Source organism: Diadema antillarum, unplaced genomic scaffold (assembly GCF_040938485.1).
Source record: "Diadema antillarum isolate AM-2024a unplaced genomic scaffold, OU_Dant_1.0 seq00000081_RagTag, whole genome shotgun sequence".
Taxonomy (NCBI): domain Eukaryota; kingdom Metazoa; phylum Echinodermata; class Echinoidea; order Diadematoida; family Diadematidae; genus Diadema; species Diadema antillarum.
In genome coordinates this window covers 2,294,586-2,358,602 of record NW_027271174.1, presented here as the reverse complement: position 1 = coordinate 2,358,602, position 64,017 = coordinate 2,294,586, and the positions used below count along the sequence as shown (strand labels likewise).

At 37.0% G+C, this 64,017-nt stretch overlaps 2 protein-coding genes and 2 long non-coding RNA genes across 4 annotated transcripts; 2 read left to right on the top strand and 2 right to left on the bottom strand.

The window, feature by feature from the left end:
* The first annotated feature begins 175 nt into the window (after nt 1-175).
* LOC139726193 (uncharacterized) lies at nt 176-2,810 on the top strand. The gene is made up of 3 exons (XR_011710593.1): nt 176-576; nt 1,564-1,680; nt 2,513-2,810. It is a non-coding gene; the product is annotated as an uncharacterized lncRNA (long non-coding RNA).
* Nucleotides 2,811-26,688: 23,878 nt separating this feature from the next.
* LOC139726191 (uncharacterized protein CXorf65 homolog) lies at nt 26,689-35,177 on the top strand. Its single transcript, XM_071637261.1, has 5 exons — nt 26,689-26,713; nt 31,169-31,255; nt 32,742-32,858; nt 33,706-33,780; nt 34,820-35,177. The coding sequence occupies exons 1-5, from the start codon at nt 26,689-26,691 to the stop codon at nt 34,975-34,977; spliced, it is 462 nt and encodes a 153-aa protein (XP_071493362.1). The 3' UTR covers nt 34,978-35,177.
* A 7,467-nt stretch (nt 35,178-42,644) lies between these two features.
* Nucleotides 42,645-43,458, bottom strand: LOC139726190 (uncharacterized). The gene has a single exon (XM_071637260.1). The coding sequence runs from the start codon at nt 43,386-43,388 to the stop codon at nt 42,645-42,647; it is 744 nt and encodes a 247-aa protein (XP_071493361.1). The 5' UTR covers nt 43,389-43,458.
* An 11,987-nt stretch (nt 43,459-55,445) lies between these two features.
* On the bottom strand, nt 55,446-56,793 carry LOC139726189 (uncharacterized). The gene is made up of 3 exons (XR_011710592.1): nt 56,656-56,793; nt 55,946-56,052; nt 55,446-55,528 (listed from the first exon to the last, which is right to left on the bottom strand). It is a non-coding gene; the product is annotated as an uncharacterized lncRNA (long non-coding RNA).
* Between the last annotated feature and the right edge of the window lie 7,224 nt (nt 56,794-64,017).

Sequence of the window (64,017 nt, the reverse complement as noted above, 5' to 3'; positions counted from 1 at the left end):
TTATTCTAATTCTTCAGAGACTGTACCACAACATATGATTATTTCTAATGTTTCTATGTTGTAATCAAAATCAAACAAAAACTTAAGTCAATGGAAATGAACTAATATTTCTAATATTGATTTCTTCTTGCGAACAAACTAATGCAGATAGCATAAGAACTAAACAAGAAATCTTCAACACTTCGTTCACATGTAAACGGAAATAGTGTCGGAATTGAAACCAGATATGTTTTGATGCATTGTGTGTGACTCGTACTAATTATAGATAATTAAAATTGCGTTTAGTTCTTTATGAGAATTAAATTTCTGTTTGATTCTGATATATATATATATTATATATATATAATTATATATATGTAGGATGTTACAGACTTCGAGCGAGAGCGAAGCGACCGTGAGCAGCAAGATCCAGAGGTCTCACTTAACCATGCAGACTTCGAGCGAGAGCGAAGAGACCGTGAGCAGCAAGATCCGGAGGTCTCACTTAACCATGCAGACTTCGAGCGAGAGCGAAGCGACCGTGAGCAGCCAGACCCGGAGGTCTCACTTAACCTTGATGATGCTGAACAGCAGAAGGTAATACGGATTTTTTTTCTTCTCTTTCAAATATAAATCAGTGTGACAACAAGCAATCACACAATTAAAGACATATCGTCCTTTTTGCAGATCAGCAGAAAACCATCCAAACATCTGTAAACCCTAGAGCATGGTGGGCAGGTTGTATATTCAAAATGTGAAATAGTTAAATCATGTAAAATTCAAATAATGCACGTAAACAGTGCATGAGAGATAGTCTTGCTCAGACACTTGGAAGTTTTGTTTCTTGAAATAATAGTTATCTGTGTGTAATTTAAATTACAAAACACATTATGAACATAATGTACATTATAGAAGACATTATTCAATATTTTGTAAAAAGTAATTAAAAAGGACTGTGTCAGAGACTAATATATTTTTTCGAGGTTCGAAAAAATAAATTCAAATTATAACGGTAGTTTGTACTTCACAAGTGAAGACCCTACAGGTCTAAAAACTACACAAAGGTTTTTGTAACAGTGTCTTCTTCATTATATACCTTATTGTTTTACACCAATTGTATACACAAATTCAATGCAAAAGGGACATAATGTCTTTAAGGCTCTCCTTATCAATAAGTCCTCTAAATCACAAACTTATTAAAACAATCATATCAATTGTGCTTGTACTAGCATTTTGCTTATTTCTCCTGATGGCATAACGGCAATTGACTAAGCTCCTTCAAATTTAGCCAGGCAGAACGATAGCAGCCTCTTCCCGTGTTTTGAATAAAAGCGATATTTTTTATTCTTAATTCATAGATTTGTGAATTTATAACATAGTTCCCTGAAGACAGCATGAGCTTTCAGTTAAAACTATTAACATGTCATCACAGGCACCTTCAAAGCTTTTGAAAGGCTAATGAAAACTTTGCTAAAAATTTAACCCCCTTTTTGTATTCTCTGTTTCTTTTTGTTTTACTGAGTCCAGTTAGATATTCAGATAATGCTCTTACGTTGGCTTCTTGTCTCCATATATCACTCGAAGGATGAAATAAATGAGACGGAGCAAGATCAAGGTGACCGTGACTCCCTCGAGCATCAAGAGGGTCAGCATACCCAACATGAAGATAACATGCACGAGGTTCAAGACAGTCAGTCTGAGGTGATTATATGATATAAAAGGTGTCATGAATTATGATAATATGAGCAGTATTTCAACAACAAAAATCTCTGTCAAATCATTATCTACACTTAGTAACTGCTTATTTCGGAAAGTGTGATTGGCTCTTCATACACGGGTTATGTACTGTAGTTCAATTACAGACTTGCAATAGCTTACAATCAAGTCCATTGCAAACGCGCCAGAAATTTAGTTTCTAAATTCTAAATTCCAAAATTCGCTACAACTTGGGGCACACAAGGATCAGACTGGTTCCACTGTATGGAATAATCTCCTTTTAGTTAGATAAACTTTGCTCTTCATCAGAGTCCTTTAAAAGTAGTTTAAAACTCACTTCTTTAATGCTACCTTTTGATTACCCATGCCTTGTATTAATAATTTACTTTCTATCTTACTCTTCTATTTTCGCGTGGAGCATTCTACAGAGTGGATTTGCCGCATTACAAATCTCATCAATCATTATTATCATTATTACTTACTGTTGCAGAATTTTAGGGAAACTAATATGAGAACTGCCTCGTGCCGTTTTTTCGACCTCTAATTTACGTCTGTAAACTCGCTGAAAAACGCATACGTTTTTAGACGCTAAACGGTTCAGTGTAGGACAGTACCTTTGTATTCACGAAACATGGCCCATATCTAATATTGACTTTTCACTTGCATATTGACATGTTTCTGTGGATTATTTTTGAACCTTCAGTATATTCCCACTTTTTTACAATAAACTTATGAAACAAATTTCCTTTTTACATTCTGTGTGCTACTTGTAGCAAGGAGAAAGAAAGAGTTAATCATGTGTTATTTTCTATTTCAGAAACGTGGGAGGAAGAGAAAACGGAATCCAGAAGAATGGAAGAAAAGACAGCAGTCAAGAAAACGTAATCGGGGAGAGGAATATGTTGTACGTAATAAAACAATCCCTGCCAGAAAGATAGGAAAGAAGTGTAACACAAAATGTCCCCATAAGTGCTTCTCTAAGTTCTCTGATGAAGACAGGAAAACATTGTTCGAGGATTACTGGAAAACGGGCTCCTACACCCGTCAGCGAGATTTTATTCATCACCATATTTCTCGGTCCAAAGCAATACCTAGAAAAAAGAGAAAAAGTCAGAAGCGAGTGCGTCAGAAGAAGATGTTAAGAAAGTATGTGAACACATTGATTCATTTCCTGTTGTTGAATCACATTACTGTCGTGCGTCTTCAAAAAGGAAATATCTGGACCCTTCTTTAAGCGTTTCCAAGATGTACGCAATGTACGAATCGTCTGTATCGAAACCAGTTTCCTTCGCAGTGTATAGAAACATTTTCAATTCCCAATATAATTTGGGATTTCATCATCCGAAGAAAGATGAATGTAACACATGTGCTTCATTCAATAATTCAACTCCGGAAGAAAGGGAAGTTAAAGAGCAGAACTACAAGAAACACATTGCTGAAAAGGAAAGTGCAAGAGAAGAGAAACAAAGAGACAAGGAACGAGCAAAGATCGATCCAATCTTTAGCTCCTTTACTTTTGATCTTCAACAGGTCTTGACTACACCCTATGGCCAGACATCTTCGTTCTATTACAAGCGGAAAATGTCTACGTATAATTTCACTGTATACAACCAGGCTACTGCATGTGGAAATTGCTTTGTCTGGCATGAGACTACAGCGAAGCGGGGAGCATGTGAGATTGGCTCATGCCTCTTAAAGTTCATGCAGTCACTTGATCCTGATACCACACACATAAGTTTCTTTTCTGACTGCTGTGGAGGCCAAAATCGGAACAGAATTATAGCTTGCACTTTGCTATATGCAGTTCTGCACACTAATGTTGCCATCATTGACCATAAATTCTTGATCAGCGGACATACTCAAATGGAATGTGACGCGATGCATTCCTGCATCGAAAGGAACAAAAGGGGAGTGACAATCCATCACCCCGACCAGTGGATACCAGTTATTCAAACAGCAAGGAACAGGAATCGGTATGAAGTTACCCACATGACGAAAGAGGACTTCCTTGATCTGCGTCAGTTGACAACACCCTGTGTGAAGTACATGAAGAAAGACAGGGCTGGCAATCCCGTCAACTGGTTGAAAATTCGTCAGATCCGCGTACAGAGGACAGACCCCTCTGTCATCAAAATAAAGTATGATTTCAACGAAGACTTCGTAGAAGTTCGCGTCTCGGGCTCAAGTCGAAGAAATGACATGCGTCTGCCTCTGTTGTACAAGCAACATCTCGCCCTCTCAAGGGAAAAGAAGCAAGATTTGCTTAGTTTGTGCAAGGACAACATTATCCCATCGATGTATCACAGCTACTATGAAAACCTCACGACAGAGGTACAACAGTCTCAGAGTGATGAATCCGAGGAGGAGGAAAATGATGGACACATGCATCAAACATCCGAACAGTGAATCATATTGTAGGCCTACTGTTGTGGCTTGAACACAGACGACAGTACAAATACATATACAGCTGTAGTACTCTTGTGCATCGTTTGAATTCTACACATCTTGCGACTTTGACATTTCACAGACATGATCCAAATACTAGTATCATTAGTTGTATACAGTGTTTGGTGTATTTAGGGAAGTCTGCAAAAGGACTTTCTAACTTTAAGGCGGAGATACACATACAGTATATAACATGAGCCAACCTGATGTCTGCATTAGAGCCTATTAGCATATGGAATGGAACTTTAGATTTCATACTGCCTTACTTTGGTAAAAGGAATCAAGAGACATACCATCCAAATTTGAGTAATTGACGTTTTTATATTACACCTAATGTGCTCTTCTTCCAAGTCAAATTTAATGCACAAACACTCACCTTGCTCAGAGATATAATAGGTTATACATTGTGATATTCCATTGATGCCCTTGCAAATTTGAGACACATTTTGGTCATTACAAGGAGTATCACTTTTGTCGCTTACTTCGTTTTGCCCAACTAGGGCACCACATTGAAGGGAGAATGCAATGACTTGGACTTGGACATTACTTAGATTGAACACGTAGGCCTGTACTTAGAAAATACAGTAAGTATGTACACATTTTTGGATGAATTAAAATGTATTCTAGGAATTCTGTTTTTCCATTGGTAATTCGAAATATTCAAAATTAAGTGCAAATAAGGACACTAACAATAATTACAGAAATACCTGGTATAATGTGTGCTTGTGTGACAATTGTATCATAATAAATTACAAAACGAATTGAATCGAATCTGCAAATCCTCAAACCTTGGGAAATTTGAATACATGTCTTCTTGTATTTCAAAATATTCCGATGAACTTGATGAGATTTGGGGTTTTTCGCCCAAAGTGAAGAAAATTTATGCTTAATTTACACCATTATCTTTATTTTTTGAAATGTAAGTATTGGAAGAATGTGACATGCCCTGCAAAATTACAAATGTGTTGTTTGAAAATTGATTTCTAAGTTGCAATTTGAAATGCCACGATTTCACTTTCTTAGACTACTTTCACAACATAACTAATAATTGTGATTAGCATTTGGATATTCTGCGATGCAATGACAGCAAGGAGAGCATGAATTCATATTAATGTAAATAAAGGCAAGAACAGTAAAAAAATGTCAACAAGTTTTGAAAAAGTATCATAGTTAGAGACGCGAGTATATACCTGGCAGAATGTCATCACAAGTCCTGCATAGATGCAACACTGTGTATTATTCGAAATGTATTAATCTAATTGTCGATTTCACTTTCGTAACTATATCTGCACAGCATGAACAAGAAAGTGAATAATATTTTGATATTTAGCATTGTTTCATATTTTATGCCTCCGCCAACGAAGTGGCCGCAGGCGTTATGTTTTCGGGTCGTCCATCCGTGCGTATGTCCGTCCCATTTTGTTTTTTTCAATATCTCAAGAACCGTGATGGTTTGACATCAAACTTAGTATGAGGGTATATGGGGGGGGGGGGGGGGGAATAATACTTTGGTTCGATTTTGGGGTCATTGGGTTAAAGGTCAAAGGTCACAGAGGTCATTTTGTGGAAAAATGAGGTAACTTTGAGAAAATAAATAAAATGAATTTGATTGTATTAACTGCCTTAAAGATGGTTCGTTCCTTGAATAGCTATGCAACATCGTAAGTTGATTAAAATGTAATTTTAGACAATCTGAAGCTTTCACGTTTGGAATCTTGATGTATACACGCAAAACATTATGCCGTTAAATTTCAAACGACCTTTTTTCATACCTCGAAACAAATATTAGTCTGTATTACAGTCCCTATTTGTAATTATGTAATGATGTGTGAAGTCCTTATTTTCACCATATTATTACAATATTTTCCAAAATATCTTCTACAATAATGAATAATATGTTCAACATTTGTTTTTTTTTTTCAAATTATACACAGAAACCTATTATTTCAACAAATAAACATGTCAATTGTCTGAGCAAGAACTATCAATCATGTATTGTTTATGTGTATTATTTGAATTTCGCGTGACTTATCGACTTCAAATTTTGAATATATAGCTTAAAAGTGTCATGTCAGGTAGACCGATGCCGCAATTTAAATGTTAATTGGCTGTATATATATATATATATATATATATATAATAAACTCATTTGAACATACATGGTGTTTGATTTGATTTCATTGTTGGTATTTCATTGGTCAGCTACATTAGACCATTAAAGCACAAAGATAGCTTTGATAAATCTGAAAACCTTTGAAAAATACTTCTCAAAAAAATTGTAGTATCAATTTTGATCATGATCGTTGTGCCAAGTCATTGAGCAGTAGTAATTGCTCTAAATTTCTTCATTAATTTCTAAATAATTTATGTGAGTTATTTAAGAATGGTCTCGAGGGCATTCGAATGAATACATGCACATTATCAGCTATAGTTTACAAGGTGTAACTATGAATAAATCGTTAGTCTAATATTTGTTCAAAGCGTGAAAATTATTTAGAAACACTTGCGAGAATGTCTTAAGATATAAAGAGCAAGTTCTATTTTATTTTCTGTTTTTCATTCCCAAAACTATCTCTGTGCTTAGTACCAGACCACATTTAAAATTTTCTCGTACAATATACATGTATTATCTATGCGTAACTCTTGATTATTTTTTTCTTTAAAAATTATGAATTATGTACCAAATGAAATAACCAATGCTGCAAAATATTATCCCCTTTTGTCACGGGCAAAATATGTTGAAATAGCTTGCAGGAATTATCTAAAGGCAAAATAAGCTGCAAATCCTTAAATTGGCAACATAATTCTATACACTGTTGTAGGTGCAAATTGGCAACTTTTTCGATTGGAAAGGATTGCCACATGTTTTTATGCCATATTGTATACACAAAGCATACATTTTCATAGAATTGACTTAGAAATGAAGAAATTTATGTTGCTAATTTTAATACTAAAAAGCGATTGATGTCCTCTTAGGAATGTGGTCTGGTATGCATGGGGTTAATGCATTTCTCACAAATACAATATATTGAATCCTATAATTTAGAATTTTCCAGTAATAAAATGGGGATAAGGCCCCACTACAGTATATAAAAGACACGACTGATAAAGCCTAGCAGTTACGTTAAAATCACTATTGGGTACAGACAAACTTAATGCACACATGTTATGGAGTGACAGTACCCTTTCAACACCGTCAGTTCGTGCGATGTTAAATGGCAAGAAGGGGTTATCGACGCGCGCTTTAGCGTTAACCCCTTTTTGCCATTCAAAAGCACGCGAAGATATGGCTGTATTAAGGTTACTAATGGAAAAATTGTAATTACTCAAAGATTTAATGAGGATTATCGCTGAAAGTACGCTTGTAAAGTAATTAATCGTTAATCTACACTATATATAAGAAATGAAGGAATCAACCTTGATTAAACCCAATTTTGAAGCCAAAAAACCTTTAAAGTCGATTATCTCGAAAACTTTTTTCGCGCAGCCCCGCGTAGCTCGGATGCGTTAACCCCTTTTTCCATTGAGGCGACGATACCTTAAAAATGCAATTATGTTGTTACTCATGACCACATGTATTTTGTTTATTTACTTTTTGAAATTATTACAAATATGTTCTGTTCATGCACTGTATATAATTCTCCCTGTTTAACGCCTAAAATGAAAATAAAGTTGAATTGAATTGAACTGAATTGACAAAATTAAACTTGACACAGAATATACAGCAATGCGTGTAGATCGAAATTGCATTTTACACATTCATTGCCATTAGGACCCATTGTTGCATGCAGCTGGTAATGTTCGTTATTTCGAAGGTTCATTATTCCAAAGGTTCGTTACACGCTGGCCATTAACGAAATTGAAAAAAGGGTTCGTCAATCCGAACATTCCGGACGGAGGTTCGTTAATCTGAAAATGAAAATCAGGTGCATACTACCGAATCTTCTGAATTACGAACCGTATTTCGCTTTCGGATTAACAAACCTTCGGAATAACAAATTCAAACCGTTGGAGCTACTCCAGTCGTTCATAAACGCGTCCATTCGAGCCTAGCCATCCATGTTGATTATACATCGTTGTCATCATAGGAGGGAAGAAAAGTCACGGGTTGTGATGTCATTTTCAATAGTATTAATGGAATTTCCATAAAACAACCACTGTACCATTCTGTAGGTTAAATGACACCAGAATAAAAAGTATTATAGTTAAGCTATTTTTTTTTTCTTGCTTGTCGGCCGATTAATCCCCGAAAGTATTGCTTGACAGCTGATGAAACCCGGAAGTGGCACCAGAAATAAAAACTGTCCTCCCCCTCCCCCCCCCCCCCCCCCCACACACACACACACACACTTTAAAAAACGCGGGGCCGGCCCTTTTACTTTTCAAACTCAACTTGCCCACTGAGATCGGAACAGTATATTATGTGATAACAAAATATCGCAAAATTCAACGCCGAGTTCCGACATCCACCCCCCCCATCTCTCCTTTTCCAATTTGAGACGAATGAGGGCGCACTCCTTCAAAAGAAACATTCGTGTACATTAGTAATATTGTTTGTTTGTTTGTTTGTTTGTTTTGTTTGTTTTATTTTGTCATAAACATACACGCAGATATAAGACATCATAAGTTACAAAGAAAATGACATATTATGCATAAAATGAAACATAACATACATAGCAAATGAAGAGTATAACACATCATCGATATACGAAAAAGAATGGAATGTAGGATTAGACAAAGATAATGGCTGGATAGTCCATAATCAGCTGTACTTTTCTGGTGCCGCTGGTCTTCCATGGGGACCAGTTATAAAGAGGTAAGAAAGAAAAAAGAGAAGACGGTTACACATGAAAATACGAAATTATAATACATGTAGTGTCATGAAATTGTTTCATATTACGATATACCAATACAAGATCTCAAGGCAATCTCAAGGCACACACTAAGAAAAAAAGGTTCAATAAGGGAGCTAGAAGGGTTCGAAGTCGCGAAAATGGGTGCAAACTACACGATTTGAGAAAATGGTGGAACTTTGCTTCTTATATGGTTCATTTTGGGTTCGATCTTGCCACGGTCATTGACGGTGCAATATTACGCCCCAAACTAGTCTCAAAACAAAGGCCATCCTATGGTGTTGCTCGGCACTAAAATGCAATATTACATATCCTTGTGCTGATATTATGAACATATATTTTTTGATATCAGGTAACTTAAATTTCTTTCATATTCTATAATCATTCATCGAGAGTATATTTTCAAATTAAGTTGAGTCCATGATGAAAGGGGTCTACTGAAAAAAACAAAAGTAGAATACCAGATTGCTTGTCTGGTATTGACCAATCACATTGTACACATAACCTAGGAGGTTTAACAGATGAAGTTCCAACTGGATGTAATTATTCAAATAGTCGTCAGATTTCTATTGCTGTACAAAACAATTCCACAGGTGCATTTGTGCCTTCGCTGATCGGGATTCGATGCCGCCGTCTCACTGAGCAATCTGAAGATTCATTGTGGACGTTTACGTAATTTTGGCTATATTTTGCTTCAAATGAAATCCTATACTTTAAGATAAAAACATATAAAACAAATGTCAATGCTGAACAGAAATATTATTGTGCAAAAGTGTTAATCAGAGCTGTTTCATGTGAAAGTGTTTAAACTGTACCCTGGATAGCCGGTTTATTTTATCACTTTTCCTCATGATTCTGACAAAGCAAACTGATATGAATCTTCAAATAGAATTCTCTATCAATAGAAACATCAGATTACTGCCCAGGCATGCCTATTAGAATAATGTTCGTTTTATTTCATTTTTTTTGGAGCAATTTCTATTCGTGTATCCCCGTGTCTTTAACATTCACCTAACCTATCTCTTAATGGTTGGGATGTCGAAACGTAATTACCATTACAAAGACATATCTTCCTGTTTGTGGTTCATTCTTGCTAAGGTGCAATATTGAGCCCATAACAAGTCTCAAAGAAAGACCCATATGGTGTTGATCGACACTTGAATACAATATTGCATACCGTCGTGGTGCTACTATGTACATGTTTTTTTTTTAAAGACATCATAAACCTTGATGGTCTCCCATAATTTCATAATCATTCATCGGAGCATTTTTAGATGAAGTTGAGTCTTTGATAAAAGGGTTTGCGAACAAGCTAACGAAGAATACTTGACTGCTCGTCTGGTATTGACCAATCGAAATGGAATATGTCACAGCATTCCCTGCATGCTTACTATGCGATGATGGAATCAAACCCTACTACACGCTAAAGATTTTCGTTGCGACTCGATCTCGGGACAGAAAAAAAAAGTCAATATTTTTTCAAGGCCCTCAAATCTGGAATTCCATCCACTCTGATGTGAAATGTAAGAAAACGGTACAAAGTTTTAAGGAAGCTTTAAAACGTATTTTACTTGAGGGTTTTCTGGAAGTTACCAATATCATTTTACGAATTTATAAGAGACTAGCAAGATAGGGTGTGTTTGTGAAAATAACATCTTGTGTATTGCTAATATGCGCTGGTCCATGTTTTTGTCTGTGTATGCATGTGTGTGTATGTGTGAGTGTGTGTGTGTTTGTGTGTGTGTGTTTGCCAATGTTTTTCTCTGTATATACAATGTATTTACTTTTTCCGGGATTAGTTTTAAATAAGGCCAATTGCCTTCTCACTCACCCCTTCACTTGATATCTTTTGCTGTTTGTTTGCTTTGTTTGTTTGTTTGTTTGTCACATTGTCATTTTATTCATACCATTGTCACATTTTATGTATGCATATTTTATTAAGTGAACGTAAAGGAAATGATAAACTAAAATTATTTAGAGAGCAAACTCGCGGATATATAAGGGTGCAAACTACACGATTTATTTGTAAGGGTTGATTTTTTCCCTCTTTTTTTCATGGATTCATGCACGGTAAAGCCTAAGGGTAAAATGCATGCACATGAAAAATGCAAGCACATGTTTCCGTGTGCTTGCAAACACTACATTTTAGAATGAATAAAGACTAGCTGTGATAGTGGAATTTCTCATTAATAAATAATAAAGCATTAAAACCCTGGCTATTGTTCAACACCATTGTCAGGGTGTTAACCACATACTCCCATACACACCCATTGACCCCTGTGCAAAGTGAAAATTTTGTAAAGAGGGTTGGAAATAGAGCAAAATCTGTAATCTAACTGTGAAATTGATCATGGATTTCGTGAAACTGATTTGTGTTTTAAACCACCTCCAACGAAATTGTACACTATACAACTATCTCCCATATCAATGATAGTGTTATCTGATATATAGTTACTGAATTATTAAGAATCAAAAGTGGATTTTTTTTTAACGCCTATTAATCCATAGAATACATTCGATGCAAAATAATGACATGGATGTTTCCTAGAGTGTCAATTCACGGACCCAGTAGTTTGGTCACCTGGTGTGGGCATGTTCATTCTTTTCTTGAACATGATTTATGAATTCAATGAATTGTTGAGTCGTGCAAACTTATGTGCACATAAGTTGACTCCCAGATGGCTCATTGCACAGCTCGTTCATGCGTGTTTGAGCTGAGCATCTAGCGCAAATTCCATTTCCATAGCAGATGAGCTCTTCTGAGGCTTTTCGTAGCGGCTTACTGCAACTCTGACTTCAAAATTATTTTGTCCACTTCATAATATCAAGACCCCGCAGATTCCTACCACGTGGAAAATGGTGAGTTAAAACATCATCGTAAAGCATGATTTGAAATATCCACAATGTTCTCGACCAAGGCCTTACTCTCGATATTACCCTTCATTAAATTTCTTGTATCTGTTATGTTTTTGGTTGTATAGCCATGTATTATAATGTAGGCTTGCAGGCAGTAATATTAAAATGTTCATTTTAGAGTTCTGTTAAAACTGGCTAGTTTTATGCGTGCTGTTTTCTGTTCTATTTTGTTTTGTTTCGTAACCATTCTGTGGAATTAGAGCAGCTTTAGCGATAAAATGTCTTGCTAAAGACGTCATGGCATTCCGATTTCAGATTTCAGATTCATTTATTGTTCATTTAGGAAATTCTTTTTGTTGGTACATGGGCGTGCACATAGGAATATCTACATACATGCATAAACTCACATATATTCATGTACATGTACACATTATAAATGATACAATTTTTACTACATACACAATTATACAAGCATAATTTATACTCACAATACGGTGAACACATACATAATTACAATTTTCAAGTAATTCTTTATATTTACCGATCAACAACAAAACAAAATAGTTAAGAAAACGTGGAATCGGATATTCCTATAGAAAGTGTATCCTTAATATAACCTTTACGCCACCTCCCCCCCCCCCCACACACACACAAACACACATCCCCAAGGATAATACATCGCGTCGTGCCATACCACATTTGATTGATAACGAATAAAAGGGACGGAACTGAAGTTGATGAAGAATTGTTGATAAACTTATGGATAAATAGACTAGTGTACTAACTAAACTTATAATGGCAAACATTGCACGCTTATCTTTATGCTGGGATAATTCTCTGTAGTCAGGTATAGTGTTAGTGGTAGACTTAAGTTCACCCTGTATGCAGCAAGGCAGTGCATAAAAATTGAACTATACATTAAGCTGCCATGGAGAGAGTTATGTAGTCACATTTACATAAGTTAGCTCTTCTGCAAAATTATTACACACGCATGAACAGTGGCCTTGAACTCATGACACTTGATTTTCCTTTTCAGGTATTCAAGCAAGATACAATAATTTGCGCGCATTCTCCTGATCACGTAAACTGATATGCAATTCTGAAGGACAGAGTGATTCCTCAACAGAATATGTAAGTTTCATTAATGGATTAATACGTAATACATGTACACTTGTATATGTATTTTCAGGTTATTGATTCATCTAGATTTTCAGCATGTGATATCCGTGAAGTATATTATATTAAAGCGTATTATTACACATGAACGCAGTTTTATCAGTTACTATAACGTAGCCACCGTTTAGTGGGTTGCGGAAAATTTGATACGACTACAGTGCAATTTTTGATACCATCTATAATCGAGAGATATGTTACTCAAGTGGACCATTGCGATCATTCATTCTTGCCTTTTCCGTTCTACGTCTTCTCAGTTTTTTTTGGACTTTTTCCTGAAAACTCCATGATGGATTGTAACTCATACAGGCAGCATCTCTACCCCGCAAGAATCTTCATTTGTTTTTTCATTTGTTTTTATTTATTTATTTATATATTATTTATTTTATTTTATTTTATTTTATTTATTATTATTATTATTTATTTATTTTTTATCTTATTTTTTTTTTTTTTTTTGGGGGGGGGGGTAATCTTCTTTTCTGTAACCAGTATTATCAAAGTAAATCAAATCAATGTTATGAATAAGTAGAGGGGGCTATATTTTCTCTTTTTTGTGTGTGTGGTAGCAGGATTAGAGGTGTCAACCATAATGGGCGTCATTACACCCATTGCCATGGCCAGCACCCGGACCATCATCTGTGGCAAGCTCAGCAACGGCTGAATGGCTGAGGTCTATAAGTCTTACTCCTTTCCTAACTGTGTAAAATATACAGCAAACTGATGTTAAATTGGCATGTAATTTGATGTTGTCTTACTTTGTTATTTTATGTTATGAAGACTTTGAGTTGGTCAGGAAAAATGTGGGAATATTTGAATATGCCCTATGTCATAAATGTATGCAGGCCTACATAAAAGGTGTGTATTTTCATCTCATTCCAAATTCGCCACATTTTTCTTTTCAACATGACTTTACTCAGCCTATTCCACATTTATTCTTTTTTTTTTCAGCTCTAACTTAGTGATGTCGGCATGCTGTCTCCTAATTCCCCGTCTGCCTGGAGAGGACATGCTGTATGTCTGTGACAAAGTAAGTGCTGCACTTTTATTTTTTATGGGAGATTCCATCTGCTTTGTGACTAGAAATATAAGAGGAATATTTCTTTGCAACATTATCATGTTTTACTTATATGACAAAGAGCTGAAATAAATCTATCCGACCGGATTTGTTTAGAAACCAATATCAAAGCTTAAAGGGATGGTATAGTATTGGTGGAGGTGAGGATTTGGGCTTTTAACTTTTTGTGATATACCAAGAACCTACTTATGAAATAATAGAGAGTATGCCATTCTAAGAGGAATTCTAAAGATTATTTGATGAAAATTGGTTTTGAAATGGATGAGCCATCCAAAAACAAAATAAAACGCAGCGATCGTGATAAAAAGTGAGTCCTATATTATATTATTATTGCTCTGTTTTGGATATCGCAGCTATTTCAAAACCATTTCTCATTATTTCAGCAAAAGACGTTAGAAACCTGAAGTAGATCTATGCAATCAATTTAATTTTCCATTTTCTGGTCAATGGTCATAGTTGCAACCTGTTAGTTTATGTAAGCAACAAAACCGCCTATAGTGTAAACGACCTATTTCCTTCGAAATTTTATTCAGTCATTTCATTTCATTTCATTTCATTTATTTCATTTCCAACAACATTTTCATACACAAAATAACACAACATCAATACAATGTCGTAACAAAGAAAAATACATGAAGTTAACAATAATACGCTTGAAAAAAAGCAAGAGAATATTGAATCAAAACTAAAGTTGCAGGAAATGGAGGAGACATGCTAAAAAGCTAAGCTTGTATTTTGCAGTCTCCTCGTGGACAAAAAGACTAAATAACATCGAAAGGCAATTAGCTGGACATAAACGGTGCGCAACACATACAGTCCTATACAAATAAACAAACAACAAACAAACAAACAAACAGACGGACAAACAAACACAAGCAACCTCTCTTGTAAAGAGAAAGATAGAGAGAGAAAAACAAAACACAGTGAAGGAAAAGGAGGAGAAGAGGAAATTATTTTGAAGGAAGAAACAGAAAGAGACAAGAGGACAGGAAAAGGCGAGAAAGGAGAAGAGATGAAGGGTCTATACCAGCACACGCGAGGTACATGGTGCGATGGATCACCGAGGTATATGTACATAATGTAGGAAGGAATAGATTAAAGAAAAGAATGAGTATAACGAATAAAAAAGGAAGCTCAAAATTAAGGGTAACTAAGATATAACTCATTCAACTATAGGAATTTATGAACAACTTCTTCAATTTGAATGTAAATGTATTTAAACTTAGAACTTGTTTCATACTATCATCGAGAGAGTTCCAGAATTTGGGGCCAGTAAAAGAAAATATAGATTTAGCAAACATAGTTCTAGTTAATGGCAAATGAAGTGAGTTGGATTGCCGGGTAGGATACAGATGAACAGTTCTATTTTTAGTGAACATGGACTCAAACACAAATGGGAGAGAATTATTGATAAATTTGTACATGAATTGTCCGAGGTGTAGAAAATACAAATCCTTTACCTTTAAGATTTTGTTTTCTTGAAATAACACATCAGTGTGACTTCTCCACGATTCATTGCAAATAATACGAAGAGCTTTCTTCTGTAACAAAAGTAGTCTTTCCAAATGAGAAGAATGTGTGTTTCCCCAGGCGAGTATACCATAATTCAAATAAGGTAAAATCAAAGATGAATATAACATTAAAAGAGCGTTTTTGGGTAAATAAAATCTAACTTTATTTATAACACCTATATTTCTTGAAATAATACGGCTTATGGAATCAATATGTAAATTCCAAGTGAGTTTACGGTCAATAGTCAAGCCTAAAAATTTATTTGAAAAAAACTTCTTCAATAACTGTGTCATTCAGATAAACATTCCTTGGCACATTTTCCAAAGAGTTACTAAAAATCATACATTTAGTTTTTTTGATATTTATTGACAATTTATTTGCTCTTATCCATTGAAGTAATTTATCCAATTCAACATTTAAAACATCAATTAACATATTAGGATCAGAATGTGATAAAAAAAACATTAGAATCATCAGCAAATAATAGAAAAGAAAGAATACTTGATGAATTCGGCATGTCGTTAATATAAAGGATAAATAAAAGAGGGCCAAGCAAACTTCCTTGAGGCACTCCACAATTGACATTTTGCATGACTGATGTATGTCCGTTAACATACACAAATTGCTTTCGGCTAGAAAGGTAACTCCTGAACCACTCCAAGAACTTTCCTCGGATACCATAATGTGATAACTTATAAAGGAGTATATTATGGTCAATGGTATCAAAGGCCTTGGAGTAGTCCAGGAAAACGCCGATTGTATGATGAAATTGATCAATAGCTTTTGAAACTTTATCTAGAAAGGTAAGTATTGCATGGGATGTATTGTGGTTTTGTCGAAAACCAAACTGATAATCAGAAATTATTTTATGAATATCCAAAAACTTTAATAATCTAGAATGAACAACTTTTTCAAGTAATTTCGATATAGAAGTCAACAAAGATATAGGTCGATAGTTACGAACATCTTCCCTATCCCCATTTTTATAAATGGGAATTACTTTAGAAATTTTCATATCCTCAGGGACAACTCCATTACACAAAGACAAATTAAAAACGTGTACCAATGGATCAACAATAAAATTGATAATATTTTTCAAAAGAACATTGTCAATACTGTCGTGCCCGGCACTTTTCTTGTTTTTCAAATTCTGAGCAATATCTAACAATTCATTTCTCTCTAAAGGAACAAAAAACAATGAGTTAGGATTTCGAGTTTGTAAAAAATCAGAAAAATTCTTTTGACTATCCGGAATATTGCGAGCAAGATTATTGCCAATTTGTGAGAAATACTGATTAAAAATGTTTGAAATGGATGTGGCATCATTAATAATCAAATTATTATGTTTGATTGTGGTAATACGTGGTTTCTCCGTATTTTTATTAATAGCTGTATTAATAGTTTTCCACGTATTTTGAATATCATGTTTAAACAAAGATAACTGATTAATAAAATATTTACGTTTCTCACACCGTATTACTTGCGTGAGAACATTCTTATATGAAGTATATTTATGATGAGATTGCTGGGTGCGTTTAATTTTATCAACATAACACAAGTTATTCTTACGGTTAATCGATCGCAACAAAGATTTAGATATCCAAGGCAACCTAGGATATCTTTTGTAATTGTTACATTTTTTTCTAATAATGGGAACATGCTTATCCAAAATAGAAATTAACGTTTGCATGAACAAATCATAAGCTACAGTGGGATCCTCATTATCATATACATCGGTCCAGTCCACTCTGTTTAACTCGTCTTGTAACCTAACTATATTGTCAGGTGTCATTTTCCGCAAACTTACCATAGGAGGCTTTAAAGAAATTCTACGGTTAATGGGAATACAAGAAAAGATGGGATAATGGTCAGATAAATCTGATAAAATAATTCCGGAGGCAGGTAAAGGGCTGATGTTACAGAATATATTGTCGATAAGTGTTGCAGAATGATTGGTAACACGAGTTGGTTTTGTTATAAGCGGTAAAAAAGACGAAGAAGTCATTATATCCAAAAAATTTTGGGCAGTGTTTAAAGTCTGAAACTTTAACAAATCAACATTAAAATCTCCCATAATAAAACAATCTTTATTATTAAAAGTTCGGTTTGATAATAAGGATTGTACATATTCAAAAAAATCATAAATATTAGAATTAGGAGGTCTATATAATACTGACACAATTATATTCTTTGAATAAGGGACCTTAATTTCAATAACAAGTGATTCAACAATTTCACACATACAATTCAATTCATCATGAATAACATAATCCAGATTTTGTTTTACATAAAAAGCAACGCCTCCGCCCATTCTCTGATTTCTGCTATTATGTATGAAATCATAACCTGGGAGTGAGAACATAGAAGTGGAACCCTGAGTGGTCCATGTTTCACTAAGACCTATTACATTGTAAAAGGATCCATGAGTGCCATCCATAAATAAGCGAAAATTATCAAAATTATGATTCAAACTCCTTATATTCAGATGCATTAAAGACAAATTATTGTCACAATCATTACCTTCAACGAAAGATTTGATATTGTTAATAGTGAAATATTCTGAACTTGGATATTGTTCATTGTTATTCTGACAAAAATTAACACTATCCTCATAAAAATTAAAAGGTAACTGATAATCTTTACTAGAGGGGTCATTATTTGCCTGTGTTTCCGTGTTATTACTGAACATTTCAAAGAACTCATCACTGTTTAATGAATGAAAGGCAAAGTCTTCGACTCGCATCATCTAGGAGTCAGAAAGAAATAGGACGTACTCGGTGCCATCGAGCGCCAATGTGCGTTCGAGCAATGCATGGCAGAGACCCCAGGAGGATGAGATAAGAGAGAGCATAAAAGAATGTAAGGGGACGAGAAGGAGGAGGAAGGAACAGAAAAAGTGGTAGAAGTAGAAATAAGAAAGAAAACGTAAATACCGGAGAATTACAAGAGAGCAAAGGACAAACAGTAGACAAAAACAAGACAAACACCACAAAAAACACATACCTATCGAATCATGACTAAGGTACATTTCCGAAAGGCTAAACCCAGACATTGCTCTCCCTGCCCCCCCCCCCCCCCCCCCCCCCCCCCCCCCTCCTCCCCGAGAAAAGTATGTCAAAACTGGTCAGGCAAGATAGACTCCGAATAATGCATTTACAATTCTTTTTGTGAGTACAGTAAGTAAGAGCACTGGATGAAAGTTGCCAGTGAACCCACACTTGTTCGTATGGGATAGGCTGAGAGCCTCGTCGCTCCTCCGTCACCCAACACACAAACTTGACGAGAATGCGTTCACTGGTGCATGTATTGTAAACCTTCGGTATGTGACAGTTATTGTTCCATCTCAAACTGAACGACATCAGAGCGATTGTTACCATATCGTTATATTACAGTGCATCTGTGCAGGGGTTTACCGAACCACGCCCCTCTGTCATTTAAATGTCAGTTCACACATCAAATTAACAAAGTCTCATTACGAACACACACTATACAGAGACCTGTCCACTTGTTAATTTCTGAGTTCAATGCCTGTACCAGAGTAACAATGATATACATTTGTATTTCAGGGGCGGATCCAGAAATTTGCAATATTCAAATGGGGCGCACGCGCCCCTCCCCAGTTTTCTTTTAATTACTTTTGTTTTAACAGAAATTATAAGGGGGGGGGAGGTGGGGTGGCGTGCGCCTGGTGCAGTCTTCTCTGGATCCGCCATTGTATCCGGAAGTCATCTTGCCCGTGACATGAGTTGCCCAGTGCTCCTATGGAGCATAGTCAAATAAGATTACATTGTTAAAGAAGACAAGAACAAAATTGACAAGCTATTCTCAAGGACCTCGTAATACTTTGGAAGACTATTTTCCACAAATGTACATAACATTTTGGTAAAGATGTACAACTCGAAGCACAACCATCCGACACAACCGATTGAAATCAAACATTAACGAGTATTTTAAATTCAAATCCGCAGTTGTTTTATAACGTAAAAAGTTACTGAATATAACTTATTTATGTTCAAACTACCGAACAGTGTGTGAAAAAACAGCTTTCTCAAAAATCCTTTCAAAGCCTTACTGTATGTCTAGCAATAACAATAATCAAAAAGAAAATCGAGTGCGCTGACATGTCAATCCTTACGTAATAATTCAGAATTAGATGTAGTATATATGCAATGAACGAGTAAAATGAACTGAACCAAGCCTGGAAGTCTCGAGCGCTTGGAGAAAGAATGCTCAGTCATTATTTATTCATGCCAAAATCTCTTTCAGAACCTGGCAGGACTAAATCCCACAATCTTCACTGTGAATGCTGCGCACTATTTGGCTGGATGGTTGTGAAATCTGCCCGAATTCCTGTATACAATCGTGTCTTCCTTCGCTACAATGTTTCCGGCCTTCTGTGCTCTGTGGCTTTCAGTATCCCAGACAAGGCAGAAACACCCGATGCATACTTCAGCAGTACATTGCAAGCCTTGATCTGAACAGGCAACTATCACGAAGAAAAACCTACGGCATTTCATTAACAATATTGTTCAATAATTGTCTTGATATAGTTTACCAGCCTAAAGTTTTCATGGTGTATACTTTTACAAGGAATTGTCACCAGAGAAATGATGTTGTTCAGCTTGTCCCTCCGTTCGTACATCAGTCTGTTATCGATTATGGCAACGTTGTATCACGAAGGGAAATGAAACGAAAAGTACAAGTGGACAAGTTAATGCAGGGAGATTACTTTAGCAGTTGAACACATCGTCACAAATTGAGGAATATCGGAAAATCCGTTGAAGAGCTATATATACACATATATTTAGAGTTTCAGTGCCGCCATTACGAGATGAGAAAGCTACATCTTTGACGTCAACCATGGAAAATTATATAAAGAAATGTAAAGAAAATAGGCATAGTTTCACGTTTCTAGCATTACAAAAGGAGCACTTGATTTACTTCTTCCAGAAGGGGGTGGGGGTAATATTACCCTTAACATTATGGCAACGACAAATAAGTTGAGGCAATTTGTACTTTTTATTTAGAATCAGATTTTATGGAATTCCCTTGATATTTTCTTCATATACGTTTCCATACATGGAAGTGACACTGAAACTTTAAAAAATGCATAACTTCCACTGGATCATACGATTTTCCATGTTCACTTATGTGTTCTTATGATATTGCTCCAATCCACGGGTACATTTGGGTTTCATTCCCCTTGAAGTACTGTTTGAGGTATCCAAATGAAACTTTGCATATGTATGTACGATTGGATGAAGTTACTTCTACCACCTTGTGGGTTCCAGCGTTCAAGGTCAAATATTGTAGGTCATTGTCAAATTCTACAATGTCATTTCGTGCTCTTTCTTTGTATCTCACCTTGTAAGCACTGTCGACATAGTATTGTGGTGTTCTTTTAATAACTTTCCACACTTTTGAGCTTTATGACCACCAAATTCACTCCCCAGAACATCTAAAGATGGCTGTCAAGTGTTGATATTGGTGAAGTCCGACTCCGTCAACAGTCAAAAAGTCAATGAGCTTACATTTGAAAATCAGTGTAATCACAAATTCGATATGTGGGCAAGACATCACTTCCCTTTTACCTTGTTAGATGGTGAATATTTGTGAAGCTTCCGTTTCTAATTCATACAGGATCAGCATACCTTATGTCTGAGAATAGTGGTAAAGAAGATTAGATACTTTGGCAACAGCGTGTAAAATTCGCAAAATTTTATTTTGTGCCTTATTTGCTGAACAAACGTCGTAGGAGGACTACAACCTGCCAGGCAGTATGGCGGAACAATTACTCTATTATTAGCGTCATAGAATAAATGACAATGATGTAGTTCTGAAGCACGCTATTCATTAGATACTTTTGCAATGACTCCATGTATACTTTTAATCGAACTAGGTATATAATAACCAATGTCTTGTACTTGAATAACGACAGAATGATTTCGGTGAGGAAAGTTTTCTGTCACGTCATTTAGGAATAAGGGAACGTGTCAATATTATGCTATTTGTTCCATAGTTATTTCTGAAGTGGTTAAATGTATTTTCCTTTAAAAAAATCATTTTATATATACCTACGTTGCATCCAGATGCCTATTCGTTGAAAAATATGGGCAATGTATTCAAAGGACAAAGATCATACACTAATGGGCCTAGGGTATACAACATTTCACTCGTTGTTGTTGTTTTGCTTTGTTTTGTTTTGTGGGTTTTTTTTTTGGAGGGGGGAGGGGGGGGGGACACGGTTCAAAGTGTCCTGAAACCTTGTATAATACATGCATTTAGTCATGTAATGATGCCAAACTGTTCCCGCTCATACAAATGCAGCCGTTTCAAGGAAATAACATAAGATTATTCTTATACTCCATGATTTGGTAATGCTTAAGTGGTTCATAAGAGTCCAGTGAAACTGTGTACAGAACAAAAAGTGGATTTGACAATGGTATACGATATCCGCAATTTACTCTTTGACGGGGTCTATCATCCGATTAATATGTATAAGCACGGTAGTCCCCTACTCAGGAAACTACAAGTTAGATAAGCTGCAAACATTTTGCACGCGACCATGGCGTTATAGCCAAAGGTGATCTGCAAATCCCTGTGTGCCTACAGAGGATTGGAAAACGTAACAACTTTCTATGTATAGAACAACGAAACAGAAACTGGTGTATGTATTATTCTCAGTCACTTTGTTAGTCATTATGATGATTTGCTCATTGCAGTTCCGGAATCTCAGCTCGAGGGACTCGAATTGATCACCCAAAACAAAATCTTAATACATAACCATGATAACTGCGATTCTGCCTATAGTCTCCATTGGTAGCCCATAAGGGCTGGTATCAAGTTCGATTTTCATATTATAATTATACCTTGTATTTAGATGTTTTCATCGAAATGCCCGTATACCTGAATATGGTATGCGTATGTCAGTTAAGTATCTAAACCATAATGAATTGTAGTCGTAATCTAAGTGCCAAGAATCTCATGATTTGAATAAGTGTGAACACCAAGACATGTCGTGATAAGGACTTTAAGACAATTGGCATCGTCATTATAAAACAAACTCCTAATTGTAAGACATGTTTTAAATTTTTAGATAAATTCATGTCTATGCTGGAAACATATCTTTTTGATGATTCATGATGACGTCACTGTTACATGAATATTGTACGCATGGAAATATGTAGGCCTATTTGTTTAAATGCATACAAACAACTTGTTAAATCCTCTTACATTTTTTTTTTTTTAGATATGGTGCATACTTTAGAAATGTACGTAGCATGCTTTTGTTTTTTGAGGCTTTGTGTACTGGCAAAAAGCATATCTTATTCTTATAGATTATGTGAATAAGTACGTATTCAAGTACGTTTTGAATAAAACGTATCCAGACAAATGTATATCATATTTTTACCTCTTCCTTCATGCAGATGTATGCTCTTGCGTAGAGGGTTTGTTTGATAGATAGTGATAGTGCTCACCTCATTGGAAAGGTAATTGGGTAAATATTTGGTTTTAGTATGTCATTCAAACACAACTATAAGTTAACTTCTACATTAACATTTCAAAACTCACAAATTCCAAGCACACATTTCATGATACACAGGATCCAAATTACACCAATCTTATTTACTTTGCAGAGTGCAACAACAGCATAAGTTTGATATACTGAGCAAACAGGCATGCATTAGTTCGCACTATTCAAGGTTTAAAGTAGTTAAGTAACCAAATTGTACCTTGTTATGTATATTAAGTATATTTACCTTATAGGTATAATGTTGCAAATATGTGGTGCTTATTTCATCCATAACTGCTGCAAAATTGCTTCTTTAAAGGAGCCAATCAGTGTCACTGCCTGTTCCTCTAGAGACGCAATATTGCCCAGTAATCTCAAGGTTCACTTGAGGTTATACTGGGCAACATTGCGCCTCTAAAGGCGTAGACAGTGACACTGACTGGCTCCTTTAAAGAAGCAATTTTGCTGCAGTCATGGATCAAATAAGCACCACATAGGTGCAACATTATACCTATATATATGGCACAAAATTGCACCCTCAAAAGAGGCTACAATCTTGGAACTTAGGGTGCTTCTTTGCACCCTCACGAAAGGTGTAAAGTTGCACCAAAAGTAGAGGCAAGAGAGGGTGCAAAGTTGCGCCGAAAATTAAAGGGAGAAAGATCGCACCCTCAAGAAAGGTGCATCTCAGCACCAATTAGTGTGGGTGGAAAGATGCACCCTCAAGAAAAGGGTGCAACTTAGCACCACTTAGTGTGGGTGGAAATATGCACCCAAGGGAACCACTTCGCACCCTCAATAAAGGGTGCAATGTTGCACCTTCTTTGGCGGTGCAAAGGTGCACCCACAGGTTGCAAGGTTATACCCTTGCGCAAGGTACCACTTTTGCACCCATTTCTCGAGGGTGCAAGATAACACCCATAGGGAGCCACCAGTGTGACATCACTTTGCACCCTTAAAAGGTGCAAGAATGAATCATTTTTCTTAGTGTGCAATAGACTATGTTGTGTTAGTAAAAGGCAATAGACTGTTTTATGTTATGTTGTATTGTTAAATGATAGTGATGATGATAATTGTAACAATGATAATAACAGACATTTACATTGCGCAGCTACTATACTGCGCATTACTTATAATGTAGTCGTGAGATGCGTAATTGAAACCTAAGTTATAGCAGTATTGTTCTGAAGGTTAGTTTTAATTTGGTCTTGAACCCTTTAGGGGCCGCAAAACGTTTTTCGGGGTGAGGGGGAGGCTGTTGTGAAGCGGGGTGTCAAGGTCAATGGTCAGTAGCTGCAATATTATAAAGGATTTTTTTTTTTACTTCTCATGTATCCACATTGCCTACACTCAAATATTCAATATATTTCCTTGAACGTTTTGCAACAGAAAACCCCGACCCCCAATTTGAATACATTAATGTTGGAGTTGTAATGACTAATTAAGATAATGACATTTTTAAGGGGAAATCAAAGTTGAAAAGCTCTTTATTTCTATTTCTATGTACAAACCAACCACACACAAAAAAAAAAATGAGAGGCGAATTACAGACCTGATCCCAAGTCGTAAAAATACATTTTAACCTTCTTGTCGCGTTCGTAATTTGTAAACGTAAGTACCATGTACAATGTATATTGCTCCTGAGTGTACTATGATTAACAAGATTAGCCTCTTCTAGAGATGTCCAAAGGGCCCTGCCATTATAATTAGACCCCTGATATCCCAGCTTTGTCAGGTACTTATTCCTATACCTGGAGCGAGTGGGACATCGTGGGTAAAAACATGTCGACTCGAACATGACGATGGTGACGACGACGACGACGACGACGATGATGATACTAATAATGATGATGATGGTGATGGTGGTGGTGGTGATGATGATGAACGATGGGCACTGACAATAGCATTATACGAAGAAGATTAAAACAAGGCATGACAAGAGAGAATCCACCCTTTTTGTTGTTATAGATTGGGCGAAGACAAAATCTGATAAAAATCAGAAATGCAGAAATTGATAAGATGCTATCGTAATGCGAAATGATAAATATACATGTATATTATATATCTATCAAACAAAATCAAACAGATCGGAACTTTGCTTATTGGTAAACCAAACCTATACTATTGCTATCACCGTTAAGGTTAAGAATCATAATTTAACTTCATAATATAATAATAATAATAATAATAATACATACAATTTCTATAGCGCCGTTCTCCACTTTGATTAAATGCTCAAGGCGCTTTACAATTGTACATCAAAGCAAACAGATTGAAAATACAAGTACATCACAGTAATAGAAGAAGGATGAAGAAGCAGAAAAAAAAAAGACATACAGTTCCAACAGTTCATTAATGATAATTCTATGAAATACTATCATCTATCTAAGATCAAAAATTATCTCTTGGTTGACTATACATGTTATTTAACCATAATAATGCAGAAGTGTGTATTTTTTTTATTCGTGTGAATTTAAACTTGCTTTACGTGCACATAATAAAGAGCATTGTAGCACACGGTAATGCTGGCAAAAACTACTGTATATTTGCACATTAAGTGGCCAAATCATTGAAAAAAAAAGGTTGTTCATCAACCCTCGCACAATACTCGCACCTGTACCACGAAGATGTAGATCCTGTTTTGACAGCGAATGCAACAATGATATCAAATACATGGAAATAATGCGTGCATCAGGGACAACCATGGGACAACCCCTCCTGCGGAGAACAGGTTCAAAAGATCACAAGATCACAACGGAAGACTAGTCATTTTGTATTTACCAAGGAGTTAGTATTTACTTATCATTGTCCCTCATTCGGTATACGACCAAGCCGGAGATAATTCGTACGTGGGGTAATAACAACCATTGCCTCAGACCTCGTATTGATCCCAATTTGCATGACAAAAGCCCACCTCCCGGTACGCCTTTTGACAACAAGTTGTTCAGTAGTCTTTTTCAGTGGCGCCCTCCTCTTCCGTGTAATCAGCGCATGTCGGTCGTTTGCTGGCTTCACTCACTCGGGTGTAAAAGGAACGGTGCAGTGGAGCGTCGCCATGAAACATGTGTAACTATTAAAAACACTCATAAAGGCATTCGAACCGATATCATTGATTGTATTTTCTGGTCAGTAGCAATGCGTGGTGTACACGCTTAACCTGTCGTTGCTTTTTCGTGTTATCATCGGATACCTGAGCATTACAAGTTGTGATAAACAACATTGCTGCTTTCCTGGTTTCAGCTGAACTGGATATTAGTCACGAAGTTTGAGGAGAGAACATCGTGTAATGAGATGTTTACGACTTATGCTTCAGCGAGCTTGTGTGAATATCTGCAGCGATAAAGAGAAAATAGAATTTTACCGATTTGGATCACATCCCGTTTGGATTGTTCTGTTTCTTGGGGATATTGCCTCTATGACACTATAAAAACAAAACAGGACAGGCATATAAAATGCTGACATTCGACTTCGTGCAATAATTGTCACAAGAGGACCCCTCACGAATCTATCAATTCAACTTTGCCTTACATATCTCTGAAGAGTTGATCTGCGTAAAGTAAGAAAAAATGTTCATCACCGTCAAATATGGAGGTAAGTTTATCATAGTTACTGCTAATACCAATCATGCATTGACAACAACGCGTGATCTAAGATAATTGAGTTTGTGAAAAGTCTGAAGTCATGAAAGTACATGAATTAATGACTGTGTCCATGCATCCAAAGTTCACTTTATATCTCGTTAATGAATCTTTGTTCTGCCGATGAGCAAACTGCATGTATGCCGAGGTGTAATAATCACCCAATGATATCGTGAATGACTTGTCATAATTGGGCACTCGATTGTCGGTATGATTTCAGCGTATATATGCCTATATTGCAATTCGGCAAGAGTTCCATAATTATGTACCCACGCTAAAATTGAAAAAAAAAAACCCTCATATGTATGAGTAATATGATCAAATCTAGACGGCTTTATAGGGTTAGTTTTAGAGTTAATGGTTAGAGTTTAGGGTTAAGTTTAGGGTTAGGGTTCAGGATTAGGGTTAGGGCTATGGTAACGTTGATCTCGACTCGATGTCCTAGGGTAACGAAGACCCCAGATTCCTACTACTTGTACTACGTTAGTGGGGTATAGATAACTCTTTCCTGCAAATGTGCCGATAATGATGGGTAGGCCTATCATGACTAAAATTTATGCAAAGACCAATACGGAATTACAAAAGCTGCAATCGTATCGAATATTAGTTAAGGCGCACATTCCTGAAACAAGCGTAGAATGCTAATGTGTTCTGTATATTATAGGGTATTTTCTTTAGTTTATACTTCACCGATAATGTACAACATACCTATTCATCTCAAGACCCAGATCAGGGAGGGAATATCTACCCACAAAATGTCAACACAATTAAGAAACTAACAACTACATAACAATTTAATAAAGGAATGTAACTGTGGATCCAGCTTTAAGGAGACAATGATGTTTTTGAGCATACATATATATATATATATATATATATATATATATATATATATATATATATGTAAAGTATAGTTATGGGCTTACGATGCTCATAATTATGCTTTATTAAGGAGACACTGTAAGGAGAGGAGACAATTTTGTGTCTCTTAAACCGTTTTAAGCTATTCAATTCAATCGCATGCTTTACTGCTGACGTAACTTATCTACACATTGTCTCCCTAAGGCTGGATCCAACGTTATATATACACATATTGTATACATATTTTGTATACAGTGATGTGTATATAATCCATAATAGTTAATCTTCCGTCTTTACAAAAACATTGTCATTCATCAGATTTCTTCAAAAACGGTCTAAAAACCCACTTGTCTATTTTTTTCTTTTTGATTTACAGCTGTATGTTTTTGTTTTTATGTACTTTATATACTCTATAAATTTATCTTTCTTTATTCTTTTTGCGCCTAGAGCACTCCACAGAGTGGATTTTGACTTGTTATTTATCATATTAGGCGTTTTCACATCAGCCCGATGTTTCGAAATAGCGCGCTATTTTCTGATGTGAAAACGCCTATTGATTATTATCATTATTAATTATCATAATTACTATCATTATTATAACTATATCCCCACCATGACGCTACATTCCAGATGATGGATCCTGTCTTGTATATACATGTATATATACACGTATTATGTATATACGCATGCATATATAGGGAGAGAGAGAGAATGAGAGTGAATGTATGTTTGTTTATGTGTGTGTGTGTGTGTGTGTGTGTGTGTGTGTGTGTGTGTGTGTGTGTGTGTGTGTGTGTGTGTGTGATTTATAAACCTAAAATAAGCCTAACGAAAGCGTACAGGAAGTGCGCTCAAAGTCAACCCAACATGCTATCGCGCAATAATTACAAAACATTAATTTAGTGTGCGAAACATTTGAAGCTTTCAGCTTTGAAAGCGATAAGAAACAGGTTTGGGGTTTTATTCCTTCTACTGGCGGAGGCTGAAATCTACACATTGCTCAATTGCATCGTTAATTACATCTGGAGCAAGACAATCGCAAGCGTCAATAGCGACCTATACGTCGATATTTGTTCCTCCGCGGTCTGATTAGCACATAAAGTGATATAACCCCCCCCCCCCCAAAAAAAAGGAAAGAAACCTTCGCGCATGGATCACTGCTATTGCAATTCTCCAACCCCCAAAAGTCAATTGTCCTGTACTTATAGAAAGACAAAGCATGTATATCATGTCCGTGGGCGAAGAGATATTTTTGAAGTTTCCTGTATTTGGTTTTCTTGCATTACTCAAGAATTCTTGCAACGTGACTACGCCGATAAACAGCACAAAACAGTTCGAACAGCGTCGAAGGTGGAGAAACCTTATACATGAGCCTATTAGTCTGTGAGACAGAAACACACACACACACACACACAGACAAATGTGGACTGAACATTGGCTGTGGAATTCTATAGCTGATAAATGAAGCCAAAGAACACCCAACTGAAGAATGAGATTGTTATAAAGGCCGAGAATAAAAGAGAGAAGTGGTAGAAGAAACACTTTGGCAAATAAAAACTTTGAGATCGGTAGAGAGATGACCAGTGTTTATACCTCTGCCATGGCGATGAAAGTAAAATGTCGGATTACACAATAAAACCATTACAGTGAAAAGGATGCCCCTGTCACGAAAAACAACAACATCAAAAAAGAAAGTGAAAAGAATGGGTACAGTGATCGCAAGACAGGGAGAATGTATTCCATAGTAGCAAAAGTAATAGAATTAGTATAGAAGAAGAAGGAGAAGAAGGAGGAGAAGAAGAAGAAGAAGAAGAAAGAAGTAGTAGTACTATGTAGTATTGTAGAAGTAGCAGTAGTAGTAGTAGTAGTAGTATTAGTATGTAGTAGTAGTAGTAGTAGTAGTAGTAGTAGTAGTAGTAGTAGTAGTAGTAGTAGTAGAAGGAGAAGCAGTAGAAGTATAGAAGTAGAAAAGGAAAGTAGTAGCAGAAGATAAAAGAAGTAGAAGAAGATAAAAGTAGAAGTATAGAAGTGAAAGTAGTAGTTGTAGTAGTAGTAGTAGTAGTAGTAGTAGTAGTAGTAGTAGTAGACGAAAATAAAGATAGAAGTATAAAAGAAGAAGAGGAAGAAGAAGCAGAATAAGAAGTAGTAGTAAATCTATAGTAGTAGAGTTCATTAAGAAGAAAAAAGAAGAAGATGATGATGAAGAAAACGTACAGTAATAGTAGTAGTAGTAGTAGAATTAAGTGGTGAAACTATAGGAGAAAGAACGGAAGGAAAGAGAGAAGAATAAAATGAAAGAGAAGATCGAAGAAAAGAATATAGACTCAGTAAAGGGAAAGAAAGACATAAGAGACAAAGAAAAGATGTGGAGAAGTAAGAACAATGAAACGATGGTATTGTCACAGACTGAAAACGAGTTGAGGGAAGAGAAGGAGGGAGAGGAGGAGGAGGAGGACAACGCGAGGGTTTAAACGTGAAGGAGACGAAACATATTGAATCCTACAGCTGAATTCAAAGCGTGGAAACGCACACCACTGTTGTGTTGACCAGGCGAAGGGAGCTGCATGCTTCTCTTCAATTAGCCCAAATCGAGTATATACTATTTACCTTGAGCAAACAGGGTTGCGCCATTCACTGCCAATGACCAGTTGGTCCCTTGACAACCAAGTACGCCCCGAGATGTTTGTGGTTAAACTTTACGGACATCCTTCTCGAGTTGGGTAGAGAGAGTGTGCTTAATGAGCTCCTGCTCGATGCAATATTTACTTTGAGCATCAAATTGATCTTGGATGTTCTTTTAGTTCCCGGCAGCCCACGTGTTGTAGAGCTACAGAGGGAGATTATACTCATTTCGGTTTAAGCGCCCACGTTGCCAATGAGACATACAAAACGTATGCTCCGTTATTTTACGTTCTATTTTATGAAGAGTTATGTCGCTGAATGGGTTAAATGCAAGTCTTTAACATTTTGACGCAACTACATCATCAGACAGAAAGAAATTAATCCTTATCAGTGATACCTCACTTGTTATATAACGAGTACAATCTTGAAGTTATGATTCAAATCATTCCACATTTTCTTATTATTATGTTGTTTTGTTTTTAGCAGGTTTAAAAAAGCAAATATCTCAAGTCATCACGAATGGAATTAAGTCGTTTTGCGATCAAACTCTTCATGTCTATACCTAACTATCTATCTATCCATCCATCTATCTATCTATCTATCTATCCATCTATCTATCTGTCTATCATTTCTATCTGTCTATCTATCTATCTATCTATCTATCTATCTATCCATCTATCTGTCTATCTATCCATCTATCTGTCTATCTATCTATCCATCCATCTATCTATCTATCTATCTATCTATCCATCTATACATTTACATATATATAATATAATATCCAGAGAGGATCAAGAGGACTAACATTATAATCATTATAGGAATGCATCATTTTTCTTCATAGTGCGGTACATAATAATAATATTCATATGCTGATGATGTGTTGATAATATGCCCTTTTTTTATCTCGTCACCATGGTTACAGAAAAGGAGGAGGCACTCTTCAACCCGTACTGCAAGACTATGTTACTACTGGAGGACATCAAGAAACGATGCAAATGCAGTACTAATGGTAAGCTGATCTGTGCCACTTGCCACTTGCCATTTTTAAAATTTCAAACGCCCACGTACATTCGTTGCCAGGTCAACTAAGAGTACATAAGCGTTTTCAATACAATGTAGTCGACTTAATGTGAACACATTGTGAACACACTGTGGGACACTGTTGTTTCCAACAAGAAATTTCTGCCTGAACCACTTTATAGAAAAGGAATGTAGAAATTTCCCAAAAGAACTGGAAGACTCTTTGAAATAATGTATTAGATACATACTTTCATAATTCACTATATAAAAAGCGCCATTGCGGAGTTGTCATTTCTACATCCCTCGTCATAACCATATTATATCTAACATAATTATGTCGTCATGAACATTTATCTAATATAATTATGTCGTCATAAACCTATATCTAATATTATTATGTCGTCATAAACATAATATTCCATAAACATGATAAACATGATAAATGACACAGGGGGACATGGTAGGGAAGAACAAAGATGCTATGGGTTGTTGTTGTTTTTTCTTGTAGAGGGCAATAAACTCTAACATGTGTATAAGGCCTATATTTTTCAGACAGAGTCTTAATTGTTATTGCCTCCAACGGGAATTACCTCAGGCCAAACCAGTGCAACCCGGGGGTTGTTTTGACAATTCATTCCCGACGAATATCGATCTGGCCATTATGTCCGCCTCTCTCATACGATGCCGATCGTAAAACATGATTGTTATCGCGTAATATCGCTATCGATTGTCCGGACCTCGTGTCTGCGATCCATAAAGCACATTTCTGAAAGTATCTCCAAAACATGAATCTTTAAGTCTTTACGAGAAAGGTGGTAAGGCTCTTACCAAGCCGACAAGATCGATTTTACATGTAACATGCACAATGTGTTTTGTCCTTTCGACAACATCGAGCATACAATAAGCTGTTAGTGTCACTTTCCAACATTTAACGGAAAATTGCAGGCCAGTAAAACGTTATAGTCTGATAATAAAGAGTAAATTCTTGCGACCGCAATAGAAAAATTTTATCAAAATCGGGAAGAAAATTAGGGAAGTTATGACACTGTGAATTTCACTAATTTCTTTAAATTAGAAATCAGTTTGACTAATTTCTACAGTTGATATGAATATGCAAATGAGTAAGCTGATGATGACATATCACCTCACAATTTTCCACTGATCGTGTACCAAACCTTGACCAAATTCAGATTTTCTGCTATTTTGGTATAAATGTGATTCCTGGCTGACTACCCTCAAAATAATGATCAGTCAGATATATCAGGATGTGAGATTGGAGCACAACTGCGTCTGACCAAAAACTGGAAATTTCATGACATTTGATCAAACTTTCACTGTTGTGCTTGTAAAATTTTACTCTCTTTTTTAGACTAACTTTGATTTGTCTTGGATTTCGTCGTCAACATTGGTTTTTTTTTTTTTACTCGGGTATGGACTGATCACGTAGTTGTTTTCTCTCTTATGATTACTTTTAGTGCAAGTGGACCTCTCAGACCAGGAAGGTAACGTGAAGCACCTGACCGACGCCCCTCTCAGATACGCCAACGAGCTCCTCAAAGAAAGAGAATCCTTCGTCCTCATCAGGGTAGAAAGTAAGATGCAGTTGCCATGGTAACCTATATATATATACCATGAAATTCTACACATTGCCCATCACTTCCGCTGCCGTTTCATCCTACATTTGAAATAACAAACACAATCTCACTTTTATAGATGCAGGCAATGACAATCGATGTTTTGCGGAACAAAATTGCTCTAGCAAAAATGATCTCAAAGTGTTACAATATCTCGGCCGATCCGTGCTTCTGCATATTTTCTAGAGAGATTTTACGCCACAAGATCAGACGTTTCCATGACAACGACGAATGTCCTCATATTACATGTTACTGATTGATACCTGCATATGGGTGTCGTCATGGTACGTCATGGTATCTGTGAAGGCAATCAAACTGAAAATCTTGTACTATACAGTAGTACTGTCAAAACCAGTTATAACGAGGTACTTGGGACAGCCGCGGCGGTCCCAAGTACCTCGTTATAACCGGTTACTCGTTCCAACTGAACACATAAAAATAGAGAATGAGTCATATTATACAGTAAGTCAGTTTATTCTGACCTTCAGAGAAAAAAAAATAGTTGCATTAGATGCATTACAGATATTTTTTAAGTTCAAGTCTGTGTTAAAAACTCACCTTTTAAATAAATCTTAATTACATGTTTAAATAGAGAAATATTTGATAGATTTTATTTTCATTAAATTTCTGTCTTATGGTATTATGCGTTCGAAGAACTGACTATTATTATTTTATTATCAAAAGTGTGAACAGTTTCCCTCTGCTTACTATTGACACACAATGCGTTGATGCCACGCACGTTAAGGTTTTTAAAGTATTTTTCACTCAATTTCGATGTGTCTTTTTCCAATAACTATTGCAGAAGGGGAAGATGATAATCAAAAGCCGCAGTACACACCGCTGCTGAATGACGACCAAGCCATTGATGCTGCCTTTCTGGGTAAGACCATGCAGGACGCAGACAGTCAGACGTAGACATGCTTGGATTGTCATTGGAAGTATATTACAATGGCAAATTAACATAACCGAGCAGGGAAAATAGCTTTCATTAATCAAGCGAATCTCATTAACATTATAGATGACGAAACCTTTTTTTAGCAAAAAAAAAAGAAGAAATCAATCAGGATTTATTTGCTTTGAAACGGGAGGTTATATTAGTGAGTCTTAATAGACAATTTGTGTTATAATAAAAATATATGAACTCATAACAATTCAGAACAAAACATTGGGCACTGTATTCAATGGTAAATTTTACCACCTACAAATCACAATACTGTATAGTATTTATTTGATGATGTCTGTCTTCACTTTCAACCTCCTAATGAAGAGATCAGATTTCTTCCTTATATTTTCCTCTCTTTTCTTCCTCTCCTTCCTCATCTCCCATTTTTTCTTTTCTCTCTTTTCTTCTTCTTTGCATAATAAAATGGCCAGTTTTTCGTCAATCTGTCTTAATAAAATTGTGTTGTTTGATAACGTTATAATGTTATGTGTGTGACCCATGTGCGGTAACGTCACTGCCTTGTTCCTCCACTATAAACACGCGCCCATTCATCTACATTTCTACCACCACCGTCCCCGCCCTACATATCAAATACAATTACAGGAAAGTCGCGTTATAACAAAGTCCTCGGGACCGACAGTTTTCTTCCGTTATACACTGCATTTTGTTATATCCGAACAAGTAAAGTGTATATAATGATATCTAGATGATAAGTTTGGGCCCTGAATTTTACTTCGTTGCAGGTCCGTAACTAGCCCCCCCCCCCCCCCGTTTGTCAGCTGATTAAACCCGGAAGTGGTCCACTTTTTCTAATTCTGAACCACCCCTCCCCCCCCCCCCCCCATAAAAATCCTAGTTACGGCCCTATAGTTACGGGCCTGCGTAGTATCCGAAATTTCGTCGTGACCGTGTTCGTTATAACAGAAATGCACTGTAATGTGACATTAATCACTTTTCATGGTTTCTTGGCAAACAGCTCGCCTCTCGACCAAGGACAACCTCGGTCTCCACAGCGCCAAGACGAACATGCGGAAGAAAGGTCGCAGCTCCGATAGAGGGCGCGATTCACAGCGAGGACGCACTGGAGCAAAGTCCACGACGCCGACAGGTAGACGGAAGTCCGAAAAGCGATGAAGGGAGAGAGACATTCTTACCACCTGTGAACTTTGACCTTGATACAAAGACAATCATTCGTCTCTAGCAGCTTGACCTTTGGAGTATTACGTCACCAACTGCAACAGTTTGGTTTTGTGTCTTTCTTTATAATGACAGAAGCTTGATATATGACTACTGGCATAATTTTTAGCGATTATAAACGATTTGACGATCGCAAACGATGCGAGGATTATGTCATCGGGTGACTGAAGGTACGCAATGTTTTCCTGTAAAACATCCAGTTATATTAAAAGCATAACTTCATGATTCCTGGATTTTGAAGAATACGATGTGGTAATTAATGAGGATTAAAGAAAAATCCAGTCTACCAAGTAAAAGATATTCTTCAAAGCAAACAAACGTACTAGATAACAACACTAATCATTGCCTTTTTCTTGTAATGCGAAGTTCGATTGATGTCATGTAAAACTATGTATATGATAATTACATTTTTAATTTTTTCTATTTTTTTAATGCATAATGCTATACATAAGACACAGACGTACTGGCCTCTTAAGGCTATTTGCTGCCTTCATATCAACTTCTCAAATTCACTAGGTAAAACAGATCAGTGGTGATTACTGAACATGTCATCCTTGTTTGCATACCAGAGAGATATAACTCGGGTGACCACAGCACAACTCTCTAAAATTTATTTGATTGTCGCGGTGCACTGGGAAACAAAGTAGCCCGTTCCCTCCGTTTTTCAGAGAAATAAGAAAATTTAAGTTAAATTTGACGAACAGAATGACAAAGGTGACAAAGATTTCATTTAAAATCGGATCCAGTTTAAGAAAGTTGTCGAATTTGAAAGTTTCCATTTTTGTATGAAACACTAACATAAGTTGTAACTGCACATTCAAATTTTGCATAGACATCCTTACGTCACATGTCATTCACAGATGCATTCACATCTTTTTACAATAAGTTATCTTTTTAGGTGATCCGAGTATCCTCTCGGATCACCTATTGTATCTGTACGGATTCTTTCTTCTTCTTCTTCTTCTTTATTTCTTTCTCCTCAAATCTTGTGCAGCGGTTAACTCAAAAAGTCCCCCACCTATCACTTTCAAACTTATACCATGTATGTATCATGTCCTAAGGACGACAGATCTAGTGTATCAATGTGATCAGTTGACCGTGACGTCATTATGACGTCATTATCTGAAATCACGTTTACATCAATATCTCATTAATGGAACGGAATTTTTGAATGAAATTAAGATATCATATAGTTCAAGTCAAGGTCTATTGATATATTTCATAAAATTTGGTCACGTTCATACTAAACGAGCGCGTACGCGCGCGTTGAAATTTAAACATGCTCCAATCAACCTCAAAATTGTTTTGCACACGTTTCAGGTCATTTACAGCATTTCAAAAAAAATCGACGGACGCGTACGCGCGCGCGCATATACGCACGCACAGCTCATATGCAATAGAAATTTCCCGTTTTATCGCACGGATCGAATGTCTGAAATGTCAAGGAATATTTCTACCAAGTTTCAAGTCGATCCGACTCAATATGACGTCATACGGGCCAATCAAAGTTTAAATTCCGCGCGCGCGTCAATGGCGATATACAGTGCAACTATGCCAAAAAACCGCCAATTTTAAATCCGATTTTACTCGTCAGGATGGACGGTGACCCCCCATTTTCTTTACATATTTTGAAAGCTGATGAGTTGTACATGTCATTTCATGGGGTGGTAATGCTTACAAAATGATCAAAAGATATCAAATTTCTTAATAAAGTAAAAAAAGTGAATTTTCAAAATGACGTCATCAAATTTCAAGTTTATTCGAGCATATCTCACTAGTCCTTTGTCAATTTTCACCCAGATTTCAGTATATTGTAGCTTATTTAATGTTCTTACAAACACAAAATTACAAAGTTTTGATTGGATAACGGTATCACCTCGTAAAAATGGATTGAAAGTAATCTTGTCAAATTTGACCAGTTTACGTGTTATCTCTACGGGAGTGCAGTTTTTCTGGAAATGAAAATTGACATGACTATCTTTATCGAGCACTAGCTCACTTACCCTTCGGTAAATTTCTCCCAGATTTTAATATGTTGTAGCTTAGACTTTACGCTACCGTAAGTGTGCCCTTCATTTTTTCATACGCTGTCGGGATCACGTCAAAGATTTTGGTTGAAATTCAAGCTTATCTTCGATGTATTGAGATATTTCTTTCTTTATGCAACTTTCTTTGCAATAACTCAAGAAAAACGGCCTCTATCACTTCCATATTTTGCACATGTTAAGTTCATGTCACGTAAATTATTTCATAAAATAACAACTACTTGATCAGACACCATCTTGGGTATGTAAATTAGGGTCAAAGGTCATAAGTGTTTCATCCTGTATCTTAGTGAATACCTGTACTATCTTTCCCATATTTTGCACACGCAAAGACCATGTTACAAGGATCATTTCACAAAATAACTACTTTTTACTCAGATGCCATCTTGTCTGTGCAAATTGAGGTCAAAGGTCATATGTACTTCTTTTGTATCTTCGTTATGACGTGTTATCTCTATGGGAGGGAATTTTTTTAAATGTGAAAATTGACATGATTGTCTTTATCGAGCACTAGCTCACTTACCCTTCGGTGAATTTCTCCCAGATTTTAATATGTTGTAGCTGAGACTTTACGCTACCATAACTGTGCCCTTCGTTTTTTCATACGTTGTCGGCATCACGATAAAAAAAAACTTGGTCGAAATTAAAGCTTATCTTCTATGTATTGAGATATTTCTTTCTTTCTGCAACTTCCTTTGCAATAACTCAAGAAAAACACGCCCTATCACCCCACATGTTTAGTTCATGTCACGTACATTATTTAATGAGATAACAACTACTAGATCGGACATCTTGGATATGTAAATTAGGGTCAAAGGTCATAAATGTTTCATCTTGTATCTTGGTGAATACCTGTCCTTATATCTTTCCCATATTTTTCACACGTATAGACGATGTCGCGAGAATCATTTCACAAAATAACCACTATTTCATCAGATGCAATCTTGGGAGTGCAAAGGTGGGTCAAAAGTCATATGTACTTGTTGCTGTTTCTTTGTTATAGTGTATGCAGAATTTGGTACCAAACATGGCAGATATGACTCCCTTTGCTAAATGAGAATGCAAACACCACACGGCCAATGTCTCTAAACACAGATGGAACTTGTATGGTCATGCCTATTGCAATGAGGACTCGAATCATTGATTAAACAAAAATCGTATCACCTTAATTTGTCAGTGATGACAAATTACAATCTCTAGTTAAACTTAAATCGGTAAGAATAGCATGTTTCCTTTTTATTAAGTTACCATACTCCTGTAACCTTGCAACGGCGACTTACAGGTATAGGAAAATTGCAGTTACTAAATCATCCACCAAATACATGATTATAATTACATATTGTACTTTATGAACAACATGATATCATCCGACATCGTCTCTTTCGTCATACTGGCAACTATTATTGTAATCATAGATTTGGTGAAATCAGCTGAAATTTGAACATTTCTTTACTCTCTCATTTTTCTGTCCAATTCTGATGAAACGTTTACCATTTTCGTCAGATTTACCTTAATTCCATCCAAGTCCACTAGAATGTGGTGTGGGCACGAGCTTTAATACGATCCTGCTTCACCCACGTGTATAATATGATAGTCTGATAGTAGTATTGAGGCACTAGGTTTCTTGTCTGCTTGTTAGTAAATTGCTCTTAAAAAAGGAACTGTCTCTGAATAATTATTGTGACAATCAAGCGTTTTCGACAATCACTTCCATCGTCGCGAATTATGAAAGATATAATGCCAAGAAAATGTGCTCTCACGTGTGGTAAATTAGTGCTATAAGTTATCCCAGTTATGCTCGCATAATGCCAAACCATGTGTGAAGTGATGTTATCTTGTGGAAATAGTGATACCGTGGTTAAGAACACTGGTTACAAATGAAGATGTCTAAATTATGTAACTGATTGAGATGGACACTCCATCGACTCACATTATGATCGTCATTACATGGTTTGAGGAAAATGTTTTGCATCCACGTGTATTTCGTCACTTTTGATTAAAATAATATTTGTTTGTTCTATTACTCCCACTTGTACTTATAGCTTCAAATGTACAGCTTATCGTGATACGCAGAAGCATTAAAGCAGTGTATAAATCACAATCATCTAATTTTGCACGTTTCGGTTGGTTATGGTTGTTTTTGACATTATACTCCTGGGTCTCACTTCATTTCAGATGCTAGTAAAACAACTCTTGCTAGAATCGCCTATAGCAACATCCAATCAGGAAGCTGGATTCATCTCATTACCATGGCAATTGCTATCCCAGGAAGAATTGCCATCAATGCAACCTCTTATGAAATGGGGCCCTATACACTCAATTCATTTACCTATTTCCCCTCCCCTCTCCTTCTCTTACACACCCGTAAAAACACTCAAACAAACCCGTACACATACTCGTTGAACTTTTCAGACAATTGGAAAAAAAATAAAGATTGCTTCTTCCAACGTTAAGTTTTTTTCTTTTATTTTCATATAGAAACAAAAACAAAAGATAGTCCAAAATGGACATTTTATGAATAACGTTTCCTGCTCTGTTGGAACAATAACACCATAAAGAACGATCCAAAGAACTAATATACGTTCATGTGTCTTTGTTCAAACTCATGCTTATATTACGTACGTAAACACTTCCATTCGTTAGTAAAAAGACCCCGTACTGAAAGGTAGTCTTTTGCCTCCTAATATGCACAATTCTTTGAGAGCTGGTAAAATATTTCGCGACATTTGTATATTCCTGTGTCTCTTTTTAATGCATGCAATCTTTGTCATGACGTCATCACACAAAACATGGTAGAAATAATGGAAAGTTGTTTTTACTTTCCGATATTGAATCTATATCTGCCATGTCTGCAGTATTAGCTTCAGTTGGATACCAAAGTTTTTTTTTTTTTTAATTTGACGTAGGAGCCAACAATCTAAAATGTCATTCACAGCCTCGAGACTCGTGGAAAATAAACATACACACAGTAACTGTCCTGCAGATGAAGTTATCTTATTACTGAGGAGCTGAACTATTGATTCATGTTGGCCAACTGCGGGCCGGGTCGCTCATGTAATATATCGTTGCAAACGCACAACAGAGGTGGCCTGGGTGATGTTAAAAAGTCAAACTCTGTACAACTGAATAGACGAGGAGTTTTATGGCTTGATGACGTCATAAAGTGTACTACACGGAAACCTTGTTATAACGAGGTCACCCGTATCGTTGGTTTAACTTCATTATAAGCGCTATCACGTTCTACAATGTTTAGAAATTATAGACCAGCACAGTACAGCGCTGTACATAAATGGAAAATTGCGACTGCCGAATTCACCTCATTAAAGCGGTAACTCGTTGTAAGCGAGCTCGTTATAGCACGGTTTCCCTGTATGACATCATTACAGTGCACGCTCGCTATTACGAACACGGTTATAAGGAAATTCCGGTTACAACAAGGTAAAAATTCAGGCAGCAACATTATCCGCTCTATGTATTGTTATTGTTTATTTGTTCGGTTATAACGAAATTTCGATAAAATGAAAGGAAACTGCCGGTGCCGAGTACCAATCCCGACCTTCATCTACTACAAAATCCTCAGCATGGTCTCGTCACAATCCAGGCTCTTACATTAGGATTTCAGTTCGTTTCTTGAAGAAGCTTGTTTTAATACGAATTATGATTTCAAAACAATTAGATATGAGTACCTAACATATATTTATGCTTCTTCCTTTCTTTCTTTTTTTCTTTTTTTTTTTGGGGGGGGGGGCACTGTTCTCTCTAAAAAAAATCGAGTGAAAATTTTCACTCTAAAAAGAGTGAATACAAAAAAGAGTGAATTTCGAGTGAAATTGGAGTGAATTTTGAGTGAAAATGCTTATTTTCACTCATTTTGGAGTGACGTCAGGGATCACTCCAAAATCTTCGAGTGATCCCTGACGTCACTCCAAAATGAGTGAAAATGAGCATTTTCACTCAAAATTCACTCCAATTTCACTCGAAATTCACTCTTTTTTGTATTCACTCTTTTTAGAGTGAAAATTTTCACTCGATATTTTTTAGAGAGACAGTTATATGCCTAAAGCTTCCGAATATTTACTTTGTAGGCGTGTTTATGGCGACGAGGTACTCACATAACCTGTTTTAATGCAATGTACGTTTCATCATTTAGATTAATTTTGCGTCCATTTGTTGATCTTTTGTATTTAAATCGTCTCACAACATATCTGGTTGTAAGAAACGACATCTGTAAGACATAAATTTTGATTTATATATGAAATAAACGGATTTAGTGCTATCCACCTCGATTGTTTTGTTTCGGGTTTTTTTTTTCATTAACTCATCATCAGTCAAGTCCAACTAATGTCAGTTCATAACCACATGAAAATGCTTCAAAATAACTTTAAATGCGTATATGAAACGTGCGGAAGGCTTCTACAATATCACGCAAACTTACAAAAAAGAAAGGTATGCACAAATCATTCACGATGTAATATAGGCCTACACGTAGTTGTAATTAATGGTACAAAGGTCTCAATAGCTCTTCCATTTCGTTTACTTCATCGTGTTGAGTCATAGACAACAATCACGCACTTCGCGCTCTACAAATGAAAAAAAAATACAGAATATCTAGGCTACATAGTAAAGTATATCACAGAACAAACTTTAATTCTTTTGGTACATGTATCATACTGTTTTAGACAATTCTGAAAGGTTTCTTGCTACACTAATGCTATCGACTTTTCATCACGTAATATCTTTATTAAAGGTACCATTAACCCATTGAAGACAAAGTGATTTTGCTATAACACGCATTTCCCATAAACACCTGCTCGAGATATACTCAGGTCTAATCTTGAACGGATTATTTAAATCACCGCTGCATCGTCAACCATTTTGGAAAGCAAGTGCGTGATGACGTCACAAACCACATACATTACTCCAACAAGTTGCTTATCCAACTCACACTTTCTATTCCTCTTAAGCTGAAAGACGATTGCTGATGTCCTACGGCCATGACGTAATAGAGGACGCTCGTTAAAGAGCGAGGTGCCGTAGATAAACCAGAAATAGCTGGTCGATCTGTATTGGAGCAATGGAACATGATTTTGCAAAACAACAACAACAAAAAACCCACACTCGCAAAAAATGAAAAGAAAATCAAATTGTCGATATTCGCAAAAAGGCTGTAGGCTCCTATGAGAATTGAAGGCACAGGGAGTTTTATCATGTACGCTAAATCTGTCAAATTTCTAATACAATACGCTAGCAGTGATACCTTCTTTAAGTGCAGCAAGTGAAACAAGCAGCGCAATCTGTTATCACCAATGCGGGTTGATGCTTCATTAGCTATATAGACCTTCCGTATCTCGGATATTGCATTTATCAGGCTATGGAAGTGGAATGACAAACACACAACACACGAAAGCGCGTCGGAATACAATGTACAAGTTTGCGCTTATGAGTTTGACTATGTTTTGACTTCCTTACAAATCAAAACGTTGAGAGGTATCTCTTCTAATCGTATAGACCATGGAGTGTTTAAGGACATTCTGTTGTATAGAGGCTTTACTCCTCCTGTTATTGCTCTGATCGGGAGAGGGCAAAAAATGCAATCTCATTGTCAGCGATTAAAGCAGCAAAGCTGCTCTCCGACAGAGCGATACCCCAAGAGTCAAACCCCTTACGACATTGTCGGGTGGGGACCATCGAACTGGCGATGTGGCTTCCGTCCTCGCCATTATATTTATGCAACATAACCTGCGCGGCTGTCGCCTGACCCACGCTGTGGAATGAGAGGACCCAGAGGTTTCCCTGTCGATCGCAAGATGCCCGTTCGGTGCGCGCCAAATCCGTTCGCTGACACAAGCTGCCCTCAGCGTCGAAAGTGAGAACAGCGTCGTCTGCTACGATCAAGATCTGGCCGGACGCGGAGACGGTCATTTCCGACACGTCGCTTGGGATAGGACAGTCGAGATCAAGCCGAGATGAAGCACGCCCTCCCGATGGTGCGAAAACTACTACGAGGGCTTGTTCAGGGAGGAGGAGGAAAATATTGTCGTGGATGTCAACAGCGATGGCGGCTACGAAACCTTCTCCTTCGGTGTCGAATGTAACGTTCGTCTTGAGTGGCGACCCGTCCGACTCGTACATGTGCAGCGTGTTCTTCCGGGTCAAGGTCACGAAGCGTCCATCCGACAGCACGCCAACATCCCTTGCGGAAATGTTTGCCTGGATTTTGAAGCGACCCACGTTGCCGTCGAACACCTCCATGCGTCCGTTGCGGTAGCCGGTGATGAGACCGCCCTTAGAGTCGGTTGCCATGGTTTTTAGATCACCTGATATATCTACGGTCCTCGTCAAGAAGCATCTCTGTGGACGCTGAATGTGCACAGACATGGCTGCATGTGGAGGCAAGTTGTAGGTGAAAAGAGAGGAGAGTTTCACAATTCAGCAGAAAATTATGTCTTGATATTTTAGTACAAATTAGAAAGAAAACGTTCCACATACTAATTGAGAAATTATTATGAGAAAGAAATGGAAGTCGATGAAATGTGGAATACTTTGCTGGGCAAAATATGTGTATATGGGTGAGAATTTTGAACGATGTACAATTGCCAATTTTCGTACCTTATGACATTCTTTCCCTTAGAACACGCCAGGATGATCTAAGAAACCAAATTTTTTCATGTCATCTCAAAGATTGGTAAATTTCCTTTCAGGAAATATATGGTTTGGTTGACTTTTGCCTGATATTTTTCATTTCACAAGGACTTAAAGCGTAAAAATACGGTAAAAATGCTATTTTCACAATAATTTTTGTTTTTCAAACTAATGATGTGCATTTTTAATGGTACGTAGCATCTAAAATCTGACCATGTTCTGAATCTGACATATCATGAGTATGTACCACAAAATTATAAGAACTTTATGAGCACGTACAAAATTACAGAGAACAATTAAAATATCACAGTCCTAAACACACGAACGTCCGTGATGCTTTTATTTCTATCGCTGCTGCAAATTCTACTTTGTTGTCCCAACTGTAACGTATATGAAAATTTGGTGTTCCACCTAATGAACATATCCTGCAAAAATTGTACGTCTGCTGGCTGTACATGGGACGTAATATTCTTTTATGCAAAATTATACTCAGTTTTCGTCACGGACGTGCTTCCGCTATTTTCTAATAAAGATCGTAGCCCATGAAACGTTATTGGCGATATTGTTCTGAGTCGTAATCAAGTAAGATCTAGCAACACGATAATATGTTTGTTTTGAGTTTCTGTCCATCCTTTGTCAAATAGGAACCGAAATTGTATTTTTAGACGAACCTCCAAGAAAAAAAAGAACGTCCGTGATGATTAAAACGTTTTCGAGTGGGACACCATCTTGCTTTGATGGCGAAGGTGCATTTTACCTTTGGCTCTCTTGCCGAGGAGCTGCATGCCATTTTTGGAGCGGACTGAGGTTCGTCCGCAGTTTTTGGACCATGCAATTCACCAAAAACCAAGCAAATAATTGATATTTTCTCTGAAAATTCACCTCCTGATCCCCCTCTGAGCAATACGTATGTTGTAAGGATGTCAAATTTCTTATAATTTGCATTGACAATACCTTTTCAAATTTTTGAAAGAGTTAGGAAGTCTAGGTACTCTCTGTCGATTAGTTATCCGTCCTGGAACATGACCCTAGTAGTAGAACGAACGTCCGTGATAATTCCAGTGAACGTCCGTGACGTATGCAATCCCTCCGATAGGGATAACTTGTCCCGAAAGTGTCCTGTATTCTTTAAAACTTTTGGCTCCAATAGCGACAAATAAAGTTTTACAAAGTAAACAATGAGTTTAGAGCAGTAGTTTCAGAATTTTTGAGGCGTTATGTGATCATGATGAACAAACAATTGAAAATTTACTCACAATTTTACGCTTGTTTTCCCTCTAATTACACAAAAACAGCTAAACACTGAAAACAAAGTTATGGGAAAATGGAATTTTGCGTAATCTGTAATTTCTGTGCGTTTAAATTTCTTTCTAATGAGGTTCTGGAGACAATTTGTACTGTTACATTGCAGGTTCTGAAAGTTTCGCTCACGGACGTTCTGTCCGAGAAAGGAAATTTCTGACAATTACAAATATATCACTGCACATAAGATTAATGTCAGTTGAAAATATTACCAAATCACCGAGCCGCTCATACCCGAAAGTGAATAGCGTTCAGCACTCAATTTACCTGTAATAACAAACGGAAAACGTTTTTTTTTTCACGGATGTTCGTTGGTTGAATAAGTCGATGGATTACGTAGTAGGAGAAAGAGGATCAGTGCCACTTATTAGTGACAGGTGCTCTAAGTGTTTATCTTTTGAGTATGGTAGCTGCCGTCTCAAACAGAACACATCCAGTTTTGGTCTCCATAACGGACGTTCGCTGTAATTGTCATGATATTAAATGCCTTAATTCATACTTATTTTTCTCTTCATGACGATTTTTCTCTTATTCCCTCAATAGCATGAACATGCTGCGACCAAACAGAAAACAAAAACAAAACAAAACAAACCAAAACAAATCCGAAAAGTGCTACGCAATCACATTCAGGATAATGACGGAAGAAGTCTGTAATGAGCATGTGTTGAATAAGAAACGGAAAAGTTTCAAAAGGACGTGAAAGCAGTTGAATGAAAATGACTGAGAAACAGAGAAGGGATCGAGCTCCAACACACAGAGAAAAGAATTGCCAGTGCACTCCCGTTATACCAAATTCCTCTGGAGAAGTTTTTGTTTGTTTGTTTATGTTTTTTATTCATCGAAATGCAGTCACAAGCGAACAAAAATCATGCAGCATACAATTATTGTCTGATGAAAACACACAAATCCTACGCTTATCATCACATGGTGTTGTTTTATACTCATCAATGAAAAGCAATTTTCATTTGTAATTTTTTCCTAGATTTTTTTTTTCATTTTACATTTATAAGAGACAGAGAGATCGTCAGTTTGTTTGTGCTTTTGTGCTTACTTTGAAAACACATGTTAAAAAAAGTAATGATTAAGAATAGGTTTAAGGTTGCACTTTGATACGTTCGCTCTTCCAAAGATTCGTTACTCCGATGTCCAAAGGTTTGTTATTCCAAAATGAAAAAAAAATTGTAGTTAATTCAGAAGGTTTGTTATTAGAAGGTTTGTTATTAGAAATGTTCTTCGAAAAATAGATATTAAGGATCATTATTTTTAGGTCCGTTCTTCTAAAAGTGGAATGGGTTTGATATTCATTCAGGTGAAAACGGTTATTATGAGGTTTTGAAATTGGAGGATTTTAGTTGTTAACTTGTTTCTCCACATTTCGATAAGCGAACATAAGTTTTCATGTTCCAAGTAATAAGCCTTTCGGTTAACCTTCCGAGATTCCTATCATTTACCGAATAAAAAAGCTTCATAATTATACAAACTCTATCAATTTTCGTATTGACAAACTGTATGAATAACGAGCCTCCGAAATGACGCGCTACAAAAGGTTTGTTATAACAAACCATATTGTATAATATCGAAGTCACAAACATCCATCCAAGATATGGACTTATTGTGTCTTGTTATGACGAAACTTCGCAGTGTCGAACCTATTATCATTTCTGACTAATATGATAACACAATTTTTTCTCGGTAACAGTGTGCAACACAAGGAGCAAACACAGAGGGATTTCTTCCTAACCTATTCGTTTGCCCTCCCCATCTAAACTTCGTATTTCTATAACGGAGCACATTTCTGTTGTTTTTCTATATTAATTCTTTGTCATAATTTTAGCTGTGACCATGTTCGTTATATAAAAAGCAAATTTTGCATTGTACACTTTATTGAAGTTTAGGACCTGAATATCTACTTCATGATAGCGACATTCTGATAAATATATTCGTTCTCAAGGATGGACTACGTCACTGAGATTACACGTACGTTTGTACGTTCATTTACGAGAGATGGAAAAATTGTTTTCTTTGATTCCTCAGTATGAGAAGGTAAACAAGCTTATATAATTGAGAATTGGTAAAATCTATTCAGGATTTTGCAGAGGAGTTTGTTCTCGACATGAAATTGCTGTTTGTTGTGAGTAGAATGCGTTTCCAACTCAAGAGAGCTGCATTGTTCAATATCTTGTTTGTTCCGAACGTCCGTGAGCTACATGCGAACCTCCATGATGAAAACTATGCTATGTTTGTTGGGTTATAGAGACTGCCCAGATGAGATACATCTTTAAAAGGTATATTATTATTTGGGAGTGAGGATCAAAGTATAGGATAGTGAAATAAGAGGTGAAAATATTGAGTTTCTGTAAAATGCGCGTAAAGTGGAGAAAGTGTTTAGCGGAAGAGCAATATTTTCACAGAAATGACGAATTTAGTTAAATCATCAGTTGTCTACCATTACGTACAGGTTAAGAGTACCAGCTTAATATTCTGCAATCACGTACACATGTCCCTTAAGATATTTCATTAGGATTTTGAACTGAATCAGATTTTTGGAAACTATGTTAAATGGTATTCAAATGTATGTGCAGTACTATTCCTCACGGACGTTCGCTGCTCTGGACATGGTAAACTTCAGCGGTGAATAAAAACTTGTTCCTCTGGGAAAATCCTAGTATAATTGGGTTCATATTAAAGCTTGAGTTATACTCTTTCAGGTAAGATGAATGATTTGGAGAATTTCCTACTTTTTAAATTTTGCCTTGTTTTGGCTCAATTGTACATCGTTCAAAATTCTGACCCATATGCAATATATTTCTAACTAGGCTATTTGAGTTTTTACGGGGGAGTGGTTCATGACCCCGCCCCTTCAGACCTCGGCCGCCGATGGAGCGATCGCCGCAAAATTTTGCCGGAACATAGAGCCTGATGTAAATTACAAGATTAAATAGTCATACAATGGAAAAATACTGGTTTTCTATTTTTGATAAAACTAATTATGCAAATTTATGCATGAAATCACATTTTCACCTGTAACTCCATTAAAAAGACTGAAGGATTGCTAAATCTTGGTGTCAAAATTCCTCAAGACACATCATTTTTCTTGTAAAAAATAGCACAATCAAAATCAATTTCTTTTGTTTTATTGCTTTGTTAATATTTCTCATGTATTCTATTATTTTTTGCAAAAATATGTTGCAGGCCCCTTTTCAAGCTTATTTACATTAGAATTGATTAATATCCATATTGAAGAGTTGAAATAATCTGATTTATATCAATTTAACCAACAAAAAAAAAACCAAACAAACAAAAAAACCCACACATCAATTTGTATTGGATTTGCACACGATAGCACGAATTTGAGCTGTTTTCGGGTTGACATGCATAATAGATTATGCAAAACATTGCGTAACTTCAGAACGGTTAACCCGGAAGTCGCAAATTTGGTCTCAAAATATGCGGGAATTTCAATGAAAAAAAAAGTCATGAAACGACATGGCAGAATCTTTGCGCGTTGTGGAATCATGGCGCGAAATATGTCGAGTGGGTAGTCAATTTGACCCCCCTCCCAGTTAAGATAGGGTTAAGGTAAGTTTTATTGGATTCCAAAAACAAATTCACCCAAAGATGGCAGTATTGTGGTTATTTACCTTTTCTATTCCTAGTTCCCCTTGCCTGTTTAGATCTTTGGTCCTGCATTTCCCCGATGTGAAGGACCAAGGACGTTGGTACGGGTAGTTTCTCGAAGCGCAGATTCTTGATGGTATTGAGAAGCCGTCTTTCCTCCATTCTAGACGGGACCTTCCTTGCCAGTCCCTGTCTCATCCGCTCCGAATATTCCTTGAATCCAGCCACAAGCTCCTGTGGACTTGCATCCAGCAATTCTTCTGCCGAGCCAACGAGTTTGGTAACCACCGAGATCGCGTCTGCTTCCCTCGTCATGTGTTCGTCAATCAGATTATTGAAAGAGCTCCTCTTTGTTTCAATTATTTCCATTTTACCTTCCCTCGCTCCACATAACTTGCTGTGCATAGCTCGTTGATGTAAGTCATAGGCTCTCAGGACTTCAGCCACCACAGCGTCTGCCTTGTCATTCCCGGTTTTCCTCATCGTCTGCAGGTCTGTCAGGTAGGCGGTGTGAAGCTCCGTCCACTCCGTCGCCTGGCCAAGGAGACGGACGGTCTCATCCGTCCGTCTCCGGCAGACCTCCGCCACAGCTTTGATTCGACGCGGGTGCCCGCCATGATCTGAAAGAGCGCATTCTGGGCAGACGACCAGTTCACACTTTTCGCAAAAACGACTGCACTCACTCTGAGGATGTACCTCGCAGAAACACTTGCCTGCACTCACCTTTTCGTAATCTGAAAACGCTTCCAAGGCTTTGTTGACGAATAGATTCGATTTAAGGAAACCTCCACCACGGGATGGAAAGGGTACTGTTGTCTTTTCGCGACACATTGGGCAAGCTACATGGTACGTGCACGTGCGCGAATAACACATCTTGACACTATTCCATGTACGCTCTCTATGGTGCTCCAGTCCATTTATACAGTCTGTGCAGAAGGTGTGCATACAGGACAAGCTCTTCGCGTCTGTCAGCCGTCCAAGACATATCCCACAGTCCAAATGCGAGGCGATAGAGTCTTTGAGTGTGACCAAAGACATGGCACAGATCCTGTTGTTGATGTTGGTACTGATTTAAAATGATAGCAACACAAAATTAATTTCATATACGAGCTCTCAATCATCCAAAGCCATATTTGAAGCGACATACGTGACATCCTCCGACGAATTATTGATAAACACGTTAACGTACGGCGCATGTATAGGTGCTTGCTCAGCAGACTTCAATACAAATGAAGCTGAAAACGACATAACTTCGACGGGGGTATATTAAAAGACTTGACGTCTTGGGGTCACATACGCTCTAGCCGTGATATCCAGGCGTTTTATGATTTCTCACAGTAATTTCCAATTGTCCCATGCCCAGCCTCTCCTCATCAGTCTATCTATAGATTTTTGAAGTCGCTTTTGTCTTTGGAGATTTGACGCAGACAAAATACACACGTGAAAAGAAAGAAGACACGAAAGAGAGGGGATGGTTTCTGTATCGCGTAAATAATCCTATGAGCGCCCGCTATCAGGCTATAGGGCAAAGTAGCGTAAATATTCATAAATGAATGATACACGCCAAAAAATCAAAATAACAACAACAACAACTGACAGTGGGCACTCATAGGATTATTTACGCGACACGCCAGGAATGTTTGCACGTTTCTGAACCATACGACCCCCCTCCAAACAAGAAGAGAAGAAGAACAAGGTCAAACAATAGTCACTGATAGTGAGCTGAGATGAACATTTCTTGTACAGCCAAGATATCTCAACCAGGAAAAAAAAAGAGCATAAAATTACGTGGACTGAAAAGACATATAGTAGGACCCCAAGTAACTATCTACTGAAAAACGACTAAAACAAGGCTAAGACCTTTGGTGAAAGAAACAAAGTGGGGAATCCCCAAATTGGCAGCCCAGCATGTAATAGAGCGCGACCTCGTTTACGAATATAGTTTTATCGGTGGAATGCATTTTATGAATTGACTGATACGGTTTTGTAAAATAATTTTTGTTTTCTTTATAACAGCCAAGATGCAAACTAATTAGGACACCAGTGAAATTGCGTCAGGATTCATTTAAAGTCTGAATGTGTGTGTGTAGTAGGCCAGCCAAGACGATTTTTTTTACTTTGGACGGCAAAATTTGTTAATGCTAAGTTTTCCAGCTGAAAGTCTTGCAAAAATACTCAAGTTTAGCGTACGGCCGGATGTCAAGCGCGTTTTTGCCGAAAAATGTCTTTTTTAGCACAAAATTTGAAAGAATGTAAAAAATCACGATTTTATTTTTTTACCGAAATAAGTAATGGTTGATAAGTACCTTTCAAACTAGAAATGTGTTATCTTCCATTTCAAGTTTAGAACCTGACTAATATGCATTTGAATGTAGAATTTTTACACGCACATATATGGCGCAATGAAACATAAAAACTTGATTTACTCAAAATTGTACTTTGTAAAATCTACCAATATTTCAAAGTTTTTTTAAACTACCTAAATCAATCTATTCAAAAGTTTTTATTATTCCGAAATATAATATATATTCTGATATCTTATGCAGCAAAGAAATTACAAGATAAGGCGAAAGATAACTCGTTTTATGTTATCCTAAATGGGACGATGTATTTTTACCGGACGCGCATTTTGAATGAAAAATCGAATGTATAGCGTAAGCCCATATATATTGTACATGGTATAGTGCGTGTAGGTATTTATCTTACATAATTGGCGAAGTCAATGGACAGGTTGGATAGCTGACTGCAAAACCCTTTGTGGCACCTTGATATGACTGAAATGTGCTTCTTCCCCACCCCCCCCCCCCCCACCCAAAAAAAAAAATAAATAAATAAAATCAGTAGTGTTGTTACCATGGCAACTGATCATCATTAGGTCACTCCCTGAAAATTTCAAATATTCATAATTGTAAAACGTACGAAAGTGTTGAAACATTTTGTGTGTGTGTGAAAAATGTGTCAATCTAACTAATCTATGTTTAACAATGAAACCTAAGAGTTATATAAAATTGTTTACTATGTTCGGAAATGGTTGTCATGGAAACCGTGATAACAAATCACATGTTACTGGGAAAAATTACGATACCAAATCTCCCATCCTGCATACTCACCCCTTCCCCCGAGAATGCTTTGGAATTCGTAATGCTATATAGTTTGCATTCTCAGGCCCTGAAACGGAGCCCTGCAAGGGATAGGCACGAAATCACTTTTACTTTTGTAATGTTCTAAGGCGAGGTGTTTGCATTTTATTTTGATTTATTCTCCCGCAGAAGACTTATACTAAATGTTTCTTTTATGATGGTTGATTGTTGACATGAACGTTGTTTGGAACGCACACTTAGTCGGCGACATAAAAAATAAATGTTATTATGTATCCCGGATTTGTGTGAAAAAGTAAGGCAAATATCACCCTCAAAAGAGAAAATAAGAAGCGAAAAGGAAGTAGAAGTGAAATGCGTACAATGCAATAACAGCTTTATTTCCCCTTCCCATCATTAAGTCGGTTATATCATCGAGTCTATATTGCAGATTATATTAATCCTTGGCCAAGTTCTATGTCCTTGGAGCAGACATGTAACAACTTGTTTGTTTGCAATTCGATTTTTTTTTCTATATTTTCACAAATTTGTGAAAAAAAAAATCATTTCAGTTATCACCAACACTCTAAATTCCCAGTCAACCAACAAAACGTACTACACAATGTGCACACGCCCGCAACCACCGTCTCAAACAGCGTTCACGAATGAAATACAGTAAACAGTAAACGAGGCAATTTCTCTTTTTTAAAGCAATGATTTGCCATTAGCGTACATTTACTAGAATAGCAGCACTTGACATCTATGTTGCTGGTTACCAAAATGCTGATTAGAATACCATACACAGTAAGAACATGCTTGAATCCTGCAAAATATATATAATTATTTCTCTTCAACAGTATTTCGTTTTGAAAGGTAAAGAACCTCAGTCTCCATTTGTGGACATCTAAAAACAAACAAAAAAATCCATCTGAAAGCAATCTTCTTAAATGATTAAAAGCTTTAGAAAAGAATGAGTCCTCAGTGAAAATGTCTTTCATGAACAAATCTCTGTGATATACATCAAAAGAGTTTGAAAAACAATACAAATTGCGCTGACTACATTAACTGCATTGACAGCCTCAATTTTTTTTTTAATGTGACATATACTATAATGTGTCCAGCATCACAAACGTTACACCAGTTAGAAAAACAAAATGTTCTCTTTAAGCAATATTTCAATATCTCTATCTTTTTAAAAATTTGTGGTTACATATCCTAGCTAATTATGACTGTACGCAGTTGCATTGAACTTTCGTCAATGTACAACTAAATTAGAATGGTGACTGCCAAATTTTTAAAAATCTACTTTTAGTCTGATATTATTTTTGTGTTCTGCAGACCAGTGTGATAAGGTATCTGTACTGAATACTCGTCTCTCAATGAAGAAAAAAAAATCACCTCTCCAAAATGCATGGTACCTCTAATGCTTTCCCTCATTCCAAGTACCAGAATACATTGCTGGGGCCCTGAATAGCTAGCATATATTACAGTATTACCAACATCATGACAATTATGGCACATGTGAAAGAAAACCTGGCAAAACATACATCTTGACCAGTACATTTTCTTTTCACTACTTCTTGTACTTGGCGTTTGGATTGAAACATTTTACTTATGTTCGTTCCTTTGAGCTACATACTATTCTTTTATATCTTAAACTAGAAAAGAAAAAACATGCTCTATGCTATTTCCCTTCAGATTCACCAACTGTTACTTTGTGAAATTTTCTCTTTTTAAGCACTTCAACGTGCAGTTTTTTTTTTCTGACTAACATGTCACATATTTTCCTCCATCTGATGAAGAAAGGCAAAGTTCACTTCCCTTTTGCTGCCCCCCCCCCATAAAAACAAAAACAAAAGACATTCCAATCTGACAGGATTAAAATGTTGGCGTTTGGGCTTCAAAGGAAATAACAGGATCAATTTCCATGAACTACTAGTATGCGACTTGTAACTGTGAGTCTCAAAGGCATGGTATAGTTTTGGTTGAGATGGAGATTCAGACTTTAACTTTTTGCAAGCAAATAAAAACAACTTATGAAATATGAAAGAGCATCAAATTCTTAGAGTAATTTGAAGTTTGTTTGATTAAAGTTCTTGGTTTTGAAACGGCCGAGAAATTTTTTTAAAAAGTGACACAGAATGATAATAATTAGAAGTGGGTGCCACCTTTATTAGGACCCCTTTGTTTTTGTACATCTCAGCCTTTTCAAAACCAATTTTTAACAAATAAATTTGGAATTCCTCTTGGTATTGTTTACTCTTTAATATTTCGTAACAGGGTTCTCATTATTTTACAAAATCTCCATATCAGCCCCCATCTCAACCAAAAGTAGGCCATCCCTCATCCCTTTAATGCTGCCATCAAAATTGGAAGTAGATCTACATCAAATCATATTGTAAATGCTCTTTGCCAAGTAGTGTTGTGCACATTTTGATATCAGGTCTTGTTTTACTTCATCACTAAGGGAAAAAAAAAGAAAAAAAAATAGAAAAGAAGCATTTAATCTGGATTAGTAGAAATGTCTAATATATACACATGTCTTTTATATATTCAACTTCTATAATAGTTCTGAAAGCACATTGTGATTATATTTGAGAAGTTTACATGGATGCATTCCACATGTAAGTTCAGGTTCTGATGACATCCTTCATACGGAATCTGGATGCGGACCGGATAGCCTGGCAGGGTTGTTTCTGGAGAGAGACAGAGAGAGAGAGAGAGAGAGAGAGAGAGAGAAAGAATGGTGTATCTGTCTTTACTTGATGAGGAAAGTGACATGGGCATTTTAATCTTTGGTGAAGACACAGTGACATATAGGCTAATAAAGACATACGGTTACTTGATTTCCTCTATATGTAGTGTTTCCTTGAAAATGTAAAGTATATTATTTTATACAGTAGATCCTAATTGTAGCAATTTAACCGTGAGTACACGATGAAATATAAAATGTAGGAAACTTTCATGATCCAAATATCCAATTCTTTCCATTAAGCTTTTTATTCCATTCAGAAGAATTTCAAGGTAGTGCTTGCCTGATACTGCAACTGGATACATTCATCACTTTCGTGCATATAATGTCCCTGTGACCTTTCACATCAATACCCTCATAACTAATCAAAGTCAAATTGCTTAGAGGTTATGGTAACTTTACCATCCGAAGGTAAATATAATGTCATGGTAGCAATGCTCTACAGTCAATAAAAATCAGGGTTTCCCTGTAATTTACAATCAGCAGCAAAATCACAACAATAACTAAAATGCTACTTGTACAAGGCTCAGCAGGTAATCATCTCTTCTGTATAAAACCAAAGTTGAAGATGATCTGCTGAGTAAATTTAAGTTATTGCAAGATGAGAATAGGACAGATGTGCGTGTGAATGATGACTGCAACAACATAAAAACTCCTGCAACCATCTTTGACAGAGGCTAAAAAAAAAAATAATAATCAGCGTTAATTCATGTAAATCTTCGTTGTTGGAGTGATTGACTACATGCATATGCAGTACTGCATTCATTTAGCAAAACATGCGTTAATTTTCTGCCCAATGAACGATCGACAGTCAAAAATTTGGTCAAGATGTCAAAGGCTTGACAAAATATTCCAACATATTTGGGGTTTACATTTTACATGTACATGTATTATTGCTTACCTCCCACATTTCCTTTCGAAATAGAGTGCAGGATGCACAGATTAGAGGTTGGTAGTCAGGACATCTCTCTCTCTTTCTTTTTTTTCTCTCTCTCTCTTGTCCGTAGTTGGCTGTGGTTTGCAGGGTCCATTTTGTCCACTTTGTGCTAATTCTGGTCGAAAATACAATTAACAAAAACTTAAATAAGTTATCATTTTTATGAGTGAAACAGGATAATCATACTGCAACATAAACAAACACATTCATCATGAATTAGAATTAATCATCACGATCTCATGAATCCCTTAGTATGAGATTTTGGATCTTCAGGTCACTGTCAACATTAATTTGTCTTACATGTAATACATTAATCATGTCATTGTTATTATCATCTTTGATGCTCTAAAGCCATATCTTACTGAAAATGAATTATGTAGGATGGAAGTCATCTTGACACCTGTAATTCCTGTACACAAATATTTGATTGTATCATGCTCTCATTTGTATGTGGATTAGGATATGATTTCCTTGCATAAATCGATTTGTATTCATGAGATGATATTCCTAATTTCAAATCGATGACACTTACTTCTGAGCTGGAAAGGGCATTCACATCGCAGTCAAGACATCTTTCTATCTCCCCCTCACTCTAGTGGATGTGATCTCAAACTCAGCATGTCCATTTGTTGGTGACACCTTGATAAAAATAAAGAACAATACATCACAGCATATCACCCTTACGTCATACTTAACGCAACATAATAACAATGGAAAGTTAATTGATCTGTGACTACAGACGTATTTTCATTTGTGCACACATTAAACACTTGTGCCAATTGACATGGTTGAGAAATATTTCATTACATATAATATCTTACTTGATTACATTTATGTTTGATTTTTATATGATCTCATCTTCAGTAGATAGAATACCGTTCTTTCATATGATCCTCTACAATAGAACATGCAATGAATTTACAAGAAAACAAGAATACACATCCGATCATAGATTTGCTCCCCTTATTATATAAATGGAGATACACGTGTATAAGATTATTCTCCTCTCTTTGTTTGCAAAGTATTTGTACACTGCATTGTAATGCAACTGTCAAAGCGAAAACATGCTTGTTACAATTTATTCAAATGGAATAGGAATATTTGATACTCAATGTATTTAGATTTGGCATTATTTTCAACTGGGCACTGAAGTGATACATTTGATAATCAAACACTTAGTAAGTTAGTATTTAAAAGATATTTCAAATTAGACCGCTATTTAAGACATTTACCGTTTCTTACCTTCTGGTTGTTCTGCAATTTGTTGCAGGTAGAAAGAGCTCAGTCTTTACAATTAGATTTTGGCAAGTCAGAATAGGCATATGTCTCTCTCTTTGGTGAAGTTTGAAGACAAGACTCAGTCTGTCCACTTGTTGGTACGTCTAGCTGAAAACAGAAATCAACATGACTCAAATAATTTTTTTTTCATCTTTAAAGCAGAGCATTATAAGCTAATAGTGAACAAAAAATAAAATCAATTTGAAATTTAATTGTTTTGAAAAGGCATCTTGACATTGACATAATTTTCTTTGTTTCCCATGCAAATCAATTATAACTAAAAATATATCTCTTTCATTAAGATGATATTTTTTTTTTTAGCTTTTTAAAAAGTTAAAAAAGAAGAAGATATTTAGGTTTCAGTGAGTCGGTATAAATGATCCATTAAAAATGTAATATTTACATTTTTTCAAATGAACCTTTATTCTTTGAGACATTAACATAAGAACTTGGTACTTATGAGTAAAGACATTTCTAAATAGTTTCTCTTTGACTAGATCTATTTGTAAACTAGAAGAGTACATGTAAATGATTCACAGATTAGGAGAGGTTGGCAGTCAGGACTGAACACTTTCTCTCTCTCTCTCTCTCTCTCTCTTTCAGGCATATTCGAATGGCAAGATCACTTGGTTGTAGACTCGCTTTTATATAAAACACCTAGGCCTAAATCCTAGACTCTTTTTCTGAACCCACAGGTCTACAAATACCAGAAAGAGTGGAATCAACCTTAGACCTCTGCTCTAGAGACTAATATTAGCCTAGATAATTCACGTTAGAGCTAATGTTAGGATCTTCTAATGTTAGATCTAACATGAACTTTTTGATCAAAGTTAGCCTACATATATAGTATAATTATTATGCATTGATTTTAGAACCTCTAGATGCCTAAACTTAGGTCTAGCTAGGCCTAGTAAGCTGGGTCTTTACAACAAAACTGCCTAGATATGAGTAGTAGATTACTAGAAACCTCTAACGTTAGGTAGAATCAGTGGCCCAGATCTTGACTAAGGTTAGACCTAGATCCTAATTCCAGACGCCAGCTATTTATGCTTCAGACCCCGGCCCTAGATTTTATATTGTAGGTCTAGTATATTACTATTAGACTCTAAACGTTGGTAGATCTACATCTACATCTTCTGTATAGTCTACAGCCCCTTGCCCTAGACCTGGCTCTAGCCCTGTGTTCTAACCAGCGCAGTAACGTTAGTAGTAGTGGACCTGTACTGTCCACGTTATACAACTGCTAATGTGCAAACGTTAGGTGTTAAGTTCATTGTGATTTTACTACTAGTGCCATAGGGCCTAGCCCGATTGAATTGTTTTGGCATAATAACAGGCGTAGCCGTACATTCTAGCACTAACACTAACATTCGTCGTTAGAGTAACACTACCCCTACTAAGTACTAGCTAGAATGTCTAACACTAACGTTAGTATTAACAGTTAGAGAGAGTGTATTACCGTTAGATAGATTAGACCTAACAGTAGACGAGGATTCAGTCCAACTGCATGTGATGAGGCCATAAATTACAAACCTAGATCGAACTAACAAGACACCTAAATCTAGACGTAGACCTAATGTTTGTTAGGCCTCTTTTCGCACCGTGTCAAGACGTGCTTTACGGAATAATCGCTGTTCCACTAACAAACACCGCCGGCACGGTCGGGTGGCGGCCCGGGGGTTGGTAGGCATGCCCGCGCCCACGGGATCGGTGCGAAATACAGTAATTAAAGACATCGGCCTAACGTAGTACTAGCGCTTGAACCTTGATATTAACCAAGTCTCAGATCAAAGTTGTATATCTAACTAATAGATCAAAACAGATTTTTAAGTTCCGTTATAAGGAACTATGTATTTATTTACTAAGTTACTTACATTCGAAGGAAATAGTCCCTTTTCCATGCAGTCACCACGTTTCCAACTCAACGACCGAAACATGCAGCTCTCGCGCGAGAGATTTTACCTGTATGTAGCTAGATCGTAGGGGTAGTGCGTGGTAGACGTACGCACACGTATTAAGTATTCGCGCGCACACAAGCTGCGCGGGGCTACTGGAAAATGCTCGGAAAATGCATTTTCTGAGTTCCTGCAAGTTCAGAGTTTTGATTAAAAGTAAAGATTTCTTCAAGAAAACTAGAAATAATATTGACACATTCAATTAAAGAAGCACTTGTAGTTTTATAAAACATTAAAGTACTTTTGGAAGATCATCTAATTAGCTTGGAAAAGCAAACTTTGCAGAACGTTAAGTAATCTGTGAATATTATTTCGAGAAAACAACACCCAAACATTTGAGAGCCCCATATATGGCTGTACAAAATGACTTTTTAAAATGCTAAGGAAACACATTTAAATAGCAATTTCATTAAAAGGGACAATTGAAACTCATGATCTTTCAAATATCAATTGAATGCAAGCAAAAAATAAAAATCGTGATTTTTGACATGCTTCAGAATTTTGTGCTAAAAATGACATTTTTCGGCAAAAACGCGCGTGACATCCGGCCGTACGCTATTCCTTAGTATTTTTGCAAGACTTTCAGTATGAGAACGGAGCATTAACAAAAAATGCCGTCGAATCCTTATCTAGAGCCTTTTTTGAGGTTTGGCTGGTCTACTAGTGTGTGTGCTTAAGGCCCACATGTAGTAATAATTAATGGTATAACGGTTTAAATAGCTCTTTCATTTCCGTTTACTTCATCGTGTTGAGTCACAGACAACAATCAGGCATTTCGTGCTCTACAAAAAAAAAATAATAAAGAACATCTAGGCTTCGTAGTATAATCATAGAACAGACTTTAACTCTTTTGGTAAACGTATCGTACTGTTTTATACAACGTTGCAAGGCTTATTGCTATAGGCCTTCAACTGCTATCGACTGTTTATCATGTAACATTCTTATTAAAGGTACCATTAATCATTGAGGACGAAGTGATTTTGCTATATCACGCAATTCCCATAGGCCCGGGTATAGTCGGGTATAATCGCTGCATTGTCAGCTAGGATAGCATGCATGATGACGTCACAAACAACAAACATTGCTCCAACAAGTTGCTTATCAAACTTACACTTTCCTATTCCCCTTAAGTTGAAAGACAATTGCTGCTGTCCTACGGCCATGACTTAATTAGGCACACTCGTTAAAGAGCAAGGTGCCATAGATAAACCAATAAAGACTGGTCGATCTGTATTGGATCAATAGAATATGATTTTGGAAAAAAAAAAAACACTCGCAAAAATGAAAAAAAAATCAAGTCACCGATATTCACAAAAAGACTGTAGGCCCCTACGAGAATTGAAGGCACAGAGAGTTTTTCATGTACGCTAATCGGTCAAATTTCTAATAGAATACACATTGATACCTTCTTTAAGTGTAGCAAGTGAAACAAGCAGCGCCATATCTGTTATCACCAATGCGGATTGATGCATGGGTATAGACCTTCGGTATCTTGGATATATCAGGAGATGGAAGTGGAATGGCAAACACTCGACACACGAAAGCAGAATACAAGTTTGCGCTTATTGCGCTGGTTTTGACTAATCTCTGCAAGTCAAAACGTTACGGTAGACAAGGCTCTTGTCCTTTTTTGGTGTCCTTATCCTTTTATGTCGCCCTCTTTTGTTCACTATCCGCATATGCCCACGAAAAAAAAAGTACACTGTATCTTCTGAAGCTGCCCTTTCTGTTAGAAGTCTTTATTGCTGATTGGGGCGGGGTGGAAACTTATACTGCTCGGGCAGCGGGCTATTATAGTCAAAACGTCGAGAGGCATCTCTTCTAAGCGTATGGACCATGGAATGTATGAAGACATTCTAAGGTGGTTACTCCTCTGGCTATTGGTCTGACCTAGAAAGGGCAAAAAATGCAACCTCATTATCAGCGATTAAAGCAGAAAAGCTGCTCTCCGACAGAGCGATACCCCAAGAGTCAAACCCCTTACGACATTGTCGGGTGGGGACCATCGAACTGCCGATGTGGCTTCCCTCCTCGCCATTATATTTATCCAACATAACCTGCGCGGCTGTCGCCTGATCCACGCTGTGGAATGAGAGGACCCAGAGGTTTCCCTGTCGATCGCAAGATGCCCGTTCGGTGTGCGCCAAACTCGTTCGCTGACACAAGCTGGCCTCAGCGTCGAAAGTGAGAACAGCGTCGTCTGCTACGATCAAGATCTGGCCGGACGCGGAGACGGTCATTTCCGACACGCCGCTTGGGATAGGGTAGTCGAGGTCAAGCCGACATGAAGCACGTCCTCCCGATGGTGCAAAGACTACTACGAGAGCTTGCTCTGGGAGGAGGAGAAAAATATTGTCGTAGCTGTCGACAGCGATGGCGTCTACGAAATCTTCTCCTTCGATGTCGAATGTAACGTTCGTCTTGAGTGGCGACCCGTCCGACTCGTACATGTGCAGCGTGTTCTTCCGAGTCTTGTTGAAAGGTCACGAAGCGTCCATCCGACAGCACGCCAACATCCCTTGCGGAAATGTTTGCCTGGATTTTGAAGCGACCCCCGTTGCCGTCGAACACCTCCATGCGTCCGTTGCGGTAGCCGGTGATGAGACCGCCCTTAGAGTCGGTTGCCATGGTTTTTAGATCACCTGATATCTCTACGGTCCTCGTCAAGAAGCATCTCTGTGGACGCTGAATGTGCACAGACATGGCTGCATGTGGAGGCATGTTGTAGGTGAAAAGAGAGGAGAGTTTCACAATTCAGCAGAAAATTATGTCTTGATATTTTAGTACAAATTAGAAAGAAAACGTTCCACATTCTAGTTGAGAAATTATAATGAGAAAGAAATGGAAATCGATGAAATGTGGAATACTTTGCTGGGCAAAATATGTGTATATCCAATATATTTCTATTTGAGACTGGATAAGTTTTTACAGGGGAGGGGGTCATGACCCCGCCCCTTCAGACCTCGGCTGCCGATGGCGCGATTCCCGCAAAATTTTGCCGGAACATAGAGCCTGATGTCAATTACAAGATTAAATAGTCATACAATGGAAAAATACTGGTTTTCTATTTTTTATGAAACTAATTATGCAAATTTATGCATGAAATCACATTTTCACCTGTAACTCCATTAAAAAGACTGAAGGATTGGTAAATCTTGGTGTCAACATTCCTCAAGACACATCACTTTTCTTGTAATAAATAGCACAATCAAAATCAATTTCTTTTGTTTTATTGCTTTGTTAATTTCTTATGTATTCTATTGATTTTTTGCAAAAATACGTAGCAGGCCCTTTTTCAAGCTTATTTACATGAGAATTGATTAATGTCCACATTGAAAAGTTGAAATAATCTGATTTATATCAATTTAACAAAAACAAAAACACCACACATCAATTTGCATAAATTGATTTGCACACGATATCATGAATTTGAGCTGTTTTCGGGTTGACATGCATAATATATTTTGCAAGACATTACGTAACTTCAGAACGGTTAACCCGGAAGTCGCAAATTTGGTCTCAAAATATACGGGAATTTCAATGAAAAAAAAAGTCATGAAACGACGTGGCAGAATCTTTGCGTGCTGTGGAATCATGGTGCATGGGCAGTCAATTTGACCCCCCCCCCCCCGTTCCCAGTTAAGATGGGGTTGAGGTAAGTTTTATTGGACTCCAAAAACAAATACACCCAAAGATGACAATTCTTTGTGCTTATTTACCTTTTGTTTTCCTAGTTCCTCTCGCCAGTTCAGATCTTTGGTCCCGTACTTCCCCTATGCGAAGGACCAAGGACGTTGGTACACGTTGTTTCTCAAAGCGTAGATTCTTGATGGTATTGAGAAGCCGCCTTTCCTCCATTCTAGATGGGACCTTCCTTACCAGTCCCTGTCTCATCCGCTCCGAATATTCCTTGAATCCAGTCACAAGCTCCTGCGGACTTGCATCCAGCAATTCTTCTGCCGAGCCAACGAGTTTGGTAACCACAGAGATCGCATCTGCTTCCCTCGTCATGTGTTCGTCAATCAGATTATTGAAAGAGCTCCGCTTTGTTTCAATTATTTCCATATTACCTTCTCTCGCTCCACATACCTTGCTGTGCATAGCTCGTTGATGCAAGTTATAGGCTCTCAGGACTTCAGCCACCACAGCGTCTGCCTTGTCATTCCCGGTTTTCCTCATCGTCTGCAGGTCTGTCAGGTAGGCGGTGTGAAGCTCCGTCCACTCCGTCGCCTGGCCAAGGAGACCTACGGTCTCATCCGTCCGTCTCCGGCAGACTTCCGCCAGAGTTTTGATTCGACGCGGGTGTCCGCCATGATCTGAGAGAGCGCATTCTGGGCAGACGACCAGATCACACTTTTCACAAAAACGACTGCACTCAATCTGAGGATGTGCCTCGCAGAAACACTTGCCTGCACTCAACCTTTCGTAATGTGAAAGCGCTTCCAAGGCTTTGTTGACGAATAGATTCGATTTAAGGAGATGTCCAACCAGAGAGGTGGAAGAGATCTTCCACCTCCCTGGTCCACCACAGACTGAAAGGAGGACAGATGTCTTTTCGCGGCACAATGGGCAAACTAGATTGTACTTCTTCGTGTAAGACTTCGCGGGCCTCGTATATATACGTTCAGTATCGTGTTTTAGTCTATTTATACACTGGCAGCAAAAGGTGTGCATACAGGACAGGCTTTTTGCATCTTTCATCCGTCCAAGACATATCCCACAATCCAAATGCGAGGCGATTGAGTCTTTGAGCGTGACCAAAGACATGATTCCGGATTAGAATTCGGGTAACGACGTGAAAAAAAAAATCGAATAATTATTTCTCATCTAACTCATAATCATCCAACTCCCTACAAGGTTGTTGCTATCAATGCGTGTGACAGACAGTTGACAAAACACGGGGAGAGGGGCATATTATCCCGGAGTGCCAAGCTCGATGTTCATAGAAGCAATGCGAATGAAGTTATATTGGCCAACTCTCGTTGGTGATCCAGCTATATATAGCTACATGAATGCAGAGAATGAGAAGTGTGTTTGTAATTATTAACATTTTTTCCCAAACCTATTGCAAGCGACTAAAACAAGGCTAGGACCTATAGTGGTGAAACGAAGAAAGTTGGGTATTCCCATTTCGGCAGCCCGGCGTGTGCATAACACAAGATTAAACTATTTATTATCCATACTCTTATTGTGGGATCTGTATTTTTATCTGAATGAAACTGATGGGAAATTCTTAATCATTTGAGTTTTAGTTTTATATCTAAAAAAAAAAAAGACCCAAGAGGCCGCCGAGAGGCAAGCAATGATACAAATTACTCTGGGGTATTTAGTTCCCTTTAAAGCAATATTTATGTTAATGTATCTACAGGGA

Coding starts and splice junctions, on each gene's coding strand:
- LOC139726191 (XM_071637261.1), top strand. CDS start 26,689: ATGTTCATCACCGTCAAATATGGAG. Junction 26,714..31,168: donor CATCACCGTCAAATATGGAG/GTAAGTTTATCA, acceptor CCATGGTTACAG/AAAAGGAGGAGGCACTCTTC. Junction 33,781..34,819: donor CATTGATGCTGCCTTTCTGG/GTAAGACCATGC, acceptor CTTGGCAAACAG/CTCGCCTCTCGACCAAGGAC.
- LOC139726190 (XM_071637260.1), bottom strand. CDS start 43,388: ATGGCAACCGACTCTAAGGGCGGTCTCATCACCGGCTACCGCAACGGA.